General features: G+C 39.2%; 4 protein-coding genes and 1 long non-coding RNA gene across 5 annotated transcripts; 3 read left to right on the top strand and 2 right to left on the bottom strand.

Annotated features, from left to right (window-relative positions):
- Positions 1-17,142: 17,142 nt before the first annotated feature.
- LOC113009404 (uncharacterized) lies at positions 17,143-19,372 on the top strand. Its single transcript, XM_026147681.1, has 6 exons — positions 17,143-17,194; positions 17,313-17,651; positions 17,743-18,081; positions 18,423-18,533; positions 19,059-19,123; positions 19,247-19,372. Exons 1-6 carry the CDS (start codon positions 17,152-17,154, stop codon positions 19,370-19,372), a joined length of 1,023 nt encoding a protein of 340 aa, XP_026003466.1. The 5' UTR covers positions 17,143-17,151.
- Positions 19,373-33,992: 14,620 nt separating this feature from the next.
- Positions 33,993-38,374, top strand: LOC113030076 (uncharacterized). The gene is made up of 6 exons (XM_026181151.1): positions 33,993-34,059; positions 34,203-34,547; positions 34,644-34,982; positions 36,384-36,500; positions 37,566-37,639; positions 38,126-38,374. The coding sequence occupies exons 1-6, from the start codon at positions 34,017-34,019 to the stop codon at positions 38,189-38,191; spliced, it is 984 nt and encodes a 327-aa protein (XP_026036936.1). The 5' UTR covers positions 33,993-34,016; the 3' UTR covers positions 38,192-38,374.
- A 555-nt stretch (positions 38,375-38,929) lies between these two features.
- LOC113009397 (uncharacterized) lies at positions 38,930-40,664 on the bottom strand. The gene is made up of 6 exons (XM_026147672.1): positions 40,622-40,664; positions 40,072-40,395; positions 39,637-39,987; positions 39,433-39,549; positions 39,142-39,191; positions 38,930-39,040 (listed from the first exon to the last, which is right to left on the bottom strand). Exons 1-6 carry the CDS (start codon positions 40,662-40,664, stop codon positions 38,930-38,932), a joined length of 996 nt encoding a protein of 331 aa, XP_026003457.1.
- A 16,592-nt stretch (positions 40,665-57,256) lies between these two features.
- Positions 57,257-58,437, bottom strand: LOC113009390 (uncharacterized). The gene is made up of 4 exons (XM_026147664.1): positions 58,395-58,437; positions 57,938-58,252; positions 57,489-57,848; positions 57,257-57,390 (listed from the first exon to the last, which is right to left on the bottom strand). Exons 1-4 carry the CDS (start codon positions 58,435-58,437, stop codon positions 57,257-57,259), a joined length of 852 nt encoding a protein of 283 aa, XP_026003449.1.
- A 2,565-nt stretch (positions 58,438-61,002) lies between these two features.
- LOC113030166 (uncharacterized) lies at positions 61,003-61,522 on the top strand. The gene is made up of 3 exons (XR_003273557.1): positions 61,003-61,149; positions 61,229-61,365; positions 61,442-61,522. It is a non-coding gene; the product is annotated as an uncharacterized LOC113030166 (long non-coding RNA).
- The last annotated feature ends 4,248 nt before the right edge of the window (positions 61,523-65,770 follow it).

Genomic DNA, 65,770 nt, shown 5'->3' with positions numbered 1-65,770 from the left:
TCTGTTTTTTGTACCTCAGCCACACATAAGTCAAATATCTGGTGGTCTGCAAATCTCATTCTGACAAAGTGACAGTAAATTTAAATTAGGTCTCCGATCACAGAGACCTAAATATTAAATTTTTAATCAAATTAAACATGAAATATTTCACAATTTTTTGAAACAGTGATAGTTTGTGTGTTTAAAAAACGTGTTTTTGTTCAACACTACATTAATTTAAACAAATTGAGGTCAAATTCAGAGAGGAAGGTTAAAAACTATCCACAGCTTCATCTAAAGAGAGCCTGCGGTGAGTTGTTGTGAACTAGATTCATGTCCTGTTGATGCCCAGATGCATATGCATTCTGAGTAAACAGGCTTGGTGGGTGTGGGAAGCATAGAAGTAGCCAGTCACAGCTTGCATCTTGCAGTCCACTTGTGGCTTTGTTTGTTTTTCACAAGCACTGATTCTGGCACATACCAGAATACTTTAAAATGAACTTTTCTCTTTAAAAACACACTTTGATGCTAGAATTCTGCCAATAATTGGACACAGGATTACATGCAGGAAAGTTTTTGGCATGTCTTCATCTCTTGTTTGTAGCCCCTCGATGTCCCTTCCTGTCCTATCAACAGTATGTACGTTGCACCAGCTCAGCCCGCAGTGGTCTCAGTTATGTGCATCACATAATACACAGCTTTAATTCTCCACAGGGCTGTTAAGAATTTCCTAATCTACAATATTGTTCATGAGTATAATGTACTTTTTTATACACTGTTACTTACCAATATCGATATTGCACTTATGTGTTTCTTAAATATCTATAACACAGTTCACCCCGTGGTTATTATTTGTTCTGTATACAAGGAACACTGATTTATAACTTTATAATACTCTAAGTAAACAAAAATATATCTCTGATCTACATTAAAACCACCTTAATAATATTGTATCGTACCTTCTGTTGCTACCAGGGGGCAGGGATAGCTCAGTAGGTAGAGTGGTTGCCCCATGATCGGAAGGTCGGGGGTTCGATTCCCCTTAACAGCTACCCTGAGGTACCCCTGAGCAAGGTACCGTCCCTACACACTGCTCCTCGGGCGCCCAATGGCTGCCCACTGCTTCACTGAGTGAATGGGTTAAATGCAGAGAGCAATTTCCCCACGGGGCTCAATAAAGTACAATAATGTACACTTTCTACCAAAACCATTGTGAACTACTGGGAAATTGACACGGGACCTCTAGAGTTGCCTTGTTGTTTCTGGCACTGAAGTCTTAACAGGAGATACTTTGGGTTCTGTGGGTTTTGTGTGGGCTTGCAGTGCAGGGTTCTTGTGTTTTTGAAGACCAGACAAACACCTTGGATTCTCTATTATGTTTCCTAAAGTGTCTTTGTAGCATGGTAGGACCTTTTGCTTTCTTAGGGGAGGTGGCTGAAGTTAGTGAGTGCCTTTTCCATGAGAGGTTTGACTGGGCTTCAACAGTAAAGATCTCTGAAGAACTACAGTTTGGTGTCTAAATGTAAATATTACTGAAGCTGGATGGAAATGCTCTTGAAGGTTATGATATGCACGAGGACATTAGTTTTATGTTTACTTTCTAACAACAGCAACAACAACAACAGCAATAATAATAACAATAATAATTATTATTGTTATTATAAAATCATAAATCTAAAATACATTTAGAAAGAGGACAACACATACTCATATCTATCTTGTATGTTGTGTAAAAGAGTCAGCAAGCATAATTTTGTTGGTTATTTTATTTTAATGTATGCAGTCTAGTCACTTGGATGAGTGATGAAACGTTTCTCCCACTGAAAACGCTACGTCCAGATGAATAGAGTCAACTTTTGGAAATTTATTTAACTGGATGATTGACCATGGATCAAAAGATGCAGTCTAGTCTACTTCCTCACCTGAGGAATCCCTGCACCCATACCAGCTCCTCGGGTGAGGGAGGCTGGGGCCCAGTTGGTCCTTGCTCTGGTTTCCAGGCCGGCTGAGGCTCTGTCAGTTTCTGCACCCGTACCAGCTCCTCGGGTGAGAACGGCAGTTGCCCAGCCGTTGCCAGTGCCTGTCCCGGTCCCCAGGGTGAGGTCAGCCAGGCTACAGTCCGTCTCCGCACCCATACCTACTCCTCGGGTGGGAGCGGCTAGTGTCCGGCAGGTGCCTACAGCCGTTCTTGTTTCTGCTGAAGGCTCAGGCAAGCCCGCCCAGCAGTCCTGCCTGTGTTCCAGAGGCTCAGGAGACTTAAGTCCACAACCATCATCACCACCATCACTACTGCATGCATTTCAGTCTATAGCTCAGTAATTAGCTCTGTTAGCAGCTCAGTCCATAGTTCAATTTCCTGTGTTACCGTTAGCTCAGCCCTTAGCCCACTGGGCAGCTCAGCTATCTCCGCAGCGTTCAGCTCAGTCATCTGCTCCACCACCTGCTCAGCCTTCTGTTCAGCCAGTGGTCTCTGCGCGTACTGGTCCTGCATCTGCTCCAGCTGACGAGGCATGAGGCTGGACGGGCTCCTCGGGCCCCCCAGCTGGAGCAGATGCAGAACCAGTACATGCCTCATCAGCTGGAGGGCCCGAGGAGCCAGTCCAGCCTCCTTCTGTTCCACAACCTGCGGCTTCCACGCCGTTGCCTGCAGCGCCACCGCTTGGTCCTGCCTTGCCTGGTCCACGTCCGGCTCAGCCTGCTAAACATCGTCCACGCCTGGTTTGGCGTCAGCGGCCACCTTCAAGGCCTCCTGACCTGCTTCGTCGCCACTGCTGGCTCCGCGGTCAGCGCCCTGATCTGTTCAGTCATGGGCTGTTGAGCCGTCGGCCCCCTGGTCGGCCCCCTGGTCGGCCCCCTGAACTTTATAATCTCCTGTGCAGCTGTCCTCCGGGTCAGCCTCCTGAGTGGTGCTTTTGAACTTTCTTCGCCTGGAGTTATGGTTGCCACCCTGAAATACTTATAGACTGTTTCCTCTGCTCCACTGCCTTTCATGGACTTTTGTTTTGGACTATTTTGTGATTTTCCAGGACATCTTCACTACAATGCTTTCTTGATTGTAAACTTGTTAAACAAGTGTCCTCTGTAGTACAGTCTAGCTTTTATCAACTACAACAAATTTCTAAGGCTAAGTATTACATTACCGCATTACCGTGAATGGATCTTGAAAAACGTATCTATGCCTTTGTTACTTCAAGATTAGACTACTGCAACTCCCTTTACCTGGGCCTCCAATCTAAATTTTAACCTATTGTGTTACTGGGTGTTCCCAGTTGATATTTCTGTGTTGATTTTACCTAACTTTTACACTAGGAGTGCAATATTTCTTTTAACATAGTGCTCCCAGGTTACTTAGTGCTTTGTTTTGTCTGGAAATGTATTTGTACTCTATTATCGTAACTAGGGATGGGTACCGGTGTCCGGTGCCATGATGGCAGCTGTTCTGACATAAACGATAGTAACCAGACCGAAAAGCAGCGCACATTTCGGTGCTTTATTTCGGTGCTTTTTTTTCCTGAGCTGTGATACACTTCTAGCCAATCATTTTACCTTTGCAAGCGTAGTAGGCGGGCCCAGGTACGTACGTTCTTTTAGAGCAGAGCTACAGATTAAAAATGCCCAAGGCGAAGCGGCCAAAGTCTGGCTGTACTTCACAGCAAAATATGCAAACTCAGCAGCCTGCAACAAGTGCTTTAAGCTGATACTGTGATACTGTCAAAGGAGGTAACACCTCAAATCCGATTAAATACCTGGCGACGCATAGCGGGCTTTTTTTTTAAAAGCCGAGAAATGCACCGTATTTGATAGCTTGCTGCGAGACCTCACACCGAGCGCATCTACTGCAGGTGTGGTGCCTGTTATCTGACCCGGAGTTAGCAATGTCCCCAAAAACCCGAAGAGGAGAGTCCTGGCCCCTAGCCCTGCCAGTGTAGCAGAAATGATGATGATGCAGCAGCAGCCGTTCTTCTCTGCGTGAGTAGCTTCATGTTGTTCGTGTGTAATTTACGTTGAGTAGGCTAACCACGTTATTACATTAATGCATGTAAGGTGAACTAGCAAACATCATCATAGCTACATGCGGCTGTCTTCTTGTTTGATGGCAGATGCTCCCTTCACCCTGGCCAAAAAGGCTAAAATGACCAAAGAAAAAGAGGGAAACGGCTAAACATGAGAGGTTTTTGGACAAAGTTTGTGTTTTTTCCATTGTTTAAGCACTGCTTCCAGCCAAGAGTGATACCATATATGCCCCATAGTTGCAGAAAAGGCTAACATTGTTATCTTTTTACAAAAAACCAGCTGAACATGAGAGGTTTTTGGACCAATTTTGTGTTCTCCATTCTTTAAGCACCGGTTTGAGCACCGTTTAAGCACCGGTACCGGTTTGGCACCGGTATCGGATAAAACCTAAACGATACCCATCCCTAATCGTAACCATGTACAGTGAATTTTATTTCATATTTTACTATTGAGAAGCACTTTGGTGTACCTCTGGTCTTTAAATGTGCTATATAAACAAAGTTTTGACTGCACACAGCATACACTTCCTGCAGTCAGTTTTTATCAGAACAATCAGCAGCATGTCAGTTGTGGCCTCTTTTCATATGTTCCCTCATTATTTCTCACCTCACAGAGAGTTAGTCAAAAAACTGCATCTTGCTGTTTGTACTTGGCTTCAACGTCATGACATGAAAACAAACAAACAAACAAACAAACATTCATTTTTGGTCACTGATGTTTGAGAGTGAGGGTAAATTTTTCCACTTGGGTCTTTTGGTTTTAAACAAAACTGAATTTGGTTTGAGTCTAGCCGAGTGACTTTGACCAGAAGATGGCCAGTGTAAACAGAAAATATATTTAGCTTTTAGTTCTTTTAGTATTAAAAAAGGGTTTATATAATGATATGAGTTAATTATTGGTTTACTTTAATGATACAAGATTAATAATATCAACTACAGCTAATGACTATTTGACTTTTTCCTTTTTGAGTTGTGCTAAACATAAAGCGTATTAAGCATCATGTGCTTAAAATGACAAATTGGGCATTACGAACAAACAAAATTTGTTTTCAAATGTAAATTTAGTCGTATTCATGTGTAATTGTCTACCTGTATTTCCATGCCGATATTACGTTTTTGTTTCTGCAGAATCATCAATAGAAAATGATGATAAGCAACTAGATTTACTGTAAATGGTTTGGTAAATTTTACAGGAAGTGCATTTTCCTTGCTTCAGCCAATCACTACAGTGTCGACTTTGTAAACCTCTATCAGCTTGTCACAAAATCTTTTGAGTGGGAAGACATCAGTTGTGCAAGAGAAGGCTGAAGTATCACAATGATCGGAAGATTAATTCCTTTGATTCTTCTAAGTACATTGTGTGAGTTTACTTCTTCTACACTGTCAGATGTATCATTTTAAACAATATAAAACAAAATATTTGAGGCTTTGTAATATTCTACATTACATGATGAATATACCTTTTAAAAAAGGTTTTCTCTTTTGTTCTAACTGTTACTGTTTGTCTGTTTTCTTTAGCTGTGACTGAAATGAATGAGATTCCTCAGCAGATCTCTGTAACTGTGGCTAAACCTGGAGATAATGTGACTCTGACATGTGCGCTAAGTAATACAAAGTTGTTTTATTGGTTTAAGCTGAATTTTGGATATATGATTCAAACAGTTACTACAGGAACTTATGAAAAAATATCACTCAATGGACAATTTAACAACTCAAGATTCAATGCCACAAAAGTGGGTAATGTGCTTTCTCTTACCATAAGAAATGTAAGCAAAGAAGATGAAGCAACATACTTCTGTCAAACAGGATCATCAGACAATTTTAGTTTTATTAATGGCACAATTGTGGCAGTGAATGGTAAAGCATTTTCATTTTATCGTTTATGTCATAACTGTGTCTAAACCCAAACAATTACAATTAATACCATTAAATGTCTTTTTGTGAATCACACAGATCCTAAAACCCAGCAGAAATCTATCACTGTGAAACAAACTCCAGATATGGAGTCAGTCCATCTGAGTGAGCCAAAGACTCTACAGTGTTCGCTCCTGTCTAAGGACAAAAATGGAAAACATCAGTCCCCAAATGAAGACAAAGTGCACTGGTTTAAAGGTGCATCAGAATCCCATCCAGGCAGCATTTACCACGGCAGTATCAAAAATAAAGAGGACGGGAGATGTGAATACAGTTTCTCCAAAACTATAACAAATTCACCTGATGCTGGGATGGACTACTGTGCTCTGGTCACATGTGGAGAGATCCTGTTTGGTAAAAGAACTAAAGTGGAGATAGGTATGTTTTAAAGTATTATTAATATCTTTATTAATAATTTATAATTCCTGTGAGTTTGTTCATGAATAAACAAGATATATTCTCAGGCCTCTAAAATGAATTTGAGTTAGATCGACTAGAAGTATTAACAGCTCAATTTACTTTAACAGAAGATAACCTGATACTGAGGTGGTTATGTATACAGCTTATGTTACTAAGGTTATACTGCCAGGTTCATAATAAACTCACTTAAGGTTAACATAGCATGCCAACCCATTAATCTTAATTCATTCTTGTGTGTAAAGAATAAAAAGTGCATTTGAGGTTGCTGAGAATAACTGTTGTCTGCACCCATTTTGTCATTAACTGCAGTTTTTAAAAATTACCATTGAACTTGTGATATGTAAACTATTGCTGGATGCATAAAAAATGATAAACATCTACAGGGTGGGCCATTTATATGGATACACTGTAATAACATGGGAATGGTTGGTGATATTAAAGTCCTGTTTGTGGCACATTAGTATATGTGAGGGGGCAAACTCCTCAAGATGGGTGGTGACCATGGTGGCCATTTAGAAGTCGGCCATCTTGGATATAACTTTTGTTTTTTCAAAAGGAAGAGGGTCATGTGACACATCAGACTTATTGGTAATGTCACAAGAAAAACAACGGTGTGCTTGGTTTCAATGTAACTTTATTCTTTCATAATGTTATGTATTTTAACTTATGATAATTTATCATTAAAGTACCATATAACTAGGAAATTCAATCAAGTAGTTGCAGCCTTAGATACTTTGATTTTAGCTTTTTCTGACACAAGTCTTTGCTTCCTAAATACAGAGATGTTAAGTGTCTGCTGCAATGTTTTCTCCTTCCAGAGTTCCCAGTCGTTACTGTGCTTGGGGCACTGTTGACCTGCTCTGTGCTTGTGAATTTTGCCATGTTCACGAGGTTAATATTGTCTGGTGAAAATCAGTGCAAAGGTAATTCATATGTGTATATATATATATATATATATATATATATATATATATATATATATATATATATATATATATATATATATATATATATATATGTACACACACACACACTTGAACATATATTTATTTAGCAAAGGCATTCACTCAATGCTGAAAACATTCCCCGGCAATTTACTTATTTTACTATTTACTGAGCCATAATGTCAGTTTCCTGTTCTTAGCTGACAGGAGTGGTACCCAGTATACAGTATAAATATATTTTAATATATATATACATGAGCTATACCCATATAAACAAATACGCCATCTAGGAGAGAAAAAAAAATCAGCATGAGAAACAGTATATACACTACAAGTCAAAGGTTTGGACACAGCTTTTCATTTAATGGTTGTTATTTATTTTTATGACTATTTACATTGTAGATTGTCACTGAAGGCATCAAAACTATAAATAACTATGAGTCAACACATATGGAATTATGTAGTAAACAAAAATAGTGTGAAATAAGTCAAAACATGTTTTATATTTTAGATTCTTTCAAATCTTCGCCCTTTGCTTTGAGTACTGCTTTGCACACTCTTTGCATTCTTTCAGTGAGCTTTGTGAGATACTTACCTAAAATGGTTTTCTAACAGTCTTGAAGGAGTTCCCAGAGATGCTGTTTTCAATTTTGAATAAATCCCCACAATTGTCACGAACAAAGCAGCCCTCACACCATCACACCTCCTCCTCCATGCTTCATGGTGGGAGCCACGCATGTAGAGACTGACCGTTCACCTTTTCTGCACTGCAAAGACATAGTGGGTGGAACCAGATCTCAAATTTGGAATCATCAGACCAAAGCACAGATTTCCACTTGTCTAATGTCTATTCCCTGTGTTTCTTGGCCCAAACAAATCTCTCTGCTTGTTGCCTTTCCTTAGAAGTGGTTTCTTAGCAGCTGTTTGACCATAAAGGCCTGATTCGCACACTCTTGGTCTGGGGCAGTCCTCATGAGCCCATTTTGTCGTAGCGTTTGATGGTTTTTGCGACTGAACTTGGGGACACATTTAAAGTTTTAGCGGTTTTCTAGACTGACTGACCTTCAGTTCCTAAAGTAATGATGGACTGTTGTTTCTCTTTACTTAGCTCATTGATTTTCACCATAATATGAATTCTAACAGCTGTCAAATACGGCTGTCAGATGTGTACCAACCTGACTTCTGCATAACACAACTGATGGTCCCATCCCCATTAGGAAGGGAAGTTATTAGGGTGGATGAGGTTCGCCCTGAGTTCCATGAAGGCTTTTGATGTTGTAGAGCAGGGGTCCCCAATCCCAGTCCACGAGGGCCAGTGTCCCTAGAGGTTTTAGATCTCACCCTGGGTCAACACACCTGAATCACATGATTAGTTCATTACCAGGCCTTTGGAGAAGTTCAAGACATGTTGAGAAGGTAATTTATCCATTTAAATCAGCTGTGATGGATCAAGGACACCTGCAGGGACACCGGCCCTCGTGGACTGGGATTGGGGACCCCTGTTGTAGAGCTATTTTGGTTGACACGTCTCTACAATGTTGTGTGGAGATCAAGGGTGGTACTTCTGAATTGGCAGACTGGGGGTGGTGGTTCCCATTTTTAAGAAGGGGGACCAGAGGGTTCCAACTATAGGGGCATCATACTCCTCAGCCTCCCTGGGAAAGTCTATGCCAGGCAGCTGGAGAGTCCGTCCGTTAGTTGAACCTTGGATACAGGAGGAACAATGCGGTTTTTGTCTCGGTTGTGGAACACTGGACCAGCTCTTTATCCTCTCAAGGATACTCGAGGGTGCATGGGAATTCGCCCTACCAGTCTACATGTGTTTTGTGGACTTGGAGAAGGCATTTGACTGTGTCCTTTGCAGTATCCTGTGGGAGGTGCTTCGGGAGTATGGGGTGTCTGGCCCATTGCAATGTGCCATTTGATCCTTATACAACCGTTGCAAGAGCTTGGTCCGGATAGCCAGCAAAAAGTTCATTTCCGGTGGGTGATGGACTGAGGGCTATCCTTTGTCAGTCTGTTCATAAGTTTTATGGACAGGATTTCTAGGCTTAGCCAAGTGGTGGAAGGCTTTCACTTGGGTGGTCTCAGAATCTCATCTCTGCTTTTTGCGGATAATGGAACCAAGTATGAAGAGGTTGGAATGAGAATCAGCACCTCCAAATCTGAGGTCATGTTCCTCAACCAGAAAAGGGTGGAGTGCCAACTCCGGATCAGGGACAAGTTCCTGCCCCAAGTGGAACAGTTTAAGTATCTCGGTAGTGACCGAAAGAATGAGATTGCAGATACAAGCGGCAGAAATGAATTTCCCTCCAAGGGTGGCTGTCCTCTCCCATAGAGATGGGGTGAAAAGTTCAGCCATCTGGGACGGGGTCAGATTAGAACAGCTGCTCCTCTACATTGAAAGGAGCCAGTTGAGGTGGCATTGACAAGGATGCCTCCTGGGTAAGGTGTTCCGGGCATGTCCCACCGGGATGAGGCCCAGGGGCAGACCCAGGACATGCTGGAGAGATTATGTCTCTCAGCTGGCCTTGGAACGCCTGGGTGTTCCCCCGGACAAACTGGAGAAGGTGGCTGGGGAGGTCTGGGCTTCTCTGCTTAAGCTGCTGCCCCCGCGACTCAGCTTCAGATAAGTGGAAGAAGATGGATGGATGGAAGTTTCTTGCTTCTGGAAAAGAGACCAATGATATTTTAAACCAATGAGTCATGTTAAATAAAATGTGTGGATTTTCAGCATATTTCTGTAGGATGTTTCTGTTCGACTCTATTGTGTGGGGTGAACTGTTAAAATTCACCTCTGTCAGATTTTAATTTTAAATCAATTCCTAGCAGTTCATGGAAATTTTCCAGACTAATTTTTTATTTTGTAAAACTATTGTTAGCATTTTCACCACAATTCTGCATAGAAATAAACAAAAACAAAAATTGGCAGTGATAAATGCTCAAACAATTGGTTCTTGATTTTGACGTGACAAGCACTTAAAATAATCCTTTAAAAAAACATTTTTAATGTCTTCTTTCTATGAATAGGAAAAGTACCAGTCTTCAATGATGTTGGACAAGAAAGATCACCTGCCAACCAAATAAATGATGAGGTACACACACACACACCCCTATAGCAATCTATCTATATTGAAATGCATGACTTGACTTTGATCATAATATTGGATAGGATGAAACACACAGAACGAGGAAGCTAAAGATTTTGTAAAAGAAATAGAAAGCAGTTTGATGTTGTGAAATACAAGAAAGGGCAAAAAAAGAAAACCTAGAAAAACTAGGTTTGATCTGAAAAGTAGGTGTCAAATGATGGTCTAGTAATCAATCACATCTGACATCTCACCAGTCCTTTAAAGTAAACAATGACATGTTTACTTTAGTGTAATATCACTTTAGATGTGTGTTTTCATGATCATAACTAAACAGCTGCAATTACCATTGCATGGAAACATGAAGTCATGTCAAACAAGACTGTTGCCTAAAGACAAACAATAAAAAAAAAATGTCTGTGCATTGTTCTCTGTGTTGTTTGTGTTTATGTGTTCTAGGTGTTTAAAAATATTTTCAAAAGTTTGTTCATTTCTGTTAATAATTTACAGGAGGGTGAAGAAGTAGAATTAAACTACGTGGCTCTGGATTTCCCCTCAAGAAAATCTTCAAGATGGAAGAGTAAGAATGAGTCACCAGAGTGCACCATATACTCTGGCATCGGAGAGGGCCAGTAAAAGGCTGTCCCCATGAAAAAGGCAGAGTGGGTTTTTTTTTTTGTTGTGTTATTGCCGTAAGTCAAATTGTTTTAATTGCCTTTATGAAGATTTTTTGCCAGGATTCTTATTCAGGTACTCTAGACTGATTAAATAGGTAGAGTTGTTACCATATATATGCAATGTATGTTTATTGTGTGGCAGACTGGTGCCTGTGCAAAAAGATGTTTTTTTAGTCTTTATACAGCATGTTTGTACTTTATGGTCTTGTAACCTCTTACTTCTTTGCTTGTTATACCTAAAGCTAAATAGCATCATGCTTATCTGCTCACTGTGGAAATACATTTATAAAAAAATTATAGAAATAAAAAATATTGATTGTATCCACCATTGGGTTTGTTATTCAAAAAAGTGATGCATTACACATTACTGGTTATTTTTCTTAAAAGTAATGTAGTATATTACATATTTACAACTTGAAACTGAATGACATGGTCAGATAAATACAAAATATTTAACGACATAAAAAAAAGGTCTCGATGCATGCTCAATTATTCAGGTAAGTAAATCTCCAGAAGTTGATTCTGTTTATCTGGATGTAGCGTTTTCAGTGGAGGAAACGTTTCATCACTCATCCAGGTGACTTCTTCATTCTCAGCTGACTGCAGGTTTCCCCAATCTTATAAACAGTACGTTTGCATAATAACCGAAACCAGCCCACTGAAGGAACGATGGGCTGGAAAGTCAATTCCTTCATCATAGTTATGCAAATTCTCATGACCATTCATCGACAGCCACTGATCAAAGACCACTGATTAATGGCCATGAGTACTATTCTGCACAGACATTTTTTATTTTTAGTACTATTCTGCCCTTTCACTTAACCATCATCTCATGTAGAAAAAAACACACTGTTGTTCCTTTCTGGCAGATTTATTCAATTGGATGCATAGCATGGCTTTTTGAAATACATGAAAGGATGAATGGCAAAACTGTAAACAAAACACAAAATATCCCGTGTGAGCAGGATGTTTTTTACAATCAGAAGATGATATGACCTGTTACTATGCAAAGCAAAGCAGAACTTAATAAGCTAACATTTGAGGTTAGATAGTGCTACTTAGCGTCTAGCCTAATATCAAATGAAGCACATCATTAGATGAATTCACTTGCTCAAACTATCACAAGCAACTCACAGCAGTTAGTGCCAAACACACACTGGTAAAACACAACATTACTGCCAACTTACAGACTGTGATGGCTTAAGAGGTAGCATAGGCAGGCACAGGAGTAGCAAACTGTCCTTCTCCCATTAGACAGGAAGTAGTGAGAGATAGCCCTTTTGGTAGGATGTCAAAATAAAACGAACAGTGGCCCAGAAACAAATAAAGATTGCATGAACTTATATAACACCACATAACATGTGGGGCGACTCTTAAGGAGCCAGAACAAATACCATTCACAGAGTTGGGGAATGGCTGCAATCACAGCATTGTAAGATGGTGACAGATGTACCCTTAGGCCCCCTCCTCGATTCAGAGATGGTCTTTCCCTTTTCACGTAAATGGCCTCCTTGACTCCGCCCTCAAACCAGCGTTCCTCCCTGTCCAGGATGTTACATCCTCATCATTGAAAGAGTGTCCGCTGGCCTGTAGGTGTAAATAGACTGCAGAGTCCTGGCCTGACGAGGTAGCTCTTCTGTGTTGTGCCATCCTCTTCGCCAGAGGTTGTTTGGTTTCCCTGATGTATAAATCCTGGCAATCCTCCTGGCACTTAACAGTGTACATTATGTTACTCTGTTTATGTTGGGGGACACGACCCTTGGGGTGGACCAATTTTTGGCGCAGTGTCTTTTGGCGTTTAAAAGCCACAGAGACCCGGTGTTTAGAAAAATGTGTCTCAACTGTTCCGATACTCCTGACACATGCGGGATCACTACAGGTTTTTGCTTTGTCAGCAGTTGTCCTTCTCTCTTGAATCGGCTGGAGCTTTTTTTTGGCGCCTTCACACACAAGAGCACAGTGCAGCAAACATACATCCAATACAATAATAACAATAACAATAATAATAATAACAGCAATAGTAATACTACAGGTCCACACTGCTCACGGACCCCAAGTCCCCGGAACCGGGTCCGTGACAGTACCAGAGTGCTGTAAACAAATAATAGTGTTCAATTTAAATGTAAAAACTGTGGGTAACTGGTGGACTAACACTTCTGACATACATTAAATTGAGTCAACATTTTTGTAAGTAAAATGATAAATTACAAATTAAAAAATGCACAGAAAATTGAGTAATGTGTATGTATAATCCAAATGAGATGTAATCCACAGGAGGTATCTTTTTCACGTTTGCTTTTTATTTTTAGTTTCTGTGTGGGGAGCTAACATTTTGAACCCCTCCCACAGAGTCTACGTTTTTTTTTAACAGTAGCAGGTATCAGAAATATTTCACTTCTGAAATAAAAGTTGGTCTATGAGAATTTCCATTGTAGCAATGTGGTTTCCTTCATTGTTTGTACAAGGAAAGAAATGTTCAAATTCAAATTCAAATTTTTATTTGTCACGTACACAGTCATACACAGTACGATATGTAGTGAAATGCTTGGACAACTGCTCGTGACCTAAAGAAAACAAAAAAGGAAAAGGCTATGAATAAGATAGGAAATAAATATGAAAAATTAAAAAGGGTAAATTTAACTAGGAAGGAATAAAATATAAATTAAGGTTAAAAATGAAATAACTGTACAACACACTGGGAAAGAATAAGATAAAATATATAAATTAAATTGAAAATAAAATAACTGTACAACAAAATACACAATACACAATATAGAACTATATAAGAATGTATGAACAAAATACACAAGAAGTATAAATAAATATATACACAATAACAGCAGCAGTGATTTAAGTGATGAAGTGAAAACAATGTCCAGAAAGTCCAGTGTGTGTGTAAGAACTATATGTGTGGGTCAGGACTGTGTGGTGGTGTGATTGTGATTGAGAGACCGTATCGCCTGCGGGAAGAAGCTCCACCTCAGTCTCTCTGTGTTGGTCTTCAGGGAGCGGAATCGCTTTCCTGACCTCAGCAGAGAGAACAGTCTGTTGTTGGGATGGCTGAGGTCCTTCACCATCTTCCTGGCCTTGGTCCAGCACCGCCTGCTGTAGATTGAGTGCAGGTCAGGGAGCTCGGAGCGGATGGTGCTCTCAGCTGACCGCACAACCCTCTGTAGAGCTCGTCTGTCCTGCATGGTGCTGTTCCCGAACCAGGTTAAGATGTTTCCCGCCAGGATGCTCTCTATGGTGCACGAGTAAAAGTTCCTGAGCACCTTGGAGGGCAGTTGGAAGTCTCTCAAGCATCTGAGGTGGTAGAGACGCTGACGGGCCTTTTTCACCACGGAGTGATTGTGCTATCCTCCACATTGTCGTCAAGTTTTTTGCTTATCAAAGTCAAGAGTCTAAGGACCTCAAGGACATTTGTGGTAAGTTTAATTTGCCATCTCTGACTTGGTTTAACTTAAATTGTGTGTAGAAATCAAAGGTTGTACAGTTTAACCACCTGTGTGGTTGTTAGGTCTGAATATTGTTTTTTAGTCCCCCACACTCACCTTAAAGGAAACCAAACAACATTCATCGTGGTTTCTAATACTTGACACGTCTTTTTTCTTAGCTCCTCAGTCACACAAGTCAAATATCTGGTGGTCTGTAAACCTCATTCAGAGAAAGCGACAGTAAGATTAAATCACACGAATCTAAATATAACATATTTAACCTCATGAATCATAAAAACTTTCCCTCAATGGAGAATTATCTTTAACTTTCAAACAGTTGTAGTTGTGTGCCTAAAAAGTGTTTTTGTACAACGTTATATTACTTGAAACAAAATGAGGCCATATTCAGGAAGGAAGGTCTAGAACTATCGACAGCTTTAGCTAAAAAGAGCCTGTGGTGAGTTCTTATGAACTAGATTCATGTCCTGTTGATGCCCAGATGCATATGCATTCTGAGTGAACAGGCTTGTTGGGGTGTGGGAAGCACCGAAGTAGCCAGTCACAGCTTGCATCTTGTGGTCCACATGTGGCTGTGCTTGTTTTTTCACAAACACTGATACTGGCACATACCGCAATACTTGAAAATGAAAAAGTACAGGACTCCTGCTGATTCAGTCAAACTATTTTTACACAGCTGCCTGTGCACCACCAATGTGATCGCTTTTAATGATCACTGCTTCCACACAGTTGTGTTCACAAGTTCAGTTGTGTTCACATAATACACAGCTTTAATTCCCCACAGGGCTGTTTAGAACTTTCTAATGTACGACATTGAAATAATAGTATTTTCTTTATACCTTATATATTTAGTAATATGAGGATAATATACTTTTTCATACACTTATACTTAGCAGTATCAATAATACTGTAAACATACACGGCAGACCCAGTGGCATTTTGATCATCTTTATTTTACCAGTTGCCGTACACACACACAGAGCTACAGCTCTCCCGCTGCCAGTTCAACATAATAGCAACCAAATTCGCCAAAAACTCAAAACTTTTAAGCCGGCGAGGCGTGATTGCAGATGCTGCTCAGGTGCGTCAATCGCACCTGGAGCAGCATATAATTTGGATCATCCAAATTATACACTTTGATTAAAAGTCATTTTAAGAGCAATGGAATATAAATCCCTATTTCATGTTTTACATGAAACAAGGCCAGCAGAGAAAAAAAAAAAGTAGATCGGTTATCAGTTTCTTACCCGTATATTGATCGACATGGAAACAAGAAGTAAAGCCTCAGAAATCTGTTGTAGTGCTTTGCTTCGTGAGAGGAATGCAATATTTTTCTATTACAGAGAGAAAATCCAGGCTTTGCTGTCAGAATCACACAATATCAGCTATGTATTGAAAAAAATCTGTCAATAACAGGTCACGGTAACTTGGAAAATATGTAGCACTAATTAAAGAAATCTGATTTGTAGGATGTTAAGCTGCACACAGCATATACTTCTTGCAGTCAGTTTTTATCAAGACCATGAGTACGTGTCTGTTGTGGCCTCTTTTTATGTTTCCCCTCATTATTTCTCACCTTGCAGAAAATTACTCAGAAAGCTGCATGTTCTTCAGCTGTGAGTACTTGCCTTCAATGTCATGTCATAAAACAAACAAACAACCCCCCCCCAAAAAAAATTGTGTTTGTTCATCTCATCTCATTGATTATGACTATTATTAATTCTGGGTTTATATATTGTTATGACTTCTAGTGTAATGTTTCTGTTTTGTACTTCCAGCACTGAAAACTTTCTCTGTTCTATAAATTCTAGTTCTTAAGTTTAGCTCCGGTTTATTGCCGGCCTTGTTGCCACATTTCTATGTGTTTTGTTTCCACTTCCCTGTTGTGGCAGCTGTTTTTCCACATGTGTGTTCACTTTCCCAGTTACCCTCCAGTGTATTTAGCTCTTGTGTCTGGAGGTCTGCTTATGCTCTCTCCCTTAGTCATAGCCACAGTAGTATAGTATCATAGTTTGATATCTCAGTTCGAGTCAAGTCACAGTTCAGTTTTGTTCCTGTAATCATTCAGGAGCTAAATAAACGATTGGCTGTTGGTTCGCACCTCTGCTCCATTTCCCTCTGTGTCTGCATTTGGTTCCACACCTCACTCTCTTTGCACAATTTGCCTCCAACATATCAGTTATATGTTGGTAAATGAAATGTACCAACATATAACAACATCATTTTAGTAAAAAATTTACTTTAAAAGCACTGTGCTGAATAATGTTGTTTGTTCTATCACCAGCTTTTAGTATAAAAAAGCTTTCTATTAAAGTATGAGTTAATTATTGGTTTACTTTAATTATACAAGATTAATAAAAAACAACTACAGCTAAAGGCTATTTGACTTTTCTTTCATATACTGATGGAGTCGTGCTAAACGTGAACCATATTTAGCATCATGTGCTTAAAATGACAAATTTGAAATTACAAACAAACTAAAATTGTTTGATGATTAGCGCCCAGATTCACTGTAAATGGTTTGGGAAATTTTACAGGAAGTTTATTTTTTTGCGTCAGCCAATCACTATGATGTCGACTTTGCAAACTGTAATCAGCTTGTCACAAAATCTTCCTTTGAGTGGGTAGACATCAGTTGTGCAAGAGAAGGCTGAGGTAACACAATGATCGGAAGACTGGTTTCTTTGATTCTTCTAAGTACACTGAGTGAGTTTACTTCTTCTACACTGCCAAATGTATCATTGTAAAAAATATAAAACAAGATATATATTAGGCTTTGTAATATTCTACATTCTAACTGTTACTGTTTGTCTCTTTTCTTTAGCTGTGACTGAAATGAATGAGGTTCCTCAGCAGATCTCTGTAACTGTGGCTAAACTTGGAGATAATGTGACTCTGACATGTAAAATCCCTAGGGATGATGTTGGGTTGTCTTACTGGTATAAGCTGAATTATGGATATATGGTTCAAACAGTTGATAATAGAAATTTTGAAAAAATATTATTTCAAATTAACAACTCAAGATTCAGTGCCACAAAAGTGGGTGATGTGCATTCTCTTACCATAAGAAATGTAAGCAAAGAAGATGAAGCAACATACTTCTGTCAAGCAGGATCATCATTCAGTCTGACCTTTATTAATGGCACAATTATGGCAGTGAATGGTAAAGTATATTCATTTGGTTGTCTTTGATAAGGGAGGGTCGAACCCTAAACAACTACAGTGAATTTCTTGTCTTTTTCTAATTCCTACAGATCCTAAAACCCAGCATAGATTGTTCACAGTAAAACAAACTCCAGATGTGAATTCAGTCCATCTGGGAGATACAATGACTCTGCAGTGTTCGCTCCTCTCTGAGAACGAAAATGACACAGATCAGTGTCCAGATGAAGACAAAGTGCACTGGTTTAAAGGTGCATCAGAATCCCATCCAGGCATCATTTACCACGGCAGTCTCAGAAATAAAGAGGACGGGAGATGTGACTACAGTCTGTCCAAAACTGTAACAAACTCATCTGATGCTGGGACGTACTACTGTGCTGTGGCGACATGTGGACAGATCCTGTTTGGTAAAGGAACTGAAGTGGAGATAAGTATGTTTTTAAAGTATTATTTTAATATTTGCTTATCTGTACTAGTTGTTCCTGATTCCTGATGATTTGTGTGTGAATAAGCAAGAGATATTCTCAGGCCTTTAATAATTTTATACTTTGACCATTGGTAAGCAAACTGTTACTGGATGCATAAAAATTAACATCCAAACTAACTTTTATGATAATTTTTTACTGAGATACTGCATACCTTGGAGATTGAGTTAATTTAAACCATCTATATGAAATGTTATTACTGTGGATTAACTGAGTGAGTAATGTACAGTATTATACTATTATATAATCGAACGTTAATTGTCTGCTGGGATGTTTTCTCATTCCAGAGGAGTTCCCGCTCGTTACTGTGCTTGGGGCACTGCTGACCTGCTCTGTGCTTCTGAATTTTGCACTGATTCTCTCCAGAAAAAAAATCCAACCTCGTAAACACTGCGAAGGTAAATTAATCACATGTATAACATACTGTGTACATATAATTAATATCAATAATTAATATATATATTAATAATTAATAATTATTAATAATCAGTAATTATTAATAATTTATATGAATACAAAGTTTCCTTATTTTATTTTTTACTAAACTCAGTAAAAAAATTTTCCTGTTTCCTGTTCTTAGCTGACAGGCGTGGTACTCAGTGTGGTCGATATTACTTAAAATTGTTGCATTAACTATTGATTCATGTGCTCACACGTGGCCAGAGGATAACAGTAAAAAAGTCAATTAAATGCAGAACCATTACCATGGTACAACATTAAAAGCTAACACAAATACCAGGCATTATTTATACAAAAGAATATCTTCAAATATTGTAAAAATGGTGCCTTGTTGGTTTCCTGGCAGTAATGATGATATCGCCCTATAACGTATTTCTACAATCTCAAAAGATTTGTTCTTGATTCTGCCAGACAAGCACTTAAAATAAATAAATTCACTGCTAACCTTTTCTTTTTATGAACAGGAAAAGTAGAAGTCTTTACTGATGTCAAACAGGAAAAATCACCTGGGGATCAAATGAGTAACGAGGTACACACACACACACACACACACACACACACACACACACACACACACACACACACTATGCGATGTTCTCTCTTTGTGTATTTATTATTTTCAATTTTTTATATTTTTGTTAATAATTTACAGGAAGGTGAAGAAGCAGGACTGAACTATGTGGCTCTGGATTTCCCCTCAAGAAAATCTTCAAGATGGAAGAGTAAGAAGGAGTCATCAGAGAGCACCATATACTCTGGCATCAGAGAGGGCCAGTAAAAGGCAGATTTAAGGCTGATGCAGATGCCATTCCTCTGGGTAGATGAAAAAGGAAATTACAATGACAAAAGACAGATTCTTTTGTAAGACGGATTCTTTTAACCACCTTTATGAAGATATTCTGTCAGGATTCAGGATTAGAGAGGTAAAATGGGGAACAACCATTAAGATACTTAAAGACAAATGGATTCATAAATGAACTGGAAGCCAGTGAAGCCAGGTTTTTGGACCAATTTTGTGTTCTCCATTCTTTAAGCAGCGGTTTGAGCACCGTTTAAGCACCGGCACCGTTTCAAAAGTACCAATATGGTACTGGTATCGGATAAAACCTAAACGATACCCATCCCTAGCAGTAAGTGATTCTTTATTTAAGTTTTGCTCACTAAAATACCTCAATCATGTATGTTTTCCCCTACCTGAAGTATCACATGGACATATGGCCTTCTGGAAGAGTACATGAGCAGAAATATCACCATAACCCAATATTCATTCTTAACTTAAGGCTAGAATACAGTTTTGCTTACTGCAACTGCTGCATGCACTTTTCATGATTTGGAGAAGCAAAGCATGAAATGGACACAGTGGACCGGTGTGTCTGTTACACTAGTTCCACCAAACATAGCGCTGGTACTTCCGAAAGGGCACACTCAACTTTTATTGTAAGAACAACAGAAGCTAAATAAAGGAGAAAAAAGGGCATTTCACAGAGCAGAGAACTCAACAATACACAATATACTTGCAAGGTAAATATTCCAGACTCAAGCTCAGTAGCATTATCTTGCTAATAAACCACAGTAGTTTTACCTCTCGGAGCCCTCCGTGTTGGTTTCCTGTGTGCAACCTGTATTGGGCAGTCCACTGTTTCTTTGAAATTATGGACTCATGTACCAGTGTGAAGTGAGTGGTACTGCACATTTGAACCTGGGTGGGCAGCCCTGTACTGTACTGGCATGAAATGTGGGTCACATGGATACCAGTAGGTAACCCCAGATCTACATTGTGGGCATCCTGTGGGTATGATGCTGGCATGTGGTGATGCCCATTCTGGGCCCACACCATACCACAGAATGGTCAAAATCTAGGTGTGGGCTGCCCTACTGACTTGTGTGGATGGCCCCATGTGGGCCCACAGTAGATGAGTGGGGCATGTTGGTCTGCCCGCAGCGCCTAGATATGAGCACATAGGGGGCATATTTCCTGGGTAATAGGTAGAGTTCAGTAGACATGCTTTATTGGATTTAGGCACATTTAGGGACTATGTGCCTAAATATGCACTCACAGGCTTTATCTCGTGCTCAGCAGACTCATTATATACCTTGCATGTGTATAACGGTGTTTTAAATGAATGGATTGAGTCTGCAACATAAGCATGTTAAGGATGTTTAAATATTACACTTGTCATAGCTGTGGCGTTTCTGTGAAAACCCTAAAAGGTTATTTAAACATCATCAAGGCCTATACAAAATGAGGCACCAAAGTGCCTGTTGTTACAATGTTACAAGTCTCACATGTGTGTGTTTTTTCCCCCCAGGGATCATTTATAGAGCAATATGATTTTTTTTGTATTTAACTAGCAAGTAACTAGCAGGTTGCCTGCTGTCAGTCTTTCCCTGATTAAAAAAATGTGTTAACCCACTCTTTTCAATCTGCATGGTATTGGGTTATTAACACAGCTCATATTAATGGATGCTGGCATCTCATGCCACGCCCATGCAGCCTGTTTCTTAAAATTTGGCCAAAAATGTACACATGTGATCTGCTGGAGGTCATTTTATGTGACTGGCAGTGTTTGTGATCTTTTTTCTTGCCCAAAGATGCAGATACTGATGCAGATACTGATCCTGTGGCCGGGATGATGCACTTCTACAGCCCTCTCCTCCTGCCCTCTTGAGTCTCTGCTGAGAGATACAGCAAGCCTTCTGGCAATGGCACATCCCATGTTATCAGTAGTGACAAAACAGTAGCAAAGACCAAAACTAGAACAAAAGGAGGGATAAACAGAACAATGGTCTTTGACCACCTTTCGGGCATTATACTTCGAATCTCAGCTGCACCTGTAGTCAGGTGAATATGTATTGAAATGCAATTTTGCAAGTACCCAAATATAATAATAGACAGATTTTCTGTATTTTGATTATGAAAAATTTCAGTAATATTTAGGTGACGGTAAATTTCAGTTATTTTAAGCCATCTGGCAACCCAGCTACTATAAATTTTCCCACTTGAATTTCATTTGAGGAGAATGAGAAACAAATGTCATGACAAAAATCTTAAATGTTCACAATTTTATTAACAGAACTTAGAATAAACAAACAATAAATACCTTAAATCCTCTAAATGTCAAACACAAGCTTTTAGGATTTACATCACCAACCAAAAATGTCTGTCATTCAATTAAATTGATAAAGTGACAAATGAATATTTGTATGGCATTTCATGCAATATTTTTAAAATGTAGATTTAAGTAATAATTAACATTTCCACTTTATACAAAACATAGTGTAGTAACATTTTTGTCTTCTATAATCACTAGGGCATTGGAAAAGAATTACACAACTCACCAGCAGGTGGCAGCAGAGCATCTTTTGGGCCTACAATTCTTCTTCTTAATAGGAAGTTAAATGATTTCAGTTTACTTCCAAAAGACAATAAGACTGAAACTGTAGCAAAAGTTTTTGTAGTAATAGCAGGACTACATATGGCCTTACTTTGTGTTTGACTTTTTACTCTGGAATGTAGTCATGAAAGGGGCTTGACCATAGTAACGTCAACCATTTACAAGAGAAAAATGTGCAATTAGTGTTCATTTTAAAAATAAACATACTGGGAAATTGGTGGGCTCATGCAACACAGCATCACATTCACTTTGTGGTCATCAAACAAGATTTTTAATGATCAGAGTTTCAATGATCGACCTGCGTGTTTGCACTGAGTTGATTTAACTTACGCAAAACTTAAAAATAAGTAGCTTGTAAATGATTCATTTATACAGGATTCTTTGGTTGTAGTTGATGTTTCACATGCAGCAGCATGAAAAATGAATGGAAAATTAAGCAGTGATGTGGTTGTGTGGTGTGAATCCACAGAAGGCTTTTTTTTCTCATTTTTTATTTTTAGTTTCTGAACTTTTCCCACTTTGTTTTTTTAACGGCAGCAGTTCATATACATAGCATTTACACATTTGTACTGTAAAATACAACAGTTGTGCTGTGAGAATTTCTATTGCAGAAATGTGGTTATCATGATTTTTTGTTTTGAAAAGCTGTGCTACTTAGTCACCCGGTACATTTTAATGTTTGTTCAAAGTGAAAGTGGCAGAGAAAGCTGATCTTCCCCTCACATGCCTCTTTTTCTTACCTTTATGCATTGTGCCAATAAATAGTGAGCTCATAGTAAACTCATCACAATGGCTGAACAAGGGAACTGTGTCCCTTGTCATCATTATTTCGAAGCTAATAACATCAAAATTGATGTAATGAACCATTTAAATAGAAAAACGTTGCTGCTGTTCTCCAGTGCATCTGTCATATCATCCCCATGCTTTTGCACCTTCTTAGTATCATATATGAGTTTTCATTTAGTGCAGCTCATTCTCATCCCCAGACTATCCAATAAGTATCACTTTTTCGAAGCTACTAATGTGGCTAATTTACATACAACGTGTCCTTTGACGTGCGTGCTGTAATGAATATTTGTCAGGCAGAGTAGAAATGAAGATGAAAAGGGAGAAGAAAAAAGTGAAAAACACAAACTTCTAGGTCACCACACCTTAATCAAATGATTAGTTCATCACCAGGCCTCGGGAGAACTTCAAGAAATATTGAGAAGCTAATCTAGTGATGGATCAATGACACATCTAACTGACTCTCCAGGCCTGGAGTTAGCCACCCCTGTCCAAATTGAACCAATCCTGACTATCACCCCTCCAGCCTTCTAATGAGGACTCTACAGATTTGTTAAACGTGGGTGTTGTCAGGGGCCAGCAAATCTCTGACAGGAGAGTCAATGTACTAGCACTGAAAGACATGCAGCAGGAATACAGCAAATAATGCTGACAAAGCAACATTACACAACGTGGACTGGGTTATGTGATGGCTCTTAAGATTGCTTTTAGTCCCCCATACCTGCCTCATAAGAAACCAGACAATATTCATCCTCGTTTCTAATATGTCTTTTCTTTTTTCCTCTCTCCACAATTTTACGCAAGTAAAGGTCACAACAAGGTCCGCAAACCTCATTAAATGGTGAAAGAGTTTAACTCTCAGAAGTTTACCGAAATTAATTTTTTTTAACTTAAGCACACTTGTAGTTGTTCAGGTTTAGAGTAATTCGTTTTGGCCTTATAATAATCAAGGCCATATCCAGGAAGGCTGAAAACTGAAATCTGTCTAACGGTTTAAGCTAAAAATAGCCTTGGGAGGCTTCTTGTCAACAAGCTACATATCCTGTCGATACCAAATATCATGTGCGTTCTGAGTAAACAGGATTGGCGGGGTGTCGGCAGCAGAGAAGTAGCCAGCCGCAGCTTGCATCTCACAGTTCGCCTGCCACATGTGGCTTTGCTTGTTCTTTCACAGCCACTGACGAATACGTAGCAACATTCTTTGAAAGACAAACATGCAAAACGTTTGCTGTGATTTGGCACAGGTGCAGGTGCACTGGTGCTACAACATGTGCATCTAATGAGTGCAATGTTCATTGTTTCCATACATAAATATTTCTGGGTTTGGTCTTCTGATAATCTTTCAGTTATCAGAAGTATGCAGCAATACTTTTAAGAACTTCTCTGTAAAGGTATTAGAATGTGCATAAATATTAATTTAACTGTCTAGTAAAGCCTATTAAATTGTTATAATAATACTTTCCTCTGCAGCAATCTCGTGTTGCATCTGTCCCCTCAATTTTAATAGTGCTTAGTTTTCACACAGTCACTCTCATATTTACCCCTAATACACTGAGCTGCACCCATACATGCATCCAGCAGACCACTTTTCACACAGATAAGTAGGGAGGGGGGCCGGCGGATTTTTTTACACCCCCAATTTCCTACACCTATCTGGGGCTGGGGTCATACATGCCAACCCTCCCGATTTTTCCGGGAGAATCACGAATTTCAGTGCCCCTCCTGAAAATCTCTGGGAGCCACCGTTCTCCCAGATTTCTCCTGATTTTCCACCCGGACAACAAAATTGAAAAACTATATCCCAGAATTCATAGCGTGGCCAGCCAATCCCAGCTTCCAACAATGGCGGCAGCGACTTCGTTTTAATGTTGCTCTTATTGCTCTTTCTGTGTCACAAAATAAACTTTTAGCAGATTTTCAGGCGAGAATGAACCTGTGTAAACTTCAAGTATCTGAGCCGGCGAGAACAGCGAACTCCCGGCACATCGGCCCCGCAGTCTTTCTCTACTCAGGTTAAACCTGATATATAAGTAACTTAGATCATCTAAAATGTGATTGTTTGACTTTTTTCCGTGTTTTATTTGTTCCTGAGTAAATCGTTTTGGCTGAGATCAAAGTTATTAGATTAGATTAGATTAAATAAAACTTCATTAATCCCTCGGGAGGGTTTTCACACAGCTGAATAAACGTCAAACAGAAAACTGATTAAACAGAAGTGTGAGATGGTCGAGAATTTACGCCAGTGTCCTGTTATATTTAGATAGCAAGGAGCAGGCGGCAGAGTTTCCCTCCACCGAGAGAGCTCGTGATGTACAATCACTCACTTCCGGCCTACCTGGCTTTCAGAGGTCCTCAGGTGGATGCAGCGTCTGAATTTCGACAGCCCCGGCTGGGGGACAGTAATGACGGTGACAATTTACTTACTTTAAATAAATAATTTTAAATAATTAAACAATGTGAAATTGAAGTTTTTTTTGTATTTGTATATTTGAATGTCCCCCTAATTCTGAAGTGTCAAGGTTGGCAAGTATGGTTGGGGTTGGCTGTTGATTTGGAGGGATTTTAACTACATCCCGGGGACACGGCTGACTCTCCGTCAGTACTTCAGAGGGTGGCGTAGTTTGTGTGTTTGTGTGTGTGTGGCTAGGCCTGGTTCTGGGGCTTACTGAGCCTTAGTCCCTCTGGGAAATTGTAAGAGTACTAGGATTCCCCTCCCTGCTGCTCCTCACTGGTTGTTGCCCCCCCACTACCTGTGCTAACATCTCTTTCACATGGACGGACACACACACGTGCACACACACGTGCACACATGTGCACACACACATGCGCATACACACACACAAAGAGCAATTGCAATGTTTATTTGTGTCCCTTCCTTTGTCTTGTCTTTCAGGTGCTGTGTATTGTTTGAGTTTGTTACAGCTGTTACAGTTGCTGCATCAGTTGGAGACCCAGCATACCTCCCTGTTTCATCGCACCCCCTTTCTTTTCTTGTCCTCTGCTTTGTTCTCATGCTGTTCACTCCCTGTCTGCGTCATCATAATAGCCACACAGATAATAATATGAATAATACAATCAAAGATATAAAGTTGATCCTACAGAGAGTCCAAGGTGCTCCTCTTAGGAAAGAAAATGTGTTTGGCACAACAAAGCTTTCAGACCGTGATACTGCAGGACAGGAAAAAGAAACAACAACAAAAACACCCCAAAAAACATTAAAACCAAAACTGTCTGATGCCCAGGGAGGGAAATGAGACAGACATAGAGACAGTAAAGATAATTTAGTTATCTGGCAGAGTGTAGTGTTAATTTTCTTTTGAACTGTAATAGTCTTTAACCTAGCATGCTTTCCTAATCAGCAAATAGCTAGTTTTAACATCAGTTAAAGTGCAGTGGCATTAGCATTAGTATTGCCCAGTCCATAAGGCAATTGTGGCTATAACAGGTACTTTTTTTAGTATCTACCCCACTGGGGTTTCAAGCAATTCGATAATGTAACGTCCACAGACTTCATGCAGCTGACTGGCAGATCACCCAATGTCACTCAATGAGTTGTGACAATCAGCCGCTATTTATTTTAAACTTGGCAACGAGGAGAAAGGCTACAAACAACTGCAAGCTTGAGAAAAAGCCACAGACCAAGCAGCAGGTATATCACTGACTTCACATCCTCCTTTGTTGTGGGGTTTTTGTAGCATACTAATTACATCATGGGCCGCCTGGCGTTATTGCCATACGTCATTAGCTGGGTCCGGGTCCAAACTCCGCTTCAGGTCGCAAAGTCAAAGACACACTGCGGCGTCAGTGAGAGTTTAAAAACTGTCTAAATTATTTCATGATCAGTGTGGCTGCTCTACAATTAAGTTTAACATCCAGGCATCCACGAAAAACAGGATTTCTGAAATGTAATGGAGTTATCTCACTAATTGTGCAGTATTATCCTAATATATTAATATTAGGATTAGGGAATCCTAATATTTATCTTATTTTACATTATGTTGCTTTGATAATGTAAAAGAGTCAGGGGGAATAATTTTGTCGTATATTTTGTTTTGGTTTACATAACAATACATACAACAACAAATAAAGTGTTTAGCCCAGCTCTGTTTGCATAGCACACAGGGAAAGTGTCATATCACAGTTCATGAGATAAGAGGATTACAATCTGCTCTGAAGTGGCAAGGCTCACCAACCAGCAAACGTACAGTGACCTTTAATCATCAAAGCACCTGATCTGCTTTTTGCACCAAGGAAGAACTACTGTATCATATGGTAATTGTGTTGATCTGTTGATTTTGTATTTAGTCACTATGTGGTGCAGCTTTTGAATGATCAGATTACAAATTACAGGCTACAAAAAGATTAACACACTTGCAAAAGAGAAAAGAATTTGAAATATTTTATATATATATGGTGAAAACCCCCCAAACAAAAATACAAACAAAAATATTTAACCACACTTTACCACACAATTTAAAGTCTTACCATTTCCTGAAATTTAGGTGCAAAAAACAAAACAAACAAAACAAAAAGTTAATTTAATGGGAGAAAATGACCACTAATCTCTTTTTTCCTATTTTAATTTTTTAATTATATTTTTAGTGTTAAAAAAAGCATCTAAGTTAAAACAGAAGTCTATGCACCACAACAAAGACTCTTGTTCAGTAGGTTTCAGTTCACTACATAGTTATTTGTGAGTGGGAGTCCAGTAAACTTTGCACGGGACAGCTAATTTGGTGCATCTGCACTGACAATAGTCTCAAGATAGTTACTTCTGTAAAAACATTCTTTGGACAGTTGAAACCACAATCAGCTACCAGAATGTTGGTGAGGAAAAAGTATGAATAGGGCTGATCCAGAAGAATGCTCCAAAGCATAGCACATCATTTATAAAACATGGCTTGAGCGTGCATGGCTCCCAGGATTGATGATGAGACACAGGGCAGAAGCAGCCAAATGAATTCTGTCACAGCTTCAGGTCTTCCAGGAAGGGTTTTCACAAGGTTTAGGAATGTGTTCATGGGAATTTTTGACCATTCTTCCATATGTTACGTTAGACTCCGCCCTGTATGCTAAAGTTACTCCATGATGTTGAAGTCATGACTCTTTGCAGGCCAGTCAACGTCTTTCACACCAAACTCACTCATCTATCTTTATGGACCTTGCTCTGTCATATAGCAACAGGAAAGGGGCCATCCCCAAACTGTTCTCACAAAGTTGGCAGCATGAAATTGCCCAAAATGTCTTTTTATGCTGAAGTATTAAGAATTTCTTCCACTGGAACTAAAGGGCCGGGCTCACTTCCTGAAAAATAATGCCATACCATAACTCCCCCTTACATGGCGTACCACTTCATGGTGGAGTTGCTGTCATTCCTATTTGCTTCCGCTTTGTTATAATATCACTCACAGTTGACTGTGAACCATTTAGTAACAAATGTGACGTCCTATCACCAATGTTCCCTCTAATGTTTCATGTGTCTGAGCGAACGCACAAACTCCCTTGGACCACTGTGAGCGACAGCAGACGTGTGCACTGTGGTCACGCCAGCATCGGATCCATCCAAGTTACATGTTTATTAAAATAATCAAATTACAGCATTTACATCTATGTTAGACTACTTTTAATTAGCCCACTTACAATGAAAAAAAAAATCTAGTTCCTGACCTGTGTAGCATGTTAACACTATTGGAAGTAAAAATAACTTGAACTCCAATTTTGAAAACACAACTTTATTTTTTTTCTTTTTTTTAAATGAAGCTCTGACTTGTATTATGAGTCTGTGGTCTGGGAGAGAGTCTGTAACTCTCTGTCTGCAAAATACAGGATATAATGACCAATGTTGGGCAATTAATTATATAGTTACTTCTTCAAAAAAGTAACTGAGTTTTGCAAACAACAAAGTATTTTGCAGCTGTTTACCTAAAAATGCAGCCAAGGCGTTTCAAACTATTTCAAACTATTTACAGAACAATCAGCTGTTCTGCATCAAATCTGATGCCACACAAATTATTTGTGCCGCTCCACAAAATAATTTGTGTCCACTATGAGATGAAGGAGAACAACAGCCTGATACCTGCAGGCCTGACAGCAGCAGATGTGTCACTGCTGTAACACCTGTAACACTCAGCAGGCGCCTCATTGTCCTGACACACAACAACAACAAAACTATTACTTCTATGACTACACTGCACACTAACTAAACACTAACTACACAAGATTTGCGCTAAACGTCGCAAATCTCTCACATCTCAAACATGCCACTACTAAAACTTCCTCCCTCCCTAAACAACAAATGCCATGTTTTGATTGGTCGACATGGTACATTTTTCGACCAATAGGAAAGGGTGGGTTCTTTTAATTTTGTTTTTTCTCACAGGCTTTCGAGCCTTTGTTTCTTATAAAACGTTTCTTCCTTCAGTAAATATAAACAACGACATTATTCAGGAAGAAAACCAAACATTGCAGATATTTTATCATAACTCTGGTTTTACGTGGCCGATCAACACAATTTAATAACTGGTATAAAGTCCACACTTTGTCCGTCAGTTGTTCCGTCTGTCCTGCTCACATCTCCAGTGGTTGTACAGGTTGTCATTAACGTGGCTTCACTCCACATCAGCCGCTTTGCTCGCTAAAACACCGGTGTCGGCACATAAGGACGCTGTCATAGCCTGACAACGACGTTGATCAGCTGCGTATACGAATGTGAATCGCATCATTGGCTGGACTGTGGGATAAGGTGGCCTCGTTGTAATCAGCCAGTCACTGACTGACTCACACTGCAAAACAGAATTGTTAAAGTATTAATTTTAATTTCAATTCAGGTTAGATATTTTTTGTGCGCAACGCAGTTTTTTTCTGCGCAGACACCGTGCCAGCAGTGCGCAATTGCGCACGTGCGCAGCTTAGAGGGAACATTGCCTATCAGGATACCACGCTGGAGTTCACTGAGCTGTTCAAAGCAAGCTGTTCTTTTATAAACGCTTGTAGAAGCAATTCTTATTTGTTTGTTTGTTTGTTTATTTATTTGTTTTTGACCAAAAGAACAAAATTCAGTCATTATACATACACTGTAAAATATAAGCTTTAGAAATACAGCCACTGTTTTAAGGATATCTTTCTGTCTTTTAACCACCAATTGGATTTTACCATTTACCCTTCAGAGATATGTGTGTAAAACAAATAATGTGATGGCAGAAAATAACCAATATATTTAAAAACCAATTTCAATTCAATCTTTACAGTGTACATAATTGCAACTAAGTTAAAACAGAAGCCTTGAAAATACTGAAAGTATGTCATAACAGAACCCCTCACCACAACAAAGACTCCTGTTCAGTAGGTTTCAGTTCACTACATATTTGTTAGTGGGAGTCCAGTAAACTTTGGTTGCACAAGGCAGCTAGTCAAAGGAGCTTGCAAAGAAAAGCGTCTGGACTTCTTTAAGTTGCTTGAAGACGTTTCACCTTCATCCGAGAAGCTTCTTCAGTTCTAAGGTCAAATGGTGGAGAGTCCCAGATATAAACCTAGTGGGAGTGACCCCCCACAGAGGGACAAAAGGACCCCCTGATGACTCTCCACCATTTGACCTTAGAACTGAAGAAGCTTCTCGGATGAGAGGTGAAACGTCTTCAAGCAACTTAAAGAAGTCCAGACGCTTTTCTTTGCAAGCTCCTTTGACTACGATGACCTGGATGACTGAGAACCTTCACAGACACAAGGCAGCTAATTTAGTGCATCTGCACTGACAACAGTCTCAAGATAGTTATTGTAAACAAATTTGAATCCAGTGATACATGTGCTTCCAGTTTTTAAAAGAGAAAAATTCCATAGGTTGGAGGGGTGGTAGAGATGTAATTCATTCAGAAACAGCAGTTAAACTTAACTATGGAGACACCATGCAATGCCTTTTTATACTACTTTTATACTTATTTTTTTGGCGAGTGTTTGGGTGGGTTTATGCAAGAATAACCTAACCCTATAACTTGCTAGTGTTATAGAAAGATCATAACTTGTGATATATGAGAAGTCATGTGTGTTCTTGAGACTTAAGCTAAGTAAAAGTCATTCTAACTTGAGCGAAACAAAAGGACAATTTATGCCCATGTAAATATACAGATAAATTACTATTTCATGGTTTGCCAATAGACTAAGGCAGCATGGAGGGAAATAAAATCAGGGTTTGCTAGAACATAAAATTTTTCCTGTCCAGTTGATAGAAAGATTAATAATTCACACATATAGGGGACACACTAAACTAGGCTGGACCATGTGAATGAGACGCATAGTTGCAGGAAGCATCCAGTAGATCTACAGAGATAAGTTGAGAAAGTGCTTACATACATTTTTGATCCCAAAAGAAACAAAAGTAACCATTAAAAAGCCCTCTTATTGCATTATTGTATAAAAGGAGTACTGATATCCTTCTGTTTCAGCTCATGTTTGGCTGTTTCAAGTATGCATGTAAAATAAATTAAATTTAAAAAAAAGACTAAAACCAAATTTATTCTTCAGTGGGGGAAGAAACTGCCTAATAAAGAGCTACTTTAATGTTTTGTTCAACTTTGTGTAGTATTTTGGATGCCTCAGAAAGCAGCTATCCAGATGAGTGGATAGCTGCTTGTATAGTGAATTCAAAGAACCACAGATTTACAGGTTACAGAGGGCTTGTTAGTTTGCAGACTATTTACAGACAGAAAAATAAGACTCTGCTTTTTTCTGCTTTTTTGGGCAATGACCAATGAACATATTATTATTAACTTTGTTTGAAAATACTTTTACTTATTATCTATTTGTTTTCTGTGACGTTCTTCAGATTATCGTTTTAAAGTCACAACACCAAATTTTAAGTACATACATTGTAGCTATGTGAAATGGGGATTGCTTTGCTTGTATTATGGAAAATATGAGTTGCACCATGCACTTGCTGCAGTCAAGTACTTGTGTAGTGACCTCATTTAAACTCCCCCCCCCCCCCCCCCCACAATCATTTCTCACCTCTCAGAGAATTGCTCAATGTGCTGTGGCTTCTTCAACTGTAAGTAGTTTCTTATTATATCATATCAGATTAACAAAAAACATTTTTGGTCACTGATGTTTAAGGGTATCAGCCTCTGAAACAACTGTTCACCGTATTGATATAATTTGCTGTATAGTTTTACTTTCACACTTTCACTTTGACCAGAAATAGAATCAGAATACAGGTTTTTGTTGTTGCTGCTGTTTTGATTTTAGAATCATGAGCAAGACTTTTAACAGTGATCAGAATATTTTCATGCTTTTAGCAATGTTGAAAGTTTTCTGATCACATTTGAAATTTTACCACACTGTAAAAGTATGATTGTTTTTTTTTAAACTCACACATTCTTTAATAACTGAAGATAACCAGAAAAACCCAACAGATTAAACATGCATTGATCTATGCATTGCATTTAAAATAATTATTTGAAACCTTTTACCAAAATGTTGGGATGTAGATGCATAAAGTATTGTTCTGTAACTTGTAAATCGGTAAAATCCTGATACAAGTACAATCCCAAGAAATTCTGTTTTGCTTCTTTTGACTTTCATTTTTTTCTCTCCAGTACCTTTACTCTCCAGGCTGTCTTCCACTGCCTCCCTACCTTCACGGTAAATAATGTTTAAATATCACAGTCTATGGAGACTCCTGCCTGGTTTTATCTGTCCACCAGTCAATCACCATTAAAAACAAGAAAGGGCTAAGAGCTGATCCCTGTTGTATTAAAATGTACTTTGATCTATCTACAGTGTTGGGAAGGTTACTTTTAAAATGTATTCCAGTACAGATTACAGATTACATGCCCCAAAATGTATTCTGTAACGTATTCCGTTACGTTACTCAATGACAGTAACGTATTCTGAATACTTTGGATTACTTAATATATTATCATGCTTTTTACAACTACGTGAATGTACTATTGCTGTGATCTATTACTTTTACTGAAGGTCCGAACCGTAGTAAAGGGGCTCTGGCTAATATGTCGGGTTCCGTGTCGGGCTGAAAACTAGCTTTACTTTGTTGTCTGGGTCAACTTTTCTTGCCAGAGACAGAGAGAGGCGTTGAAAGGCTGCTCCAAGGGAACTTGTTGTTTCAGAGGAAAACAGGAACACGGTGTACAGTCGAGTCTTAATAGCTTACTTACAGCTGGGCTCGTCAGGCTCTCTTCTTGGCTGCAGTGGTTATTATTATATTTACATGCTTCCAGCTCCCGTTTTTCCTCGATGACAACTCGTACCTTTCCACTCCCCTTTTTCTCCCTCCTCGCGCTCACAGACACATAACGTGTATGGCAGTCCATTCTCCCTGCAACACGGACTACACTGGCCATGAGGCTACATTCTTTAAAGCAGTAGCATTCTGTCTATTAGCTTAGCACAACAACAACAACGACAACAACAAAAAGGCGCTCTCTCACCCAGGAAACACGCAGAGCGAGAGCGTCACCCTGTAACCATGGCAACCGTAACGCTGCCGCCTGGAACAACAGAACGTAGCTGTCAAACAAAACCCAAACAGTCCTGACCCGCGACAATATGAAACAGGAAAGTACCGCAGTGTAATCCATTTATTTCAACAAAGTAACTGTATTCTGAATACCACCTTTTTAAACGGTAACTGTAACGGAATACAGTTACTCATATTTTGTATTTTAAATACGTAACGGCGGTACATGTATTCCGTTACTCCCCAACACTGTCTATACATCTACGTTTGTAAGATTTTCTTCTAAATATCGGAATGTTTTTCTTCCAGATTCCTTGCTAGCTTGATTATGACTTTGACTGGAAAAAACAAGACACAAATCAGTTTGTGTGCAGTCAAAACAAAACTGCAGCACTTGAGTCTTGCGCCACTAGATTATACTGGCCATCACATAAATAAGTGTGCAGTCTGTGAACACTGAAAACTTTATTCTTTTAATTCATACTTTGACCTATGCTGCCTGGTTATAAGTGTAGAAATTAGTTGTTATTGTTATTCTTCAGTTATACAAGATTAATAAAAGCAATGACCAATGAAAGTTATTCCTGCAGAATCAGCAGCGACAACAACCTGTGTAGATTCACTGTAAATGGTTTGAATTTTACAGGAAGTACATTTTCTGTGCTTCAGCCAATCACAGTGATTTCCACTTGGTAAACCTTGATCAGCTTGTGACTAAATCTTCCTTTGAGTGGGAAGACATCAGTTGTGCGAGAGAAGGCTGAGGTACCACAATGATCAGAAGACTGCTTTCTTTGATTCTTCTAAGTACATTGTGTAAGTTGACTTCACTGAAACATCTGACATTGTAAACAATATAAAACAAAAATCTGTAACGTTGAGTAATGTTTATATATAGATGATACCTTTTTAAGTGCTTTGTCCTGTCATGTTCTAACCAATTTTTGTTTTGATTTTAGCTTTGACCGAAGGGGATGAGGATCCTTTCCAGAGCTCTATAACTGTGACTAAACTTGGAGATAATGTGACTCTGACATGTAAAATCCCTAGGGATAATGTTGGGTTGTCTTACTGGTATAAGCTGAATTTTGGAAACATGATTGAAACAATTGCCTCAGGAAGTTTTGACAAAATATCACTAAAGGGACCATTTAACAACTCAAGATTCAATGCCACAAAAGTGGGTGATATCTATTCTCTTACCATAACAAATGCAACCAAAGAAGATGAAGCAACTTACTTATGCCAAGGAGGAACGGCATACATAATGGAATTTTTTAATAGCATGCTTTTGGTCGTGGATGGTAACGTATTTTAATTTGAAAGTTTTTGTCATATCTGCTTCTAAGCCCAAATAATTACAGTTAATGCTATTTCATGACTTTTTATGATTCACACAGATACAAAAACGCTGCAGAAATCTTTCACCGTGAAACAAACTTCAGACGTGGAGTCAGTACATCTGGGTGATACAATGACTCTGCAGTGTTCGCTCCTCTCTGAGAACAAAGATGACACAGATCAGTGTCCAGATGAAGACAAAGTGCACTGGTTTAAAGGTGGATCAGAATCCCATCCAGGCAGCATTTACCACGGCAGTCTCAGAAATAAAGAGGACGGGAGATGTGACTACAGTCTGTCCAAAACTGTAACAAACTCATCTGATGCTGGGACGTACTACTGTGCCGTGGTGACATGTGGACAGATCCTGTTTGGTGAAGGAACTGAAGTGGAGATAGGTATGTTTTTAAAGTATTATTTTAATATTTGCTTATCTGTACTAGTTGTTGCTGCACTGATTTTGTGAGCATGTAAGAGAGCAATTTAAGTTTGATCGATCTTATATAAACATTATAATGTTCTTAAGCATCACTGGTTTCTTTGCCCTATGAAGTATTTTTTCAGTTTGCAGCCCACATGAGTTGATAAATTCACAGGTGGCATTTAGCTGCCTCTGTGACCTTTGCTTCTTTTTTCTCTGTACTTTTCTGTGTATGTGTTTTATCCCCATTTCCTGCATTGTTCACGTAAAGGCCCCTCTGTTTCAGCTGCTCATGTTGTCTTGTGTACTTCACATGATGATTTTTGTTGTGACAGTGTTGTTCATATGAACACTTAAAATACACCACAATCCAATAGGAAAATTGTATAATAAGAATATGTCACATGAAGTTTACAAGCATGTTAATAAATTAGTTTTGTTTTATTTTTTCAACTGTGTTTAAACTCTCCCAAATATGAACGTGCTGATGTTTAGCAGAGGGGTGCACTATGACACATGTTCAACATAGCTGGGCTCTTTGTGACAAAATCTAAAATGCAGTAAGAGATGATTGGTCTCATTATCATCTTTCGCTGCAGAAAATCATTAATCTTGTGATTTGATCATGACAAACCCACTGATGAGTAAGATAAATATATCTGTACAAAGAAATTAAGGGAAACGGTTATTCATATTAAAAAAGGCTACAACTGTATTTGTGAACTCTTTCTGCACCACTCTCTTTTATTTCCCGTATATTGACAAATTTCCATGAAATAGTAATTTATCTGTATTATTTTTTATTTATATTGTACAATCCAATGGTGAGTAAATGCAATGGGTGAGTAAATGAATGCATTCAACACGAGGTACAACATTCATTTTGCCAGATTCAAAGAGCGTCACCTTTGTGAAAGTGGAAATTGAACTAAGCTACACATAGTTCACTAGCCCATTAATCTGGCTTTGTTGTACAGCTGTTACTGTGTAATGTAGGGAAGAAAAAGTGCTCTTGAGGTTGAGGAGAAAAAGGTTGTCTGCAGGCATGTCATGATTTTCAGGGTGGGCCAAGTTCTTTTTAATATAATTGTTCTGAAGTAGTGCTTAGTAAAAGTTGAACGTATACATAAAAAATCATGAATGAATGTCTGAACTTTTATGATAATTTATTACTGCACATGTAGGAAAATGAGTCAATGAAGTGGTTGGAGTCCAGAATGTTTTTTGTTTCTAGCTTTTGTGAAAAGAGTCTTAAAGTCCTAAATATGAAAACAATCATTATACGTACTTAACATAGAACTGATCTGTATGTAGACGTGCACTGTTACACAGACTTGTAAATGAGATGTTAAATGTCTGGGATGTTTTCTCATTCCAGAGGGGTTCCCGCTGGTTACTGTGCTTGTGATACTGCTGACCTGCTCTGTGGTTGTGAATATTGCACTGATTCTCACCAGAAAACAAAAACAAAAACCAGATTGGAAACACAGCAGAGGTAGGTTACTGACACATGCATACACATATGTACGCATGTGCACACACACACAAGCGCGCGAGTAACATCGGGTGTCGCCTTCTGCTGCTGTTGCTCATCTGCTTCAAGGTTCTGCTCAAAATTCAGAGATTCTCTTCCGGATCCCTTGATTATAATGAGTGTTTTTTTGAGTTACTGTTTACTGTCATGCTCGTGATTGGCCATGTCTACAAAATTACATCTTTCAGCACTTTGCGTGAAAGGTTCCAGCTTTGGTTTATTTAGTGGATGGTCCTCTGAGGGAAAAAAAAGAAGGGGAACAAAGTTTCCAGTTCATGAACTGCAAAGTTTCTGAACTAGTAGAAATTCAAATGTCATATCAGGTAATATTAGTTCAAGTTTTCTCGGCAGTATACCCCAAACATGTTGTTTGTACTTTCACCACCATAGTTTTTTACGAATTATGAATGTCAGAAATGAACTATGTCCCAACTTCCCATAGAGTACATAAACAGAAGAGCTTCTGCTGAGCCTTTTATAGCAATGACAAAAAATTGAGGTGACATTGGGGAAATCCTCACTAATAATGCATGATGTGATAGATTTCAGTCAGAATTAGACATAAACACTAGAGATCTATCAAATCTGTCTTGCGCATTTTCAAACACCAAACCTCAGAAGCCCACTTCCTGGATGAGTCACGGATACAGAAAGCGAAGCAGAAGTCGTATCACGTTTCGTTCTATGACCATGATAGTGACTCCATAGACTAATGCAGCCATTGTGGTAGACAGACTTTATTTCTTGATGTAAAAGAACAGGGTGTTCAGAGTATGAATCTTCTGGTGACAGCTAGAGTAGATCAAACTATGAACTGAATATATCCATCATAATATTTATAGTAAAAAGAACTGAAGCTAACATGACAGCTAACTGAGTCCCTATGCAGTATTAATTTAGTCTTGATGATTAGATTCTTGGTTCTGACCTGGGAAACATTTACATCAAATAGCATATATTTTTAACACTGTTAACATCTCCATTTTAGGTCTTCTGCCAATGGTAATGTCTTCTTTTTATTAACAGGAAAAGTTACAGCCTCCAATCAATCTCCAGTCAGTCAACAGGAGAGATCGACTGTGGATCAGCTGAATAATGTGGTATATAAAATATTAGATTTTCAGACAAACACAGAACCAGCAAGCTTAAAAATTTCGTTAAGAAAAACACTTTTATCATGTGAAATACATGAAAATTGTCAAATGAATCTGAAGCTGAAGTGTAAAATTACAGTGTAGTCATCGATCACCACTGGCATCCCAACAAAAGCTGTAAGAGAGGGGGTTGGATTGGACTGATGAGTCAACAAGAATTGAACTTTGACACAGAGAGACACTCGTTAATGTTCAATTTTCAACTGTACTGTTTTTTTTTTTTTTCATTTTCCATTTTTTTAAAATTTAACACTAAAAAAGTACTTTGGTTATGGTTATTAATTTATATGGTTATTCTTATAGGAAGCAGAGTTTGTGAGGTATTTGCAGTTAACTGTGACTATGTTCTGTGTGTTTTTAACCGTATAATGTAAATCGTAACCAGGCTTGAAATTGATTGTTCAATTACAGTTTGCTCTTACTAATTTGCAGGAGGGTGAAGAAGTGGGAGTAAACTATGCGGCACTTGATTTTCCCTCAAGAACAGCTAAAAGATGAAAGAATAACAGGGAGCTACCGGATGACACAGCATGTACTCTGGAATAAGAGACTACTAGTAAATCTTTCCCCTTTGAAGAAGATATATATATATATATATATATATATTACATATTTACTGTGTTAATATTATATGCATGCAATATTGATTAACCACTCAAATGGATAAATACCAATAAATAATCTGCTGTCATTAAAACTATGTTATATGTACCTCATGTGTTCATGATTCATGTATTTGACAAAGACAAGTCACAGTTTATTGTTTTTATTCCTTATTTCAACTTCACAGAAATTATGCTTTAGAGGAGGGGTCTCAAACTCAAATGAGCCGTGGCCACTTCTGTCATCTCATTGGAGGGCCACTTTAAAGTGGCCACTTAAAGGGCCTGTTACACTCTGCTGTCATATTAAATCATTTTTCGTATAATAATTAAAAAAATAATAATTTCTTTACATCAATATGCGGGCCGCAAGTAGAGGTAACGTGGGCCGTAAATGGCATGTGGGCCGCGAGTTTGAGACCCCTGCTTTAGAGTAAAACAAAGCTCATGTTTCCTGAACCTATACTTTTACATTTAAGTTTAACAATACACATAATAGACATAAACACGTGATCATATTACTAATTATATTAATTTATAAAAAAACAAAACAGAAAGCAGCAGGCATGGGATCTGTAACACAATGTGAGTTTTATTTTAAAATTCAGGACATGCTCAAAATTTCCTTTAGCATTCAACTCAACATAGAGAGCACACGGTTCTCAGCAAACTCTGCCCTTCTCGCTCTTGTTTCTCTAGCAGAAAAATTCAGTGCAGCATAGTTTATTTCATCATCAGCTTCAGTCTGCGTAGTAACAAAAAGCAAATAAAATAGTAGTTTAGATGAAGATACAAAAATCTTTGGACATATTTAAACTAAATTATAGCATCATTTTCATTACTTACTGGTTGGTGCAAGTTGTCAGTTTGTACTTTCGATACAGCATTTCCTATTCCTTGACATAAAAAAAAATATTATCATGATAAATATATGATAGTGAAATACACTTAATGAGACATTGCCTTCTCAATTTACTGCAGTTACTGAAGTTTCACAAAGATATGATACCCACTCTGGAGCATAATCCATAAAAAAATTGTCATCAGTCGGTTCAATAATTTTTCCTTATGATTTTAAAGTTGAATTGGTTTTATGTTTTTAAAATGCATGAATGTTGAACCACTGTTAACGCTTACCTTTACATTTTTTACATATCCTTCGGTTGCAGATGAAGAAAACGTTTCCAATAACAGAAACAGCCAAACAGACTATTAATATTGTCATTTGAATAAATACTGGTTGTGTTGTTTGCTCTACAAAACAAACAAAAAAAAATCAGTTCTTAAAAACATGTTTTGAGTATAACTTCCAGTACGGGAGACAAAATCAGGCACAGGTACCTTGAATATTAAGTATAGTTCCATTTCCAGATATTATTTCCCCACATGTGGCCACAGCGCAGTAGTAAGTCCCAGCATCAGAGGAGCTGACGTTCTTAGAGAAGCGATAAACACATCTTTTCTGAGGGTTAGATCTGTTCTCATATTCATTATGTCTTTTCCCGTCAGTGTAGATGATGTTTGGATGAGATCCCGCTCTGAACCAGAAAACATTATGATCTCCTGGACACGTCTTGTTCTCAGAATCAGAGAAGACTGAACACTCGAGAGTCGCTGTGTCTCCTGAATAGACTGGATTTGATTCCATCTGCTTTTGGACAACGATATAGTTTGATGACCTCTGAGTGTTTCCTGTGTAATACAAAACACAAAGACATTCTTCAAAACATGCTCAGAGATTTTTAAAATGTTTGTAAAAGTAGAACAGTTGAATACCTTTTACTAACAAATACATCCCGCTCCATTCACCACTAACACAACTGCCTTGCTCACAGTGATAGTAGCCCTCATCTTCTTGGACTGTCTTCACAATAGTCAGGTTGCCAAAATTTTTATCAATTTTTGCCTTAAATCTTGATTCAGGAAACTCTGGAGTATAAACAGGTTGTGTAGTTCCATAAAATGTAACAACTAATTTAAGAGCATCTCCGACACTCTGCTTGTACCACTGGACTCTACTGCTGATCTCTTTAGTAGTTCTAGCACATGTTAAAGTTGCTGCTTCACCAAGATGAGCGGTTTTCACTGGAACCAGAGAATCTGAGTGAAAACAAAACATAGAAAGAAGAATCATGAGGGGAAAATATTCCAACATATTCCAATGTGTGTTTTTACACACACACACACACACACACACACACACACACACACACACACACACACACACACACACACACACACACACACACACACACACACACACAAATCAACATAAATAATTATATTTCAAACATGTGATCAGAGTAAGAAATAAAAAAGCCCTTACAGCCGTCATGGAGAAAAACCAATACCATCCATAATATGACCATCTTGACACTGGTCCTTGTTGAGGCATTTCAGTAGGTTTAAGAGGTGACATGTGCTTGTTTGTTAGAGCATCTGATTGGTTGAAGCATCTGATTGGTTAACACAGAACAGACTTAAAAGTACACTTCCTGTCACACTGATCTTAACATTTTTTGCCTCTTTTTCATCTTCTTCTGCAGTCTTTCAGATGTCTGTCTGATAGTAGTTCATGTTGTCAGATGTTAAACACAGGAAAAGCAAATGGCAAATGAAATTCAAATTCAATTCTACTCCGGGTTGTAATACGTGCTGCAAGAAATACATCAAATACATCAAACTCTGCACTACAGAGTAAGTTTACTATCTGTATTTTTTCATTGGTGCGGGGCAATAACATTTTGTTCGTCATAAGATCTGAAGAGCAGGATGAACAAATACTATATGGTTTAGCTTTAGTGGACGAAATTACACGAAAAGCAGCAGCAGATATTTTGTTAATATCATATAAATTATTCCTATGGTGGAGCTATAGGTAAAGCCAGAATCATGCCAAGTGCAAGATCTCAACCATCACCTGCCTGGACAACAGCAGCACCCATGTGAGGATGCTCTCCTCTTAATACACAGAGTGGTTTCAAAGCAGAGCAACCTGGGCCTCAGCACCTCGCTTTGCACTAGGATACCAGACCTCTTTAACAACAGACCCTAGAACATCAGTATGTTCTGGGGTCAGTAGAGATGAAATTAAGTTTTCTGTTGTCAAAGACAGTTTTTCTTAATCTGGCTCTGTGCAAATTTTCCATTAAGACTGACATGCAATTCAATATTTTTTATAATTTTTTTAACCCCATTGACTCCAGAATTTACAAGGTTAATACTGAGGTGGCAAAATATGCATACAGGCTAAAATTCAATTCATCCAAATTATTGTTATTTATGTAGCACCAACTGACAACAACAGTCCAAAAGAGAAAATATCAGTGAGAAATGGTTCTGTGGAGGAAATGACTGATGTGTTTGATTTTTTAATTAATCATTTATACAGCGTTACTCATCTTTACTATATAATTTATAGCTACAGATATAAATGTTTATTTTTGTTTAACAACCCCATATATAATGTGTTCATGGTATCATTTATAAAGTTTAAATAAGTGATGTATTTATAAGCGCATTTATCTATATAATTAAGATATAACCTCATTGCTTGTGAGTGTGTTAACAGAGGTTTTATTAATACTTATTTCATAGGGTAAATTAGGGTTATTTCATCCAGTTACTAATTGTTAGTTAATGAGATATATCAGGGGTTGTGTCATCTTTTAAAAAAGACGACACAACCTCTGATCTATCAACATTAAGTATTTTGTGTGAGTTCATATAAAGCGATCACTGATTTTTCCTTATAAAGCATTTATTAATGGAAACAAAAGTATCTCAAATACCAGCTATCTTTACAGCAGAAAAATGATGCAGACAAAGCACACAGAGATACAGAAAATACTAATATTTATTGCCAGATGTAAACATAAACTACCTGGGTTTTACAGAATACTAACCTTGGAAGAGGGGTTTAAGCAAGTTCACTTACTGAGTTCACTTAATTTTGCTCTTTTTTTTCACTCTTTAACCTTTTTAGCTTCTTTATTACACTTTTTGAATTGGTTACATACTGTTTGGTTTGCTGTTTTCTCACATTAATTATGTCTATCTTTTCAGATAGATATATTTCAGGTGCTTGGCTGACATTTATTTGACATCAATTTAAAGGTTTGAAAAAATCCCACTAACCTCAACATGAATGTGTGAGAGAGTCTAATGGGAGGAGTGGATTTGATTCTATTGGCTGCTGGAAAGTGCAGTTTGTTGTGCACTTTTTCTTTACACTTTCTGTCACATTGGTCTCATCCTGAGCTTTTTCTGAGTCTGTGTCCATGTGTGCAATTGCATGTTAATATAAGGACTGTAACCATTGTTACATATATAATCACAATTCCGAAGTTGGGAAGCAGTGTTAAATATAGATAGGAACAAATGCAAATATTTGCATATCTCATAATTAATGAATTTGATGGAGGAACATTTTGCAACTATTTACCTTAAATGGCATCAGGGCGACCACACAGTGGATATAAAAAAGTACATCAGAGAGGTAGAGCTTCTCAGAAGTAAAGATGAGCAGAGGTTCAATAAACCTGCGAAAACGAAGTAACGGACAGTCCATAAGAGAAGTGAAGAAGCGAGTGCAAGCAAGGTGGAGTGAGTGGAGTGGAATTGCCACAGATGGATAGCAGCAAAAGTAAAGGTCAAAGTTTACATGACGGGCAGTGAGCCCTGCTGGTTTGAGACTTAGTAAGGGAGGCAAACTGATTCACTTGTGGAGAGCAGGGACTGTGCATGTTGTGAACAGTGTTGGTCAAGTTACCGTCAAGTAATCGGTAACTAATTACTGATTACTTCTCCAAAAAAGTAACCCCGTTACTTTACTGATTACTTATTTTCAAAAGTAATTAGTTACTTTTTAAAAACACGATTTACAACCTGAGTAGGTGATAAAGCGATAGATCTTTCAGCCCAATTCTACTTTTTCTGCATAATCATCATACAAAATGTAATCAAATGGAAAAGTCTCTTTTTAAAACTTGTTTTATCAGTTTTAATCTTTTAACTTTATGCATCAAGCAAAAATTAAATTATATGCAACATTCTCTGACTTGAATAAATTAGTTTAACATTTAAACCTATTTTCTGCACATTCCAGCTCATAAAATAAAATATTTTTTGTGTTTACACTCAGTCTTTCAAATAGATGCAAGTAAAACACAGTAGAAAATAAATAAAGTGAAAGACTCAGCGGTCCTGTTGCTCTATTTTCACCTGTATAGCAGGAGTGGGGCAGGCGGAGGTTTACCCTGGTGCAGGTGTGCCGCGGTCAGTGGAAGAATCTCCCATTACGTCGTAGCTACTCGGTGCTTGTTTGGAAGTTTAGGGGTTTTTTCGCTGTAAAAAGAAGTTTTCTTCCCACGCACAGCGGACACTAATGTTTTTGTCACTTTTTATGGAATCAAACTCAAAGTGAGGTCAGTACTTCCACGCTTTAAACGCTGCATGCTCATACTCTCTCTGCACTCGATATGTGATCCATTGTTGATCTGCACACAGCTGTTGTCACTAACGTCGCACTCGCTTACGTCACTGTCATGAGACATTCTCGCAAGAAAATCACGGTTTTAGTAACGCAGTAACGCAGCGTTCGTTCCTACGGGAAAGTAAAAGTAATCTAATTACCGTTTTTGCAATAGTAATCCCTTACTTTACTCGTTACTCGAAAAAAGTAATCGGATTAGAGTAACGCGTCACAAAGGAGGATGCTATGAATGGGATGAGACAGAGGCAGATGATCACAATCACAAAGTCTTTTTTATTAATTTTAATTAGTGACAACTGACAGACTGACAAATTATTTTTATATGATATTAATACATTATAGAAAGATGTAAGTTAAAAGAAGTTTTTCATTTAGGCAAAATATAACAACAACAACAACAATAATAATAATAATAATATTATTATAATTGTAACTTTTTTCTTTAATAATCACTGGGGAATTACATTTAAAGGATTTAAGAACTCATCAGCAGGTGGCAACAGAGTATTTGTCATCATATCATTAACATGTGGGGCCTGCAAGGTTCCTGCTCCTCCTATCAGAGCATCTGATACTAAATTAATTAATCTCAGGCAATAACACCAGTCATCATTACTTTTATGAATTTTAACTTCAGCACTTCAACAGTTTTTGTAGTACTTGCGTGGCAAACTGTGGTGTTACTTTGTGTTTCACCACTCACTAGAAGATTGTGCATATTAAATTCGATTTTGTACGTGTTGTCTGTTGACCTTAATAACGTCGACCATTCATAATGAAACAAAGGGCTAAACAGTTTTGGCTCATGCGTTCTGCTGTCACATCCACTCTCTGATCAGCTTCTTGTAAAAACTCTTTGGTTCATGTTTCACAAGCAGTGAGAAACGAATGATGCATGGAAAATTCAGCGGTGGTTATCTGGTGTGAATCCACAGGGGGGATTTTTTTTCTCTCTTGCTTTTTTATTTTTAGTTTCTGTGTAGGGGGCTAATGTTTTTCTCTCCTTTTTCACAGGACATGTCAGATAAAAATAAGAAGGTTTTAAACAATAGCAGTTTGCAGCATATCAAGCACTTGATAAGAACAGTTGTTCAATGAGAATTTCCATTTCAACAATGTGGTTTCCTTAATTAGTCACTGGTGTCGCTTTAATGTTTGTAGAAAGTCTCGGGGGCTGAAACAGCTGATCTTCCCCTCACGCACTTCTTTTTCTGACCTTAATGCAGTCTGTGACTCAATATAGTTCTCAACACAATAGCTAAAAACACAAGTTTGCTTAAGAAAACAAAACAACATCTGTTGATATTTGGATTTCAACAGAACTACACTGATACAATGCAATGCTTCCAGTGTTGCATTTGCAACTGAATTGTGCCTACCCTAATTAGTTTTTTCAGAAAGGAAGCCATCAGAGGTGCAAACAGCCAAAGGGAGGATATCCTCTTAGCTATCGTGTCTGAGCATTCTTTTAATGCACCTTATTCCCCATCCTCGAGGTGCCATTTAGTGCTATTTTGTCAAAGATGCTAGTGTGGCTAATTTATGTACAAAGTGTGTTTCTGCTGCAATAACAAATAAAAGGCCAGGCTTCTAATATCTGTCATGTCTTGCTTTTCAGTCACATGCAAATCACCTGGTGGTCGGCAAACTTCTTTCTGAGATACCGATGAGATTTAATTTGACCTCTGATCAAATAAGCCTTAAGTGCTACATATTTAACATCATGAGTGCATGAAAGATTTTACCTGACGAAAGTCGACTATTACATTTTAAACTGTAAGCACAGGTGTGTGGCGTTTGTGTGACTGAAAATAATTACTTTTGTACAACTCTGCATAAAATTGAACGAAACATGGCCACGACCAGGAAGACAGATCAGAAAACGATCTTGTTAATGGTTTAAGTTTTAAAAAAGCCAGCGAAGGCTTCTTGTGAACCAGCTGCATATTCTGTTGATAACAAAATTCATGAACATTCTGAGTAAACAGGTTTGAGGGGATGTCGGAAACAGAGAAGTGGCTAGCCACAGCCTGAATCTCACACTTCAGCTGCCACATGTGGCTTTGAGTTTTCTTTTACAGACACTGTCACCGTACACATACCACAATTCTTTGAAATAAAAAAGTACAAGACTTGTTGATTCAGGCAAACTATTTCTGCGCTGTTGCATGCTCACTAGCCAGTGTTAACTAGTTTACATGCACCTATGCAATGCTTATTTTTTGCACACATAAACAGCTCTTGTTTATGCAGCTGTCGTGGAAATTTGTTAACTCTTAGAAGTGCTTTACTGTCTTGATTAAGCAATGATAACACATACGGAACAATAGATCCAGATCTGAGTGACTTCCTTTGTCTGTGCAACTGGTTTAGTAGTCTTGTTGTACGTAAATGCCATAGTCTGTGTGTGTGTGTGTGTGTGTGTGTGTGTGTGTGTGTGTGTGTGTGTGTGTGCATTGCGATCTCTGTTATTATTTTTTTTCTGTTTAAAGTTCACTGATGTTTTGGTATTTAGAGGCCTAGTTTCTTTAGTTTTCCTTTCCTTATTTCCCTAACTGTGTCCCATTCCCCTGATTGGACTTCAAGGAATTAAACTTCTGTCTCTCCTGTTCCTCTGTCAGATTTTTGTGTGTGTCTTTTTTCAAGGTGCAGCATTACCAACTCCTCCAGCTCACACACTCTAAATCCAGTCAGAAAAGTCTTTCCAGCATGTTTGAGAGTGGGCCATCCTCCAGGAATATCTCATCAAGAAGGTGCCCAGAGGGGAGTCACGTCAGATGCATGAACCATGTAGCTTTGATCTCTTTCTTTTGATCACTACCAAGAACTTGTAACCACATTTGAGCGACAAGTAAATTGACAGCTTCTATTTTACATTCAGGTTTCTCTCAAACCCAGCAGACAGGAAAAATGTCTGCATTGGCCTCAATCCATCTCTGACCATGTCTACAAATTCTATCTGTCAAAATTGCAAACTGGATCATTAACAAAGGGGGGAATCCAACACCCACCAGGAATTCCTTTGACTTTCAACCAAGATGGTTTCAACCAAGATGGCGCGGCCACGTCCAGACGCCTTCCTGACCGCTCCGCTCCGACTATCCACTTTTCTTGTTTTTTACTTATTTTTTGCTCTGGTTTACATCCCAAAATCCTCTAGTCTTATAGTATACGACAGCGGATCACTTGTAAACATCGGTGCCAAGGTTGCACATCTAATCTTGGACACTTTTAAACCTGACCCTTCCTGGCCGCCAGAGATTCTACGCGGCGCGGAGAACAACAAAGGACGGGCCGCTCATCCGAGGCACAGAACAAAGAAGCGCCGGGGAAAACGCGCTGGTATTAGGAACAGACTGAGACAGCAGGCGCATCGCGCACCACTGCCCAGTATCCTACTGGCCAATGTACAATCCATGGAGAACAAGCTCGATGACCTAAGAGCAAGGGTCACCTTCCAACGTGACATGAGGGACTGCAACATTCTGTGCTTCACGGAGACATGGCTGACCCCCACCGTGCCGGACCAGGCCGATTCATTCTTTGTGCTCTGCGCGGACAGAACGGCAGAGTCGAACAAAACCAAAGGTGGGGGAGTGTGTTTCATGGTAAACAGAAAGTGGTGTGATGCCAGGAGCATTTCTACTCTCTCCAGCGGCTGCTCGCCACATCTGGAGTTCCTGAGCATTAAGTGCCGCCCTTTCTATCTGCCCCGTGAGTTCACCTCAGTCATCACCACGGCGGTCTACATCCCACCCCAAGCGGACACAGGTATGGCTTTGTCCGAATTACATGATGTGCTGAGCTCGCTTCAAAACAAGGACCCGGGCGCAGCCCTCATTGTAGCAGGAGACTTTAACAAAGCGAACCTCAGACAAGTCATGCCAAACTTTTACCAGCATGTCTCGTGTCCAACGAGAGGGGATCGGATTTTGGATCACTGCTACACGCCATACAAGCAGGGCTATAAAGCTGTCTCACACCCGGCTTTTGGGAAGTCTGACCACAACGCCATCTTCCTCATTCCCCAGTATAAACAAAGCATACGGAGGGAAGACGTGACCAAGAGGGAAGTAAAACGGTGGACTGCCCAATCAGAAGCTACGCTACAGGACGCACTCAACGACGTAGACTGGGACATGTTCAGAGCATGCGCAGTCGACATCAACGAGTTTACGGAAGTAGCAGTATGCTTCGTCAATATGCTAGCGGAGGAGATTATCCCCACTGCGAGAGTCACCACATTCCCAAACCAGAAACCGTGGATGGACAGATCGATCCGCACTGCAGTAAACGCCAGGACCGCCTCCTACAACGCGGGTCTCGCCACTGGCGATATGAGCGCCTACAAAGCGGCCTCATACGGCGTGCGGCGCCCGGTGAGAGATGCCAAACGCCGGTACCGGGAACGTGTGGAGTCGCGCTTCCACCAGGGCGACACACGGAGTATGTGGCACGGACTACGCACCATTACGGACTACAAAGCCAGGGACACTGCGCCGATCAACGCTAACTCTGCATTCACCAACGAGCTGAATCGGTTCTACGCCCGTTTCGAGGTTAGCCAGGCGGCTAATGCTATCTACCGCTTGACTACCGAGGACAGTGACGTCATCAGCGAGAGACCGGTGACCAGCATCGCGGAGCATGACGTCCGAGCGGCACTGAGGAGAGTGAACACAAGGAAAGCGGCGGGGCCAGGCGGCATCACCGGCCGTCTGCTGTGCTGACCAGCTGGCAGGTGTGTTCACTTACATCTTCAACGAGTCCCTGGCGAAGTCTGTGGTCCCCACATGCTTCAAAAGATCCACCATCATCCCTGTGCCCAAGAACAGCAAACCCTCATCCCTGAACGATTACCGGCCAGTTGCACTGACCTCGGTAGTAATGAAGGTGTTTGAGAGGCTGCTGAAGAACATCATCTCCTCCTCCATCCCAGACACCACAGATCCGCTGCAGTTCGCCTACAGATCCAACAGATCCACAGAGGATGCCATCGCCCACGTCCTGCACACCACTCTCAGCCACGTGGACAAGAAACAGGGTAACTATGTGCGAATGCTGTTTGTTGATTACAGTTCAGCATTTAACACAATAGTGCCCTGCAGACTGTTCACAAAGCTGAGGGATCTGGGACTTAACAGCCGTCTGTGTGCATGGGTGTTGGACTTCCTCACTGGCACTACTCAGGTGGTGAGGGTGGGCAGGTGCTTCTCCAACAGCATCACCATCAACACAGGAGCACCTCAGGGATGTGTCCTCTCGCCACTGCTCTACTCCCTCTACACTTCAGACTGTGTGGCCACCCATGGCTCCAACACCATTGTGAAGTTTGCTGACGACACAGTGGTGTTGGGTGCCATCTCCAACAACGATGAGGCGGCCTACATGGATGAAGTGAAGAATCTGGCATCGTGGTGCCAGGACAACCACCTCCAGCTGAACGTCAGCAAGACCAAGGAGCTGGTGGTGGACTTCAGAAGGGGTCAGCACAGAGACTACAAGCCCATCATCATCAATGGAGCTCCAGTGGAGAGGGTGCAGTCCTTCAAGTATCTTGGTGTCCACATCTCCTCAGACCTGACATGGGCTGCCCACATTCAGGTCCAGACCAAAAAGGCTAGGCATAAGATCCTCAGGACTTTCTATACAGGCGCTGTGGAGAGCATCCTCACACAGAACATGACATCGTGGTTCGGGAACAGCTGTGTGAAGGACCAAAAAGCTCTCCAGAGAGTGATCCGTACAGCAGAACGCTGCTGCAGGATTGCTCTCCCCCCGCTTCAGGACACCTACACCAGGAGATGCCGGACTAGAGCAGCGCAGATACTGAAGGACCCGTCCCATCCTGGCAACAAACTGTTCCAACTTCTGCAATCTGGTAGAAGGTTCCGCATCTTCCGGGCAAGGACAGAGAGACTCAAGAGGAGCTTCTATCCCCAAGCCATCCATGCCCTGAACACACACACCCGCCCTCTCACATCATCTATAATTGACTGAGACAGGACTCTCTTCCAGACACTAAACCAAGGCACAATGTACATTTCAATTCCTTTAATTTTAAATATGTTTATATTGTCTATCCTGTAAAATAGTCAGATGTCTATTCATATTAATGTACAGAATTCACCTGCTTGCTACTACTACTGCACATTCACCCAGTGTATATACTATGTGTATATATATATATATATATATATATATATATATATATATATAATGTTCTTCCTCTACACCCCCCCCCCCAATTTTTGCACATGTCGAGGAGCGTGTCAGGCTACATTTCACTGTGTGTTATACTTGTATAACTATGCATGTGACAAATAAAGAACCTTGAACCTTGAACCTTGACTTCCAGGAAGGAACACCAAGCTCTGTTTGTGTGTTTACAAGGACCTTCTTCAAGCCTTCTCTCTCTGTAAAATACAGGTTGGCAGACATCTGTGGAGTTCTATTTATTCTAAAGGTCGCTCGCAAGGAAAAACACAATCATGAGTAAATTATCAGACAATTACATTCGTCAAACATAAATTCAATAACCCATGAAAAATTAAAATGAGCAGTCATGTGTACAAAGAAGCCATAAGACAGACTACGGCAGATTCATGCTTTTGGATAACTCTGCTTTCAAAGCAGTAAAAACACAGCAGAAATCCCTAAAAAGTTATAGCGCTGCCAATCAGTGATCTACGTGAATGATGTCATTTCCTTGTTACCCGGAAGCTGAAGCCCTCAGCTACAAATGCTACAGCTAAGCTACCGGTATTACAGCCAGTCTTGAATCACAAATTGCTGAGTATTTTCAGCCTGGCTTCACAAATGATGAAATCCTTGTGTTATTAGCTGAATCAGAAGGCATTACTATCAGCAAACGTACTCTTGAAAGCACCAATTTGTTGCGATTCGGTTTTGAGTGCGCATTCCTCTGCGCCATAGTCCTTCCCGGTAACAAGAAAATTACGTCATTCACATAGATTACTGATTGGCTAACTCGAAATTTCGAATTACTTTTCTCAAAATTTCCAGTTAATAAGTCTAAATTTTGAGAAAGATAATTTGAAATTTCGAGTTATGGATACTTTTTTTGTGTGGCGGAAAAACGGGCTTCCATAAAAGGGTGAAGCCTCTGCACTCCGGTGCCATTATCTGTTTTACACTATCACATATCTTTCATGATAAAAAAAAAAAAAATTCAGAAACTAAATGGTAGAAACACACATCATTTCTAAGAAAAGGATGTGTGTTTGTAGTCAAATGTGTAAACTTAATTAATTACTTAATTAGTTAATACAAAATATGAACAAGAAAATAAAGTCATTATACTATATGACTGGTCACTTTCAAAGCAGCAACGCCGCAGGCTATGCGACAGGTTCAGTTTAGTTTACTGTGTTAACCACTGTTTAAAACTGGATTTATTTATGATTTATTTGTTGTGTTTGCTATTAACACTTGTTGTTTCCCATCCAATGGGTCATTTAGAGTCTTTGCAGGGTTGGCTTTCCTCCAGGCTTATGTTTCACACCCCTGGCTGGTCTGAAGTGGTGAGGCCTACCCCCCATTTCATAGGTTAATTTTTCACTCTGTTTTTCAGAAAGTTTAATCTTTTCTGTTGTTTGGATGTAGAGTGATTGATTTGTACAATGGCATTTTTGCAATTAGTCAAAATGAGTTGTTGAAATTTTAAAAAAGTTTTCTTAACAGTCTCCCTGGAAATTCACACATAGCTTGCAAGAGAAAAGGATAACTTAATTTAAAGCATCTAAGTCAGGGGTCTCAAACTCAGCTGAGCCATGGGCCACTACTGGCACTTTCATCTCATTGGTGGGCCACTTTAGGGTTCAACAAGTACAAAAAACAAACAAAAACAAGAAAACACCCACTAAAATGTAGTATTTTGTTTGTTTTTTAAAATTTCAAATATTGTATGACAAGACAAAACTGTAAACATGAATGCATTTTTTTCTCTCACGCTTAACTAACTGAAGGCTTTCAATAAACCCATTGGTACCCTCTTTCTGGCCAGACACGTGGCAGCTCTTCTACTATAATTCAGTTTGTATTTAACAAAATCAAAATGCAGACATAAGTGTAGACATTAGTTTTTGACCCCTAGCAAAAGTGTTTTCTTACCTAATTAAATCTATCATTGAACTAACACAGCCAAAATATCAACATGTTTGTACTCTCTTGTTACCTGGGCCATGTCCGCGGCTCTGTCCGTGGTAACAGGACCTCTGACTAATACTGCGCTTTCCGTGTCTGGCTCGTAGACAGTAAATAGCTTTACTGTCTGTAAATAACTTCACTGTCTGGGTCAACTTTGCTAGCGAGAGACAGAGAGAGGCGTTGAAAGGCAGCTCCAACTGAACTTTATTGTTTCGGAGGCGGTGAACACTGTGTACAGTCGAGTCTTAACAGCTTACTTACACCTGGGCTGGTCAGGTCCTCTTTTTGGCTGCAGTGGTTATTATTGTATTTACATGCTTTCATCTTCTGTTTCTTGTCAGTAGCAACTCATACTTTTTGAATCTCCTTTTTCTCCCTCCCTCCCTCCCTCCCTCCCGCCCACACACACACACACACACACACACACACACACACACACACACACACACACACACACACACACACACACACACACACAATGGGAGGGGCAGTCCCACATATTCTCCCTGCAGCACAGAATACACTGCCCATGAGGCTTCTTAAAGGGCTATGCCTGAAGCGCTCTGCTCATATCAACTAATATTAAATCATCTTTTCAATAATAATTTTTAAAAATATTTCCTCACTTCAATATGCGGGCCACAAACAGAGGTGACGTGGGCCGTAAGTGGTGCGTGGGCCGCGAGTTTGAGACCCCCGATCTAAGTTAAAACAGATTTCTCGAAAATACTGAAAGTGTGCTAAAACATTGCCCCCACCACAACAAACACTCTTGTTCAATAGGTTTCAGTTCACTACATATTTGTTTGTGAGTGGGAGTCTACTAAGCTTTTGATTTAGTACATCTGGAGTTACGACACAATCTTGAGACTGGTAGTGCAAAACAAAGTTTAGTCCAATGATTTTTGTTCCCTTTTTTGTGAACATAAACTTTAACATATTAATTTGTGTCAGTGCACATATTTGTATCCACTACATTTTTTTCGATCCAGTTGATAGCATGGCTAATAAATTACATAAAGAAGGAACGGAAACAGCTGGGCTTGTCTGTGTGAGACACAGCGTTGCAGGAAGCCACCAGTAGCCGAAAAGGTCAAATGAGCTGTTCTTACACTCATTTTGATCCCCGAAGAAACAAAAGCAAAGCATTACAGAGCTGTTTTACTACGGTTTTACTCCATGAGATGAGTGCTGAGGTTTTGTTTTTTTAATTACAGAGCAACAGCTCAGGCTTTAATTCTGATTCATTGTGATTCACAAACTCAACTGTATAGGTGTTTCCTGATATAGACATGAGTTTGTGAATCACAATCAATCAGAATCAGTCCTGACAACAAATTCAAGTCTGAAAAGTCTAAGTATGTGACATGAAGTGGGATTTGCTTGCACATTAACATAAATTATGGAAAATGTGATTCCAATTTGGGGTGCAAGAATCGCAAAACATACTTAAAAGCACTAAAAGAAAACAAAAAACTAACATGTATCATAGTTTCAGACTGCACCATCCACTTGCTGCATTCAGATTTTTTTTATCAAGCCAGTCAGCATATGTCTGTTGTGGTCATTGTTTACAATTTCCCACATTATATCTCACCTCTCAGACAATTTCTCAATAAAACAATGAAATGTGATAATAATGAAAAGTTAGATAGAAGTGAAAACCATGCATTGCAATCAGATCTTACTGAACTGTAGCTCAGCAGAAGTATAATTCAGATAAAGTACGGTTCTAGCTCTATTATCAGTTTGATTGGCATGAATTAAAGGACACAAATCAGTTTCAACACACTCAGAATCAAACTACAACAACTGACTCATGCACCACTGGATGTCCACTACATTATCGTGTAAACATGACTCTCTTGAGCACTAGTTTGAATCTCGTATTTTACACATATCCTTTAGATGGCTTAGCTACTTTAGTGCAGGACTATCTTACTACAAGTTACTGTTTTGTCTTCATGATTAATAAAGGTAACAGCTCCAGATAGATAGATAGAGCTAATAGCTCAGTTGTGCAAGAGAAGGTTGAAGTACCACAACGATCAGTTTCTTTGATCTCTTGTGTGAGTTTTCTTCTTGCGCGCTGTAGGATGTACGATTGTATACAATGTAACAATGTATGCGTGATGATTATACCTCTTTAAATTGCTTTGTCTTCAGCTCAGTTTAATTCATTTGAATTTTCTTTCCACAGCACCAAATCACACCAACAGTTCACTCAAGACACTATATTGCCTTTTTTTGCCTTTATTTTTTCTTCAGCTCTGAGCAAAATGAATGAGGTTCTGTATTAACTGACTGAGGCTAACCTTAGAGATGGTGTGACTCTATCATATAATGTCTTTAGGGATGATGTGCTGCTTACTGGTATAAATTGAATCTTCAAAATATTACTCAAATAATTGTTTGAGGAAAGTTTGACTAAATATCCCTTCAGGGAGGGTTTAAAAAAAGACAAAGGTTCAAAGGGGGTAAGGTGTATTCTCTAACTATAAGAGATGTAAGCAAAGAAGTTGTTTTCTTGTTGTTTCACTGTCACAGTAAATTATACCCAGATCATTCAAGTTAGACTGATCTTATATAAACTGCTTTCAGTTTTTAGCCTACATGAGTTGATGATTTCACAGGTGGCATTTGGCTGAGTCTGTGACATTTGCCCTCTTTGTTCTTTCTCTGTATTTCTGTGTTTTCTTCTCGTTTCCTGTGGTGTCCTCTGTTACATAAAGGCACCTGAGTTTCAGCTGCTCGCGTTGTCTTATGCAGGTTACATGCTGATTTTTGTTGTGAGGTTGATGGAGAAACATGCTGACTGCAGGCTTTTTGTCATAAGCTGCAGTATGTAGCACAGTTTTTTAAAATTTTTTTAAAAGTTTTTTAAAGTTGTGCTAAGTAAAAGATTCCTGGATCCATAAAAAATAGCAAACTTTATCACAAAGATAAAGCACATCTAGGAGATGAAGTCAGTGAAGTTGTTGCAGTCCTGAATGTTTTTGATTTGAGCTTTTGCTGAAAAGATTCCTTACTTCCTAAGAACAAACTTAAAAATGCTTCCGTATGCTGAAAACTGTCCAAATATATGACACTGACCTGGTCTGTGCTGGTCAGGCAGACCAGAAGTAAATGTCAACACCAATTTACTATCATTCAAAAGAGAATCTTTTATTCCCCTTTGTGCTGTGTGCTGTACGTGGATTGGACCCAGAAGCAGAATCAATAAACAGACTGATTTACTGATCAAGAAAAGTTTATTTAATTTAGGGACATCTGAGTGAGAGTCAGTCAGGTGTTGAAGCCACTGCAAACACAGGGAAAGAGGGGTTAGTGCAAGGCAGAGAGTAACTGACAGGCGATGAATCAAAGTGAATGCTTATTTGGAACCGGTGACAGGAGAGCGGTGGAGCAAGAGGTGAGGGTGGCAGAACGGACCGTGACAGCACCAGCCACTTTATGTATATATGTGTTTGACAATCAGTCCAAAAGACACAATTTAATGTTTTAATTATTTCAGCTTCACAAATTGTTTACTTTAGAATAAAGTCCAAACTTAGCTACATGGTGTGAATTGTAAGAACTTGTAGGGTGTTACTTGTGGGATTCTCCAGCATGATGATGACAGATGTTTCACTGTTCTTTCTACTGTCTTGAGTTTCTGAACCTATACTTTGACATTGATTTTGAAGTGCTATTAAATTTAACTCTAAAGTATCCTTAAAATGATTTGGAGCTTTGTCACAACATGGAAAAATGGTAACATATTAAGATTTTGTGCTTAGTCTGGTGCAAAGAAGGTTTCAAAACACAAACAAAATTCCGATTCTGCAGTGATTTTTGCAAGGTCCTTAATTATTATTTTGACAGGATTCTCATTTTCGGTCTCTCTTCTGATTAATAGATAGTGTTATATGCACATGCAGTGCATGTTTGTTGCACAATCTGTTTAGCAATGCACAATGATATATATTTTATCACTACAGAACTTATTACGTTTTTCTATTTGTAGTCACCAGAGCTAAATATCTTTTTCTATCTACAGCTAATATCTTGCAGTTCAAGATATTATAAAAAATAAAATAAAATAAACTGAATTGAACAACAGGTGAATCCTATACATTCAAACTGCCTGGATTGTTATGATAATTTGAAGGACAAAGTTTTGGATAAAAGTTTTATTATAGTCTCTGTGGAGGTATGGTAATATTTCTTTTTCAACATTACAAGAATGACTGTGTTTCAGTCTTAAAATAATACAACACAGTACACAGAACCAGAAAAAAAGAAGTTTCTTATAAAAAGAAGTTCTTGGGTCTCTCTTCATGTTTACATTTGCAACTGATCTGCGGAGTGAGATTACTTGGTAAAAATGTAGGATTAGATATCACTCTGCAATTTTGTTTGTCTGAAACAAGCCCCTGTTGTAAATGAGACACCAGGTCTCAACCTGTATGAAAAAAGGTTCAATTATAATTAAAAATTGAAAATGCACTTACATTAAGACAATTTCAAAGCAAATTAAGTAACATGCTTTCCTTTCCTGCACTGTCGTACAAATAAACACTAGATTTGTTTTTCTTGGAGTGGGGGGCTGTGGGGGTTAGTTTTTAACAAAGATGGAAAAAGAAAAATTAGAAAAGAAATAAGAAAACAAAGGGTGCCAAAGAGTGACAAATAAAAGGCCCAAAACTTAATTTAAGGTTTATTTTAATATTAAGGAGATGCTCAACAATGTCATATTCATTTAACTCAACATTTAGGAGAAAACAGTGTCCTCGGTATGCTCTCTTGTCCTTCTTCCTCGTGTTTTTCTTTCAGAGAAACTGAGCGCAGCGTAGTTTATATCATCATCAGCTTCAGTCTGTGCAGTAACAGAAAGAGTATACAGTACACAAACATGTAGAAGAGGATGTGGAACTGTGCATACATATTTAACCTACACAAAATCTGTTTGATTACTTACTGGTTGGTACAAGTTGTCAGTTTGTACTTCTGTTGTATCACTTTTTATTTCTAAGATAAACAAAAATAATAACAATAAATATATGATAGTGAAATGCACTTAATGTGACATTTCTCCTCTGATGTTTTTTTTTTTTTTTTACAAAAGTCTTACTTACATAAATGTATCATTCAAGTGAAGCGATAAGTTAAGTTAATGAGAAGTTAGATTGTTTAATGAGGTACACAAAGAAATAACAACCATTATGGAGCGCTTAAACATTAACAATTAGTACAATAGTTGCCTCCTTGCAGTTTTACAGCAAACTTGTTTTTATGATTTTATACATAAATGTTAAGCTACTGACAACACTTACCTTTACATTTTTTGCATACCCTTCGGTTGCAGATGAAGAAAAGATTTCCAATGACCGAAATGGCAAAACAGGTTATTAATATTACAATTCCAATAAATACCAGTCGTGTTGTTTTCTCTACAAAACAAACAAAAAAGGTTTTATCACTGATCTTGATATGAGCGTGTTTTAAGTACAAACTGAAAAGTACTTTAGACAAAATCAGGCACAGATACCTTGAACATCCAGTGTAGTTCCATTTCCAAATAATATCTCCCCACATGTGGCCACAGCACAGTAATAGGTCCCAGCATCAGAGGAGCCGACGTTCTTAGAGAAGCGATAAACACATCCATCCTGAGGGTCAGATCTTTTCTCACATTGATCAGTTCTGTTTCCATGAGTGTAGATGATGTTTGGAAGAGATTTATTAGATCCATCTCTGAACCAGAAAACATTATGATGTCCTGAACATGTGTTGTTCTCAGAATTTGTCAGAACTGAACACTGAAGAGTTGCTGTGTCTCCTGGATGGAGTGGATTTGATTCTGTCGGCTGCTGTACAACAATATAGTTTGATGTCCTTTCAGTGTTTCCTGTGTAATACAAAATGTAATACAAGTCAATTATTCACCACATTCTCAGAGGCATTTAATAATTTTGTAAAAGTTGGTCAGTTCATTACCTTTTACTAACAAATATGTCCCACTCCATTCAAGTTTAATCCAGGTGTCTATTCCACAGTGATACATTCCCTCATCCTCTTGGGCTACATTCCAAATGGTCAGGTTGCTAAAATCTTTACTATTATGTGCAGAAAATCTTGACTGAAAAAACTCTGAAGAAGGTTTTCCAGGAAGTGACACTAATAATTTAAGAGTATCCCCGACTCTCTGCTTGTACCACTGAACCTTTCTGCTGCCGAGCTCTTCATTTGGTAAAACACATGTTAATGTTGCTGTTTCACCAACATGGACTGTTTTCACTGGAACCAGAGAATCTAAGGTAAAAGAAAACGTTCAGTTTTTATGTTATTATCTCTACGTCTATCTATATATGAATCTATTCCACATAAATAATACGTTCAGTTTGGTCAGATGGTCAGATAAAACAAAAACAAACAGAAACAAATCCCCCCTTACTTCCTTGATGAAGAAAAAGCAATGTAATCCATAAGACGACCATCTTGAGAATGTGCTTTGGGGTTTTTCAGTAAGTTACGAAGGGGAAATGAGCACACTGGGTTAGACCATAAAATGCATCCGATTGGTTAAAACAGAAAAGACTTAAAATACACTTCCTGTCACATTGGTCTCTCTTCAGCATTTTCTAACTCTTATTATCTCTGTTTAATCTCCCGTTGCAATTTTTCTTATTATTTACTGTTAATTTTTGACTATTTCTGTCTGATTATAATTCACGTTCTCAAATGTTCAGAACAGAAAACACAACATGCATGACTTCTACGACTGGTTGTGGTGTGTACTGCAAGAAATACCTAAAATACATCAAACTCAGCACTTCAAAAGAAATTTGCAAGCTGTATGTTTCATTGGTGAGGCGCCATGACATTTCGTTCTTCAGAAGAGCAGAAAAGCAGACTGAACAGCGATGCATGGTTTAGCTTCTTGAAAAAACAAAACTAATGTGTAATTTGTGGAGCAAAACCATTCACCAGAACTCAATTACTCACTTTTTAACACTTTCGATTGTCTCATTGAATCATTCATGTTTAGCCCACTCGACCTAAACATGAATGATTTGATGCTTTTATCTACTATTATCTGCAGAACCAACAGTCTAATCAGTTTTCCTTCTTTCTCTCTTCTTTCACTTTTTTAATATCAGCAGTATAAAAAGAACTTTAAAGCAAATTAGGACAAATCCCTGAAGCACATTTGGTATTTCTGCACCATGAACTGAATACATTTAGGTTTCCATGGCAATTCAACATGTACATTTTGCACAGTATACAACATTTTGTGTAATGTGTAACTGCATAGGATCATCTTTATTTACTAATGGAAAACATTTTTAAGCTAAAGTAATAGCACAATACAGTCACTGCTCATATCATCAGTTGCACCTGTTTAATTCAAGTTATTGTTAGCGTTTTATATGCGTGCGTGTATGTGCATGTGTAGCTCCTTAACCAAAGTATCTAGTCAGGAAATCAATGATTAGATACTTTGATTTGAGTATTTCAGGAGCTGATTGTTAAGACCCGGCTCTGCTATGGGACAGGGGAAGGAAACCAGTTAAGGCACAGTTTTATTCACAGAAAAAGAACTTGGAACTAAAAAACCGGCAAATACCCAACACAAAAATAACAGGTTCACGTACGAGTAGAAAATAAAACTAGCCTGAAGGGCAGTAGAACTAGACGCTATTCAAACAAGTTCCACACCTCAAACAGAGTTTCACAAGAAAGTCTCACAGACAGAAGCATGTGAGGTGAACTGCACATTCAGTTCAAAGCAGCCCCCAAATACATTTTCAACAGCCATTTGTAGAGCACAGGCGAGCACAATCAGTGGCTGATTGGTCCCTTTATAATAATAATGGAGTGCATTTATATAGCGCTTTTCAAGACCCTTAAAGCGCTTTACAATTCCACTATTCACTCTCAACACTGGTGGAGGCAGCTGCAGTTGTAGCCACAGCTGCCCTGGGGCAGACTGACAGAAGCGAGGCTGCCATATCGCGCCATCGGCCCCTCTGGCCATCACCAGCATAGGCGGTAGGTGAAGTCTCTTGCCCAAGGACACAATGACCGAGACTGTCCAAACTGGGCCTTGAACCGGCAACCTTCCAATTACAAGATGAACTGTCAACTCTTGAGCCACCTTTCCCCGGAGGTGCTACCCACGGGTCCCCAGACAGCCAATCGTCTGTGGGTCCTGGCACGCTTGGATTTCCTTGAAGGCCAGCTCACTTCCCCCGAGGCCAGGGGCTGTAACACTGATCAACTTGGAGTTTTCCAGTTAAACCATCTCAGCCATGATAATATACATGTACAAATGTTAGATAGTCATACATAATTTAATTCAAATCAATTTTATTTACACAGCGCCAAATAACAACAACAGCTGCCTCAAGGCACTTGTTGAATTTAAGAGCAGTATTTATGATTTTAAAATGAAAGGTAACTTATAGGTGTACTACATATGATGCTTGTTTCTAGCCACATAGTTAAAATGTGATTAGGAGGAGTGGCAAAGGCCATCTCGGCCATTGTATTCATGATGGGAGCAACATGGCGGTTTCCAGAAATCAACACCCAGTCCTATAGATTTTTAATGTATTCATTCTTAGTTTATAAGAATACAATTTGTTGGAAGACATAATTACACACTGATCAATGTATATTCATAAATATGATATTCTTTTATTCTTTAAATAACCTAAAACTAATTTGCTTACTGTACTTTTACGGCCAGGTTCTGTGCAAACACCAAGTAAGCGACTGAGAAATAGTTTAAATTTTCTTCCAAACAACCTGGACTTACTGCAAACAGCGTAACTGTAAATTATGAGCAGCAATGATTTCTCATGATAATCTATCTATACAGTCACCTCAGTCTGTCAGTTACTAAATTAACAGCTTTGCAGGACAGCTATTTTCCCTCTTCAACATAGCAGTCCAGTAAAGTATACGACTCTACTCCATTTGTTAGTCTCTCCTCCAGTCTTCCACACACTTGTGAACAAACGGTTCTCCAACCTGGAGACTGTCATGGTACGCGGCCCGGTGTCCGAGGAGCTGATGGGATGCCCACGCCCACGGGTGTGGCTGTTAACTCCACACCTGCATTCCATCTCAGGCGATTATCAGGTGGACTATTTGATCCAGCCCAGCCAGCTGCTCCACGTCAGTCCGTTAGTCGTCTCACAGCGGTAACGTACACCCACGGGAAGGCGGTTGTGAAAACCCTCATTTACCTGAACAAACGCTAATCTTTTCCTTTGCGCTCAGGTAACAGCTCGGCGTGTTTTTGAGCCACCTGCCCGTCTGGAGTTTGGATCGCCTCCAGTACCAACCACCTCTACTTTCCTGGAGCTCCCCCGCGGACCCTCACCCCTCCCTCCGGCTCCCACGGCCCCGCTTTGACTGTAAGACTCACACTCTCCCCCACGTATGCTGCTATTTCCCCGCTCCCCAGTAACTCTCTTCCTCTTTCTGTTGCAGCCTCCCACAGTCCCGATTATGGCGTTCCTGCGTAACTCATCCCCCGGTCCTTTGGTTTTTCTAGTTTCTCGCGTGTTTTCCTTTGACCCTTCAGGGACACCTTTAGTTGAAATAAAGTTTATTTATTGTACTCCTGTGCGTGTTGTCTCTGCTTCTGGGTCCAGCTTGTGTACTGAACTTCGGTTCATGACAGAGTCAGCATTTGACCCCTTTTCAGCTGAAAAGCAGGGCCTCAAACTTGGGGGTACCAGTTATTTATGAGTGTTTGATCAGTGAAAGCAAAGTGCAATCTAAAAATATACATTGATAAAACATATCAAAGTGAACACAATCTCAGAATCTCTACCAGAATGCCTTTCTGTTCTTTAAAGAATTGCATATCTCCTGTTTGCAACCTTCCTGTATATTACTGACATCTTTTGGTGACATCTGCTTATTGTCTTTGGAAGTCAGTTTGGCCCCAATCCACTGAGATTTTAATGGGGATTTTCATGTCTCATTACCAAAGGTTAGAGCTTGATAAGCTGACAGGCATTTGCACTTACATTTTTGATAACACAGTGCATTTTGACAGGTGACTGACAAAAGATTCGGGTGGTAGTAAAACTACCTTTTGTCATAAAACAGCTGTGTGCAGGCAGGATAGGACCAAAACTGTGATGGTCCTAGGTTGGTGACCCAGTGTTTTTTTGTACTTTTAGTTTTTGATTCCACCATGGTTGATCATGGTAGTGTTTTGGTTTCTTTATCAGTATGTCTAGCTCCTTAGCTCTTTAGCATTTCCTGGGTTCTAGTTTTAGGTTTTGTTATCTGGCTTCCCGTGTTCTGTGTTTACTGTTTTACTTTGAAGGTCCATGTCTCGTATTTTGTTTTGTTTCCTCCCCGGCTCGTCATGCTTAATTAGGTTCAGCCACCTCTCCCTTCTGTGTGCAGTTTCCTCCTGTGCTCGTCGTTGGTCCGTCTGTGTTTCCCTGCTTATCATCCCGTGTTTCCACACGGCTTGCCTTGCAAACCGTGACAAAAACACAGACTTACTGAGAGAAACAAAAACTCAAAAAAACAAAACAAAAAAGCCCACAGCTTTATTTGCTGAATGAATAAACAGTTCAACACTAAACTGGGAAATCTAAACAACTGATCACACTAAGAAATAGATGGAGAATCACACGCAACTATCAGGGACTGAGTGAGATGCTGACATAAATACACAGAAAGATAACGAAAAAATGAGAACATACAAGGAGCACAGCTGACATGAATAATCATAATGAGACAGGCAAAGTAAAACTGAACAGAACAAACATGGAAACATGAGACCTTCACAGGAAAAAGGATAAAACAGGAAACAGAGGAACAGGATGCACGAGTGGAGGAGAGGCAGATGAGAGGGAGTGAGGGAGTACGAGGGAGAGAGCAGACATGACGGGCCGGGGAAACATACATCAACATGATGGAATAAAACACGGGGAGGTGAAACAAGGCACAAGAACTCATACAACAGACACACAGCGGGAGACCGATGGTAAGGACACAAGGGGAAATCTAATAAACAAATCTCAACAGACCAACCCAGGTCTTATAGAATAAACCCCAGACTTACACAGCGGACCTAAACATAAAAAGTAATGCAAAATGACAAAAGACACAAGAAAACTCAAAACACTGGGTAAACTGAGCCAGGACTATGACACCTTTGGCTCTGAAAGAGATGACAACGGACTGTTGAACAGCTAAAATCCTATATCAGACAAACAAAGGCCAACATTTTTAAGGCCAGATGTTTACAAACTTAAAAGAACAGGGGATGCTACTCAGTGGTGTACTCATGGCCCTGAGTTTATGAGGTTTGAAAAGCATTGCATGAAGTGTTATTTACATGTTATTTACTTTTTACACAGTGTCCCAATTTTTTCAGAACTGGAAAGACTTTAAGTTTGGAGTTATATTTTGTCCACACATGTGAGTAAATGAATGATTCAGAATGAGGGATCAAAATTGTCCCTGTACACATGGACAGGAGTGACTGGGACCTGGTGGTTTATCAAACTTGCTGGGTCAAGTCAAATTCTGCAAACATGAACTGGTGTGCACCAGTAGTGGAAGATTTGATCAATTTAAAGGGAAAGTGCCAGGTGATATCAAATCAAATAGTTACTTCTGAGCTTAAAAGGAGCTAAGAACTATTTTAAGAAGCTTCAAATAAGTCAAGTGAAGTTTCTGTCCATGTCATGGGCAATATCCTGCAGTATAAAAATGCATCTTCATACTACATAAAGAAACACATGAAATGGGATATTTGTACAACGTAGAAAGATTAAAAAATAACTTTTTCAATTTATGCAAAATATAGTAGCATTTTTTTCTTAAATATTCACTGGGGAATTGCATGACTTTACCAGCAGGTGGCAACAGAGCCTTTGCTACCACATTCAAACTGTATGGCCTCTAATGCTCCTGCTCCTCTTCTCACTGCAGCTGAAACTAAATGACATAACTCAGTTATGAAACAGCGATAAATAACCACATTCATCATTACTTTAATGGATCCATTTTAATTGTAGAACCAGTTTTTATGGTAATAGCAGGATTAATTGTGGGCTTACTATGTGGTTCGGTTTTGACTCTAGAAGACAGACAACAAACATACAAAACCTAACATAGTTTATCTAATAACTTTATCATTTTGACTATTTACAATGTAAACAATTGCTAAACAAATTAGTGTTCAATTACACTTTGCAGGGGATTGGTGGGTTAACACTTCTGACAAATACTGCGCCACATCCACTGTCTGATCAGCTACCTGTATTTTTAATTAGTTTTAATTATCTACTTCTTTGTTTACATTGACTCATTAAAGACCTTCTATAGTCCTGTCCAGCTGTTCTAGGGTGACTACAGGTCTCCTGCAATCTCCTCCATGATCTTGCTGGGAGACAAAGTGTGAACAAACCTGACATGATTTGACATAGATTTGAAAACTGCGTTTTTGTGTGAAAACGCTCTGCGTCCACATTAGCGTTTTCAGTCGTTTTCACAGAGTTGTGCGTCCACATTGAAACAGCCCAAAACGCTTACGTTCCAGTCCTGCGCATGCACAAAAGCAAGTGAGTACAAACTGATATTAATCTTTTTTAGGGCTGTCAAAATTGAGAGCAATCAAAACAACTGCTGTATAATGCCCTCCGCTATCTTTGTTTAATTGGTCAAATATTTATTTTACATGACTTATTCTCAGTTCCCACCCTTGACTCCACTACCAGTACTTAAGGTAGGAGCTGAAAACTTGAGTCTGATGAGAAAGACTCTGTGGAGTAATTGCATCTGTGGAATAGCCTGCCTTTCTGGAACTGAGGCTTTTATTAACACTGACATTGTGTTTGAAGTCTTCATCTTTGCTTATGCTGTAAATAAACCTTTTGATCTTTTAAATTAAGAGTCCTGCATTTGAGTCCAAATTGCTTTAGTGGCAATCAGCAATCATTTAGTTAGTTTTGTGATCCACAAAGTGAATGATCAACATGTGCATAAACAATAGTGTTTGATGTTTTTTGTTTTATGACTGAAAAAAATACTTTTCATCTTCCCAAAAAGCTTGATTCTGTTCATCCGGATGTAGTGTTTTCAGTGCAAAAACAGTTTCAGAATGGAGTCTAATAGGCGATGTCTCATCACATGAGCCACATACAATGTGCTGCCTTCCCCCATAAATCTGCAGCTGTGGTTTGGAAAGGAGCCATCCTGGCTCCTGTGTACAGTCCCAGCAACACTCAAGAACATGTTGGTTGGTTGTAGGACTAGCCTTACTAAGGGCAGATACACGGAAATACAACCAGTTCCTCAGGTGTCTTGCTGAAAAGGTTGAGTACAAGAGGGAATCCATCAATGCTCAGCCTTTCACAAACCAAGAGGAGCATCAGCATCCATTAGCATTTGTCTGGGACGGGGACAAGCTGAGGACTAGCCCTTCAACCCCGGATGTGGGACCACTGAAGGTCGCCAGGGATTGGCAGATACAACTCGACTTGGATCAGAGACTCATTTTCCCCACAGAGATCTTAACAACTACTCTGCGACCAGACCTCATCCTTTGGTTTAACTCCCAGAAACGTGCTTATGTCATTGACCTGACAGTACCATGGGAGGAAGCAATTGAGGAAGCATTTGAGTATAGGAAGCTGCGGTATGCAAACTTGGGAGCTGAGGCAGAGGACAGAGGCTGGAAGATCAGGGTGTGCCTGGTGGAAGTGGGGTGCAGGGGCTTTGTTGCCAGTACAACAGCAAAACTACTTAGAGAAATTGGAGTCAGGAGACAGCTGCAACGGCATG

Source organism: Astatotilapia calliptera, chromosome 2, assembly GCF_900246225.1.
Source record: "Astatotilapia calliptera chromosome 2, fAstCal1.2, whole genome shotgun sequence".
NCBI classification, from domain to species: Eukaryota; Metazoa; Chordata; class Actinopteri; order Cichliformes; family Cichlidae; genus Astatotilapia; species Astatotilapia calliptera.
The sequence above is the reverse complement of the archived record's forward strand: the minus strand, read 5'-3'. Positions and strand labels throughout refer to the sequence as shown.

What these genes read in the sequence shown, in the direction of transcription:
- LOC113009390 (XM_026147664.1), bottom strand. Translation starts at nt 58,437, where the DNA reads ATGGTCGTCTTATGGATTACATTGCTTTTTCTTCATCAAGGAA. An exon ending in GCTTTTTCTTCATCAAGGAA is followed by an intron (nt 58,253 to 58,394) that starts GTAAGGGGGGAT and finishes CTTTTACCTTAG; the next exon opens with ATTCTCTGGTTCCAGTGAAA. An exon ending in GACATATTTGTTAGTAAAAG is followed by an intron (nt 57,849 to 57,937) that starts GTAATGAACTGA and finishes TGTATTACACAG; the next exon opens with GAAACACTGAAAGGACATCA.
- LOC113009404 (XM_026147681.1), top strand. Translation starts at nt 17,152, where the DNA reads ATGATCGGAAGACTGGTTTCTTTGATTCTTCTAAGTACACTGA. An exon ending in CACAATTATGGCAGTGAATG is followed by an intron (nt 17,652 to 17,742) that starts GTAAAGTATATT and finishes TAATTCCTACAG; the next exon opens with ATCCTAAAACCCAGCATAGA. An exon ending in AGGAACTGAAGTGGAGATAA is followed by an intron (nt 18,082 to 18,422) that starts GTATGTTTTTAA and finishes TTCTCATTCCAG; the next exon opens with AGGAGTTCCCGCTCGTTACT.
- LOC113009397 (XM_026147672.1), bottom strand. Translation starts at nt 40,664, where the DNA reads ATGGTCATATTATGGATGGTATTGGTTTTTCTCCATGACGGCT. An exon ending in GGTTTTTCTCCATGACGGCT is followed by an intron (nt 40,396 to 40,621) that starts GTAAGGGCTTTT and finishes GTTTTCACTCAG; the next exon opens with ATTCTCTGGTTCCAGTGAAA. An exon ending in GATATGTAAAAAATGTAAAG is followed by an intron (nt 39,192 to 39,432) that starts GTAAGCGTTAAC and finishes TTTTATGTCAAG; the next exon opens with GAATAGGAAATGCTGTATCG.
- LOC113030076 (XM_026181151.1), top strand. Translation starts at nt 34,017, where the DNA reads ATGATCAGAAGACTGCTTTCTTTGATTCTTCTAAGTACATTGT. An exon ending in GATTCTTCTAAGTACATTGT is followed by an intron (nt 34,060 to 34,202) that starts GTAAGTTGACTT and finishes TTTTGATTTTAG; the next exon opens with CTTTGACCGAAGGGGATGAG. An exon ending in TGGATCAGCTGAATAATGTG is followed by an intron (nt 37,640 to 38,125) that starts GTATATAAAATA and finishes ACTAATTTGCAG; the next exon opens with GAGGGTGAAGAAGTGGGAGT.